This window comes from Ipomoea triloba, chromosome 15, assembly GCF_003576645.1.
Source record: "Ipomoea triloba cultivar NCNSP0323 chromosome 15, ASM357664v1".
Lineage (NCBI taxonomy): Eukaryota > Viridiplantae > Streptophyta > Magnoliopsida > Solanales > Convolvulaceae > Ipomoea > Ipomoea triloba.
The window spans coordinates 14000428-14072516 of NC_044930.1; the positions used below are offsets into that span (position 1 = coordinate 14000428).

General features: G+C 36.5%; 5 protein-coding genes and 1 non-coding gene across 6 annotated transcripts in view; 3 read left to right on the forward strand and 3 right to left on the reverse strand.

Moving 5' to 3' along the window:
- The window catches only part of LOC116005730, a 19502-nt gene extending 17871 nt beyond the window's left edge, over window positions 1–1631 (forward strand). Inside the window, exons 2-3 of the mRNA XM_031245968.1 lie at window positions 669–860; window positions 978–1631. Of these exons, the coding sequence (XP_031101828.1) occupies window positions 669–860; window positions 978–1631 (846 nt within the window). The remainder of the gene's footprint in view (window positions 1–668; window positions 861–977) is intronic.
- A 10707-nt stretch (window positions 1632–12338) lies between these two features.
- LOC116007449 (agamous-like MADS-box protein AGL80) lies at window positions 12339–13531 on the reverse strand. The gene is made up of 2 exons (XM_031248122.1): window positions 13010–13531; window positions 12339–12967 (listed from the first exon to the last, which is right to left on the reverse strand). Exons 1-2 carry the CDS (start codon window positions 13270–13272, stop codon window positions 12487–12489), a joined length of 744 nt encoding a protein of 247 aa, XP_031103982.1. The 5' UTR covers window positions 13273–13531; the 3' UTR covers window positions 12339–12486.
- Window positions 13532–17525: 3994 nt separating this feature from the next.
- LOC116007450 (agamous-like MADS-box protein AGL80) lies at window positions 17526–18238 on the reverse strand. The gene has a single exon (XM_031248123.1). The coding sequence runs from the start codon at window positions 18214–18216 to the stop codon at window positions 17536–17538; it is 681 nt and encodes a 226-aa protein (XP_031103983.1). The 5' UTR covers window positions 18217–18238; the 3' UTR covers window positions 17526–17535.
- Window positions 18239–45638: 27400 nt separating this feature from the next.
- Window positions 45639–46448, forward strand: LOC116007351 (10 kDa chaperonin, mitochondrial-like). The gene is made up of 3 exons (XM_031248011.1): window positions 45639–45822; window positions 45940–46079; window positions 46226–46448. Exons 1-3 carry the CDS (start codon window positions 45715–45717, stop codon window positions 46275–46277), a joined length of 300 nt encoding a protein of 99 aa, XP_031103871.1. The 5' UTR covers window positions 45639–45714; the 3' UTR covers window positions 46278–46448.
- Window positions 46449–70099: 23651 nt separating this feature from the next.
- The window catches only part of LOC116005731, a 7490-nt gene continuing 5500 nt past the window's right edge, over window positions 70100–72089 (forward strand). Inside the window, exon 1 of the mRNA XM_031245970.1 lies at window positions 70100–72089. This exon is cut by the window's right edge and continues 681 nt beyond it. Coding sequence (XP_031101830.1) covers window positions 70100–72089 — 1990 coding nt within the window.
- Window positions 70493–70599, reverse strand: LOC116007717. The gene has a single exon (XR_004095322.1). It is a non-coding gene; the product is annotated as a small nucleolar RNA R71 (small nucleolar RNA).

Genomic DNA, 72089 nt, shown 5'->3' on the forward strand with positions numbered 1-72089 from the left:
TAGTGTATCGAGACCAAGGTTGATATCTTGATCGCTTAATGTCTCGAACTCAAATATCGAGAGGTCTATCTCTCGAACTCTGTTTATGTCTCGAACTGGATAACTGTATCGAGAGGTCCTACCTCTCGAACTCTGCTTATGTCTCGAGACTTAGTTGATGTCTCGCAGACCCTTATTCCTCCAGTGTTGTCCCATGCCTTCTTCTGATCTGTCTATATGATTACAACACACGAGACTTCTAAGATGTTCAAACAAATTTACCTCAAGCTTAAATATTTTCCGAGTTGAGCTCAAAGTTTCCCGGTTGTATTTTCGCTCTTGGTTTACTTGTCGAACTTACAGCGTTTTGCCTATGCGTCGAGACTCGGGGATTTCTACTTAACAGTTGGTATCATCAAAACCTATTACATGATGTTCCTAACAATATGGTCACTCGGAAAGGAATCGAGCCTAACCCTGAAAAGGTGAAGGCTATACTTGATATCCAGCCTCCCGGGACCTTGAAAGAGTTACAAAGGTTGACCGGGTGACTCGCGGCCTTAAACAGGTTCTTGTCCAAATCAACAGACCGGGCTTTACCCTTTTTCGAAGCTATGAAGAAAAGGAAAGGGTTTCGCTGGACGGAAGAATGCCAAAAGTCGTTCGACGAGTTAAAAAATTGCTTACAGACTCCGCCACTGCTATCTACTCCAAAGGAAGGGGAAGTGTTATTCCTTTATCTGGCCGCTTCTCAAAAAGCTGTTAGTTCTGTGTTAATCCGAGAGGAAGAGCGAGTACAACATCCGGTCTATTATGTCAGTCGAGCTTTAAAAGCCTCAGAAATTCGTTATACCGCCTTGGAAAAGGTGGTGTACGCTCTGGTAATCACTACCCGGAAGCTGGTATCGTATCTCTAGGCCCATCCCATCCGAGTCTTAACTGATCAGCCTTTGGCAGGTGTTTTACGAAATCCCAACTCTTCGGGGCGTTTGGTAAAGTGGGCCGTAGAGCTCACACAATATGGGATTGAGTACCACCCTCGCCCCTCAGTGAAAGGTCAGGCCTTAGCCGATTTTATAGTAGAATGCACCGCTCAGAGTCCTGAACCCAACGCCAAGGCCCCTGAGGAAGGGGATTGGTGGGAAATGCACGCTGATGGAGCCGCCAGTCAGCACCATTGCGGAGGTGGGATCATGTTGACGACTCCTAAAGGTTTCCGCTTATACTATTCATTAACGTACGAGCTCAGAGTCTCGAATAATGAAGCCGAGTATGAGGCCATGATCGGAGGATTGCGGATGGCCAAAGCCCTTAAAGTCCAGAGGATCTGGATAAAGACCGACTCCCGCTTAGTGGCCGGACAGGTAACCGGAACATGTGAGGCGAAAAATGAAAGACTCGGACGGTATAAAAAAATCATTGAGGGACTTTTGGGTGAATTTGAAGCTTATGAGTTAGAGCACGTGCCCCGCGCTGAGAACACAAAGGCCGATATTCTGTCCAAAATGGCCTTAGGAGGAATACCGGATAATCTCATCAGAATCTGTCAGAATGAACGAATCTTGCTACCCAGCATAGAACCAAAAGTCGTTCCAAAAGACGTTTGTATCACTGAGGAACTGAACCCTGAGGAACATCCAGAAGTATTCTAGATGGAGGAAATTCGTAGGTATAAGGAAAAAGGGGACCTCCCTGATGACCCGGCTGAAGCAGCAAAAATCCAGAGACGATCTCCTGCCTATGTGTTGATAGATGGTCACATGTACAAGAAGTCCTTCGGGGGACCGTTGTTAAGGTGTTTGTTTCCTTCTGAGGAAAACCAAGTCATGGAGGAGGCACATCGAGGAATTTGTTCAGCTCATCAAGGGGCCCATACACTAGCCCGCAAGATAGTATTACAAGGATATTATTGGCCCACTATGGTCAAGGACTGCATCGACCGAGTCGCTAGATGTGCGATATGTCAGTCTTTCACCAAGAAAGACACTCGGTCGGCCTCCTTCTATACTCCGATTACGGTAGCTATCCCCTTCGCCAAATGGGGAATAGATATCGTAGGGCCCTTGCCCCAGGCACTCGGACGGTTGCGATTTTGTGTGGTGGCTGTGGATTACTTCACCAAATGGGTAGAAGCCGAGCCCTTGGCCACTATCACTGAGTTTTAATGCCGCAAGTTCCTTTGGAGGAAAGTCATTTGTCGATTTGGGCTCCCGGAGCACCTGGTTAGTGACAATGGAAGACAGTTCGATTGCCGACCCTTTAGAGACTTTTGCCAACAGTACGGAATACGACACACCAGGGTCTCCGTAGCTTACCCCCAGGCCAATGGTCAAGTCGAGAATGTTAATCGAACCATTGTGGATGGAATCCGAAGAAAGTTAAATGACTTGGGAGGAACCTGGGTTGATGAGTTAGATCGAGTCCTATGGGCATATCGAACGACTCCTCGGAGAGCGACCGGGGAGACCCCCTTCTCTCTGAATTATGGCTTCGAAGCCAAGGTACCTGCCGAGATTACCACCCCAACCCTTCGGGTATTACAGTACAACGATGATGAAAACGAAGAAAATCTGCAAATAGAGAAAAACTTCGTTGAGGAAAGGAGGGATGCGGCGCATGGACGAATGGCCGAATATCAGCAGTCGGTCAAACGCTACTATGATAAAAGAGTAAAGGAGAAGAAGTTCCAAGAGGGAGATCTGGTCTTAAGAGACCGGGACGCCAGTCAACCTAATCAAGGTGGGAAATTTGCAATCAAATGGGAAGGTCCTTACCGAATCAGAGAAGTCATTCGCCCGGGAACATATCGTTTGGAGACCCCGAAAGGGCAGGCTGTGGAAAGGAAATGGAATGCGCTGCACCTGAAGAAATTCTTTCAGTAGAAGGTTAGGCTTTTAAAAGATTGTAATGAAAGTCACGAATTTTAATAGAGTGATCTCCTTTTTGCGGCATCTTGTTTTTGAGGGAATTTATGAGTCTGGCAGTCTGACTACCTTTGACTGAGTTAGGTTGAGATAACCTAAGTCTCATTTCGATCTTCGGATCCTTATGAGTCTGGTAGTCTGTCTGCCTTTGAGTGAGTTAGGTTGAGATAACCTAAGTCTCATTTCGCTCTTCGGATCCTTATGAGTCTGGCAGTCTGTCCGCCTTTGAGTGAGTTAGGTTGAGATAATCTAAGTCTCATTTCGATCTTCGGATCCTTATGAGTCTGGTAGTCTGTCTGCCTTTGAGTGAGTTAGGTTGAGATAACCTAAGTCTCATTTCGATCTACGGATCCTTATGAGTTTGGCAGTCTGTCTGCCTTTGAGTGAGTTAGGTTGAGATAACCTACGTCTCATTTCGATCTTCGGATCCTTATGAGTCTGGTAGTCTGTGTGCCTTTGAGTGAGTTAGGTTGAGATAACCTAAGTCTCATTTCGATCTTCGGATCCTTATGAGTCTGGCAGTCTGTGTGCCTTTGAGTGAGTTAGGTTGAGATAATCTAAGTCTCATTTCGATCTTCGGATCCTTATGAGCCTGGCAGTCTGTCTGCCTTTGAGTGAGTTAGGATGAGATAACCTAAGTCTCATTTCGATCTTCGGATCCTTATGAGTCTGGCAGTCTGTCTGCCTTTGAGTGAGTTAGGTTGAGATAACCTAAGTCTCATTTCGATCTTCGGATCCTTATGAGCCTGGCAGTCTGTCTGCCTTTGAGTGAGTTAGGTTGAGATAACCTAAGTCTCATTTCGATCTTCGGATCCTTATGAGTCTGGCAGTCTGTCTACCTTTGAGCAAGTTAAGTTGAGATAACCTAAGTCTCATTTCGATCTTCGGATCCTTATGAGTCTGGCAGTCTGTCTGCCTTTGAGTGAGTTAGGTTGAGATAACCTAAGTCTCATTTCGATCTTCGGATCCTTATGAGTCTGGCAGTCTGTCTGCCTTTGAGTGAGTTAGGTTGAGATAACCTAAGTCTCATTTCGATATTCTGATCCTTATGAGTCCTCGACTGAGGGACTCGGAATATATGAGTTTAGCGGCTGTCTACCTTTAATAAGGTTGAGAAAACCTGTCGGAGGAGTCCTCGACTGAGGGACTCAGAATATATGAGTTTGGCAGTTGTTTGCCTTCAAGAAGGTTGAGAAAACCTTTCAGATGAGACCTCGACTGAGGGACTTGGCACGGAGCTAAGGTCAACAAATTATCAGGTGAGGGAAAGAGCAAAGAAAAATGGGGTAAAGCCAAGACAAGCAGACGAAAAGAAAAGGCAATTGTTTGTTCAAAACATAAAAGGCCTAAGGCAGTCAAAAAAGGCCCCTTCACAAAAGTTCAAATAAAACAAAGCACATCGGATATTTTTTAAACCCCCGAGTTGCCACCAGCTGTCTCCCCCTCCGTTGAGCCAATAGGGGGAGGGTCGTTGGTGCTTCCTTGAAGGCGAGAGCGTTGTACTAAGCCACCTTCCGCCGGCTCCTCCTCCTCTGATATGTTGAGCATTGAAGGCACAGGATTGCGATCCATTCCCACCAGAGCAGTCAAGTTGGCAGCAGAATTCAGATATGCGGAATCCATCGGAATTTGCCCGCCACTGGAGTTCTCCGGAGTGACCCTGTCGGTTTCTCTGGCCCCCTGTTGACGTGCGGGGGTAGCAGGAATGCGAGAAGGAAGCTCGGCCAACTGTGCTAGAAGGCCCCATTTTTCTGGGTCGAAAGTCGGATCCCTCTCCAAAAGAACCGGGTAGATGTCATGTTGCATGTCCAAGGACCCCATGTGATAATCCTCCTCTCCCAGATCCGTCAAATAGGCTCGGCCTTCATCGGAACTTAGCCACTCCATGGCCAGCAGCCTTAACCTCGAACGAACGTTGGCCAGCACATCCTCTTCAAAAGCTCGAGAAGACTTATAAGTAGCCACGGCTAAATCCGCAGCCTCAACACTCTTCTTCTTCTCCACCTCGAGCTCCGACTCCAGTTGACCTACCCGGAGTGCCGAGTCATCCAGCTCTTTCTCCCGTTTGTGAAGGTCGGCCCTTAGAGTTGGCACTAGCTCCGCATCTGCCAAGAGTGGACTCATTCTCTTCCGCATTTCAGACTGGACAGCAAGAGCCTGCCAAGTAATAAAAAAAATGAGGAATGCAATATGAAATCCATGCGAGAGCTTGACATGAGTATAGCTTACCCGATACAACTAACGGGAGACGCCTTCGAAGACCTTCTCGGAAGGATGACTCTCGTAGTGAGCTGCGTCCTTGGGAAGGATAACTTTGTCCAGCCAGTCATGCACTGGAAAAGCACCTTGAACGATGCCGTCATCGGCATCAATCTCAAGACCGACAGCCACCCTTTTGGCTGATGGGGCTGACAGAGAAGGGCCGGCCGGGCGTTTTGAGCCAGAAGTGGAGCCAGGAGGAGGTATGGCCCGACGAGCCTGATGGCCGCGTGATGCCTCCGCGGAACGAGTGGGGGAGTCATGAACAACAATAGGGTTGGAGGAGGCAGCGCGGCTCCGAGAGCGTTCCTTCAATGCAGCATGGCGGCTAGACATGTCGGAAGAGAGAGAGGGGGTGGTGGAGTCACCGGAAAGGGTTTCGTTACCCGCTTTTTCACCCTCTTCCTCTGCTTCTTCCTCCTCCTCAGGATCTGCAAAGTAGTATATTAAAAAGGTAAGCTATAAAGAGAGAATTTTAAAGATGTATGACTTATCACCTGGAAGGGCTGCCCCGGCAGGAAGAAGTCCGGCTGCCTTAAGGGCCTTTAGGCTCGACCATATGTTGACTTGAAGCTCGCCCAAGTCTTTCAAAACATTCATCCCATCGGTCGTTTTTTGGTCGGGAGGAGGTTTTTTGAGGCATTTGAAAAAAAGAAAAGTTCCAGGTCAAGGGGAAGTCAAAGGCCGGATGGGAGGAGGATGGTCGTACAAATAAGAAAAGGGGTTTCCACCCTTTGAGAGAGTCGACCAGTCCGTCAAAAAATTTACAGCCGCTTCGCTGTGAGATTTGGACATAGCCCGGCGAGTTGGACCCGACTCTGTTGACTAGGTAGAGTTGTAAGAATAGATTGATCGTTGGATCAATCTCAAGTTTTATGCAAATCGTTTGAAAGCAAGTGAGGAGGCGGTGGGAGTTCGGAACAAGCTGACCGGGAGATAAAGCAAAGAAGCGGAAAAAGAGAGAAGCAAACGGACTCATGGGGACTCGGAACCCATGACGGATAGACTGGAGGTGCACCCCGACGAACCCACCAAGAGGGGGTTCGGACACATGAAGTTCACAAGGGGCATAGATTTCTGCCGCTGGGCCCAATAAATCTTGGGCCTCTTCCAGTTCACGGGCCAAAATTTTAGAATGTAGGCCCGCGGGACGGCCAATGTCCTCTAATTGGCCTGAAGGCCTTTGGAGGTCAGTGGGTAAGGCCGCAATGGCCTGAATGGGCTCTGGGTTTAGAGTAGCGGAAGAAGAGGCGCCTTGTGCGCTCAATGAGGTCGAAGCGTTGGGGTTTACCGTAACCCCAGTGCGGCTGAGAGTAGAAGACATAATGGAAAGCAAATACGAAGAAACCTACCTGGCAGACTCGGAGGCAAAGAAAGAGAGTTCAGGAGAAGGAACGACGGGGCGGAGGTCTAATTTGCAGGTCGCCGGAAATTGGTCGGAAGGTTGAACGGAAAATCGAAGTCACGCCGGAGATCCGATAGCGCCTTTGGCTTGGGGAAGAAAGTAAAACAGTGAAAAGTAAAAGGAGGACGGTGAATCTCAGTATTTATAGGTAAAGGTGATAAAAGGAGATGATGACACGTGGAGGGTGAGATTTAATGACCTGACACCGAAGAGACGTGAAACGTACGTGAGAAGTTACTTCTTTCGGGAATCACAATCGGCGCGAAGTGTAAGCGGTGGTGACGTTCAAATTATCCGTAATCCCATAATGGGATTTCAAAGGTTAGACCGGAGTCCTGAAAATGAAGTCGGCACTCGGTCAACCGTGCCTCGGAGTCCTGAAAATGAAGTCGGCACTCGGTCAACCGTGCCTCCCTGAAAAGGGAATGAAGTCGGCACTCGGTCAACCGTGCCTCCCTGAAAAGGGAGTGTGAAAAGAAGTCATAAGGTTGGTGTGTTGGTTAGATCGGAGTCCTGAAAATGAAGTCGGCACTCGGTCAACCGTGCCTCCCTGAAAAGGGAGTGTGAAAAGAAGTCATAAGGTTGGTGTGTTGGTTAGATCGGAGTCCTGAAAATGGACTCGGCACTCGGTCAACCGTGCCTCCCTGAAAAGGGAGTGTGAAAAGAAGTCATAAGGTTGGTGTGTTGGTTAGGCCGGAGTCCTGAAAATGGAGTCGGCACTCGGTCAACCGTGCCTCCCTGAAAAGGGAGTGTGAAAAGAAGTCATAAGGTTGGTGTGTTGGTTAGGCCGGAGTCCTGAAAATGGAGTCGGCACTCAGTCAACCGTGTCTCCCTGAAAAGGGAGTGTGAAAAGAAGTCATAAGATTGGTGTGTTGGTTAGACCGGAGTCCTGAAAATGGAGTCGGCACTCGGTCAACCATGCCTCCCTGAAAAGGGAGTGTGAGAAGAAGTCATAAGGTTGGAGTGTAGGTTAGGCCGGAGTCCTGAAAATGGAGTCGGCACTTGGTCAACCGTGCCTCCCTGAAAAGGGAGTGTGAGAAGAAGTCATAAGGTTGGTGTGTTGGTTAGGCCGGAGTCCTGAAAATGGAGTTGGCACTCGGTCAACCGTGCCTCCCTGAAAAGGGAGTGTGAAAAGAAGTCATAAGGTTGGTGTGTTGGTTAGACCGGAATCCTGAAAATGGAGTTGGCACTCGGTCAACCGTGCCTCCCTGAAAAGGGAGTGTGATTGGCACTCGGTCAACCGTGCCTCCCTGAAAAGGGAGTGTGAAAAGAAGTCATAAGGTTGGTGTGTTGGTTAGGCCGGAGTCCTGAAAATGGAGTCGACACTCGGTCAACCGTGCCTCCCTGAAAAGGGAGTGTGAAAAGAAGTCATAAGGTTGGTGTGTTGGTTAGACCGGAGTCCTGAAAATGGAGTCGGCCCTCGGTCAACCGTGCCTCCCTGAAAAGGGAGTGTGAAAAGAAGTCATAAGGTTGGGGTGTTGGTTAGACCGGAGTCCTGAAAATGGAGTCGGCCCTCGGTCAACCGTGCCTCCCTGAAAAGGGAGTGTGAAAAGAAGTCATAAGGTTGGGGTGTTGGTTAGACCGGAGTCCTGAAAATGGAGTCGGCCCTCGGTCAACCGTGCCTCCCTGAAAAGGGAGTGTGAAAAGAAGTCATAAGGTTGGTGTGTTGGTTAGACCGGAGTCCTGAAAATGGAGTCGGCACTCGGTCAACCGTGCCTCCCTGAAAAGAGAGTGTGAGAAGAAGTCATAAGGTTGGTGTGTTGGTTAGACCGGAGTCCTGAAAAGGGAGTGTGAGAAGAAGTCATAAGGTTGGTGTGTTGGTTAGGCCGGAGTCTTGAAAATGGAGTCGGCACTCGGTCAACCGTGCCTCCCTGAAAAGGGAGTGTGAAAAGAAGTCATAAGGTTGGTGTGTTGGTTAGGCCGGAGTCCTGAAAATGGAGTCGGCACTCGGTCAACCATGCCTCCCTGAAAAGGGAGTGTGAAAAGAAGTCATAAAGTGGTTGTGGTAGTTAGTCGAAGAAAGGAGTCAGTGCTCGGCTAAGCGTGCCTCCTGGAGGAAAAGCGCGAAAGAAAGACATGAAAAGAATGGCGTTATACGCAAAAGAGCCATTTATTCATTAAAAGCTTAGCCGAGGATACAAAATAGCGCTATAGGGCCTAACATGTCTACGGTTATGGCTGCATAGAGATCTTTGGTTGGTAGGAGGTCAAGCTGAGGCAGTAGGAGAATCGGCCGAAATCACAGAGGGCGTCTGAGAAGGAGGAGACGGCGGATCAACCTCAAAAGCAGCTGAAGGAGTAACTGGGAAGACTGTGTCCGGAGTTGCTGGGGAAGCTGGTGGGGTATTCCCTAAGGAATCATCAGCCAAGAATTCCGTTAGGAATTCCAAGTAGTCAGAATCGTAGTTGGGGTTAGGAGGTGGTGGGGTCGCCACTTCCTTCTCTTCATCTGAAGGAATGAGAAGAGGATCTTCATGGGTATCCCCCACTTCATGACCGCCATGCGCAATTTTCCGTTGGCGGAGCATTTCTTGCCGGGCCTGCTCGGCCAGGCGTAGGGAACGTCGTGAAGGAGGACCGGCAGCGTCTCTTTTCTTCATTGTGATCAGCAAAGGGAGGTGAGCCCTTCCAAGAAGAGGAGAATATTTATAGTAGAAGGGAGTGAGTTAAAGGGATAGGGCAAAAAGGATAAAGATCAAAAAGGACGGTTGTCAGAATAAGGAAGGTTCTAACATATAGATTTGGTGAAGATCTCTTGATAATCGAGTAAAATCAGGGATTCTGATTGGAATTGATAGGGAGAAAGATATGACAGAGATACGGATCTACTTTGTTAGGGGAATGTACTTTCCTAGGCTTCGGTTCCTTAAACCAAGGAAAGTGAGGGACTAGATGATGGTATATGGAGGCGACTGAGTGGATGAACCGGTCGGTAGGAAGATGAAGCCAAATAAGCATCAATGTCCTAAACGTTCAAGGACCATCCCGACTCCCTTGGAGGTCGGTCGGTAGGAAGGCAGTCGGTAGGAAGGCGAAGCCAATAAGCATCAATGTCCTGAACATTCAAGGATCATCCCGACTCCCCTGGAGGTCGATCGGTAGGAAGGCGAAGTCAATACGCATCAATGTCCTGAACATTCAAGGACCATCCCGACTCCCTTGGAGGTCGGTCGGTAGGAAGGCGAAGCCAATACGCATCAATGTCCTGAACATTCAAAGACCATCCCTGACCCCGTAGAGACCAGTCGGTCGGAAGGAGCTATCCGACCGAGTATACTAAGTGACCAATTGATCTTCAATGGATTTCTATGGAGTCGATCTGCGAAGGCAGGAGTTAAAGGAATCAACGGCTATCTACGTTTGAGTGTCCGTCATTATGAGTATTTAATGTCTTTTATGAGCCATTTTTTGTATCATTAATTAGGAAATTAAGTGCGTAACCGATCAGGTGCGTAAGATATATAGCTGCACGAACCCTTTGAAGAGGGGGAAGAAAAAATGTATGAGAAGGAGATTAAGCAACTTGAGAATTTACATCAAATATACTTATCATCATATATATAAAGTAAAATGATTTTTAGAAGTAAGATGAAAAACATAAAATATTTTCCTCATCACTAAACACACATCCTAATATTTTCAAAGGTGTAGCGCTACGTATCAAATTAAATATATGTTTTTAAGGCGTTTAATCTTCAGCCATATAAAGATGATTGAGTATTGATCATAATTATTCTGTTAATAAAAAATGATTTAAGTCATAAGAATAAATAGTAACTTTGATGTGATATATATTTGAGATGTGACTTCTTTGCGAGTGTCACCAATGTTTGTTATAATTACAAAAATGTCACCATATTTTTCTTTTCTTCCTTATTTTTTTATTATTGATCAACCTAGATAAACGGATGAGATTATTCTACATATTTTATGAAAAACATGCTATTTTTTTTATGTATATATAAAATGAAATGATTTTGAGAAGTAATAAGATGAAAAACATAAAATATTTTCCTCAGTCCATACTAAACACAACCTAATATTTTTCAAAGGTGTAGCGGTACGTATCAAATTAAATATATGTTTTTAAGGTGTTTGAGTATTGATCATAATTATTCTGTTAATAAAAAATGATTTAGGTCATAATAATAAATAGTAACTCTGATATGATATATATTTGAAATGTCCCTTCTTTGCGAGTGTCCCTGCAACTCGGTCCTTCGATTTTAACGTAGGATCAATATAAATCACATCAGACACTAGTTATGACATTTAATTTAGTTCTTCTCAATAGTATCTAGGCACTAGGCACGATTCCGGAATTCCATTCCTTAATATAATACACTTTGAAACATACTTAACTAGAGCATCTCCCAATAAAGGTACATAGAAGTAAAATAGTAAAATGGTAAAAAAAAAAAAATGACAAATTTCGTCTCCAACGAAAACGGTAAAATGACAATTTTTTGCCGATCGTACATTTGGCGCAACACGGTTCATCCAAGCTTTTTTATTTTTTAATTTTTTTATTTTTAAATTCTTGTTTTGTCCTTGTTCTTTTTTGTGAATTCATTTTGTACCATTTATTTTGTTTTTATATATTTATATATTTTGTTAAATACTTATATAAAAGTTTTATATTATTAAACACAAATTATATTATTTGAAAGATGTCATCAAGACGATTAAAACAAGAATAATATTAAATATAAATTAATTAAAAATTAATTTACATAAAACATGATTTTAACAAAATTAAAATGATTACATACAAAATTAAATTGTACTAAAATGTTATTATTTACATCACAAAATTATATTTTATAATAAACTAATTAAATTCGAACTAACAAACTTTTAAATTTTTAGAAATTAAATTATTTTAGTATAGAATAACATTTGGTGTGATAGGTTGGAGATGAATAAATTTTGACGTGAAAATATTCTTTTTGATACCAAGAACCTTTTGGTCTAATGGTACTAAGGTACTCCTTCATATGAGAGATTGTAGTTTCAAGCCTCAACGCCAAACAATTTTTATAAAATATGAGATTCTTTCAGCAACAAATTAAAGAAAGAAGAAGGGAAAAAGAAAAAAATAAAAATAAGCGCCACAGATTTTTTTATTTTTTTTTTGCAAATAGATTTTTTGTTTTTTTTTGAAAATTCATTATTTGCTTTCTCTTATTGTTTTTCGATTTTTTCCTTTCATTCCACTAAAATATTCACAAAGAAATCCCTTTTAAAATAACTATTAACACTGCTCTAAGGCAATATGTAACGCAAAACATAACGGAGTACATATAAATACACTAACATAAACAAGACTTCATATTTAAAACAACAATACGGAGTACATAATAATTATAAAATTTATATATCTAAAAAGTCTCAATCAAAGTTATATCCTTATTTATGTCCATGTTTTTTGTGCTAACAATTTTGTACATTGTGCTTTTAGAGTTGTACTCTATAATTTTTTTGGACAAGATTACCCTTCCCGTTATAACTTCCGTTATCTTTTCCATTAACTTCACCATGTACATGCATCTACCATATCTTTTCTTATATTATTTAATGATAATAATATTTGTAGACATTATATATTAGATTAATATAATAAATAATTTTTTTTCATTTAGATTTTAATTAATAAGAATCTGTTAGTTATTTTTTAAAATATAAATACTGGGCATATGTTTTTGCGCATCGGCGCATAGAAAAAATTAGTATATATATATATATATATATATATATTTTGATGCATCTCATTTTAATAATAATAATAATCATCATCATAATCATTAACAATAATAATACTAGTAACAATAATACTGATGATAGTAATAATAATAGTAATAATTGAATGTTGTAAATCGGATGTAATTAAATAAAGATAGAATGCAAATATGATCTGAATTAAGGAAAGAAGGCGGCACCAGTTGCAGGCCACATAGGAATAGGGTGATGATTGTCGTTGAAAAGCGGCATGATCATCTCCTCCGCAGCTCCCCCTCCTCCGCCGCCGCCGCCATGCTCAAACCCCATTTGCTGGTTGTTACTCATCATCCAATCCGCAAACCACTGCGGCGGCGGCCTTTGCCCCAAATCTATCCCCACCTCCCCGGGCACGGCGGCGGCCGGAGCAGCCTTATTCAGATCCTCAATCTTCTTGTTGATCTCCTTCAATTTCTGGTCAATCAGCCAGGTGAGATCGTTGAGGTCCGTGAGGATGAAGCTGTGCAGCCCTTTCCCCGTCAAGCACTGGAACATCACCAAGCTGTGCAGCCCTTTCCCCGTCAAGCACTGGAACATCACCTCGGTTATCTCCTTCTCCCTGTTCTCCTTGTGCTGCTTCTTCAGCTGCTCGCTCGCCTTGGCGATCCTCTGCCGGATAAACCTCAGCTGCTCGCTCGCCTTGGCGATCCTCTGCCGGATAAACCCCTCCTGGTTCACCATCTTCTTGCTCTGCTCCATCTCCGGCATCCGCTTGAACTGCGCCACCACCCTCTGCGCCCCCGCCGTGCTCGGCCACACCTCCGGCTGGTTCTCGTACGGGCTGTAAATTATCGCGCAGGCGTCGATCCCGCACAGCGTGCTCAGCTCGCTCACCTTCTTCATCAGCCCCTTCTTCCGCTTCTTCAGCGTCGCCTTTCGAGCCGAGTCGTTGGTGATGAAGGCTAGCTTCACCTTCTTCCTCGTCATCGATCTTCAAAAGAAAATAAAGCCAATAAGAGAATGGTGTTGTGATAATATGGAAGCAATGGCATTGTTCCTTGGAATGGCATTTCTTATATATACTAACATGGAGGTGGCGCGTAATTAATTTGGAAGATTTTGCGATTTAACATAATTGGAGGTGGAAATTATGAGCATACCAAATTTGGAAAGAATTCATTACCAAATATTCATTTTATCTTCCCATTTTTCAATCCCTCACATCTTGTGCCAATTCGAAACTTTATTCTCCTCGTGTATCATATTTCGGATAAGTTTTTTTTTTTTTTTTTCCTTTACTTTACAATTTATTTTACCGTTGGAATGTTATAGATTAAAGTTAATGTGCATTGAATCGGGCCGGTTTTTTTTTTTATTTGCGGGGCCATGTGCTAGAATAACTAAGTTAGTCCCTATCAAAGTATATAAATAAATTGCGAATTGAGAAAAATTGCAAAGAGAAAAATGCAAAAAATCTAATTTTGGGCCAATATAATCACAATTGCATATACTAACTATTAGGCCAGGGCTGGACTAGCACTACAAGAAAAATCGCGACGAAAATTATTTCGTCGCGATATTGCGGCGGAATAGCGACGGAATTTAAGTCCGTCGCAAATTAACAACAACAACAACAACAACAATACAGTGTACTATAAATGCACCGTTAAATTAAATAATAATATACACATGGTATAATTATACATATACAATACTTTATATATAAAATAGTAGCTATATATATATATATATATATATATATATATATATATATATATATTATGCGTGTATATATACTATATATACAAAATACTACTACTATTAATATAATATATCATTAATTAGTTAAAAAAAAATAAATACTATACACATACTACTATATCTACTATATATACTAATAAGAGCCAAAGAGAGTTAGGCCTAAAATGGGTAGAAAAAATGGCGGTCAAATTATTTAATCAAATGGATGGTTCAGATGAATTATTTAATCAAATAGATGGTTAAGATAATTCAGATTAATATTATTAATAGAGATTACCTAATTTAACCTTACTTTTATGATTATCCGTTAAGTTTTCCGTTAAATATTCTATTCTCCGTTAACATTCCGTTAACTTTTAACTTACCCATTAATTTATATAAGAAAGGTCTTAGGTTCGAACCTCATCCCAATCAAATTTGACATAATTAAGTTTTTCACTCTATTTTACTCTTATTAAATTAAATAAATTAGTAGCTACAACAAAAAATGATACATATGTATTTCTTTAATTTAGCATTATGTGTGTACAATACCTTTATTTGAAAAATTATTCATTATCAAAAAATTATATTAAATAAGAGAAATAATTTCATTAGTTATATTGTCTTTATTTTCTCTCATGCAAAGATTCTTTACATTCAAATTTATCAATTGATATTCATTACATTGTCCATTATCTTATTTTTACAATATCTTGTAATTAAATATCAAAATTATAGTACAAAATAGTGTTATATATTTAGTTACCAAGTATTTTATTAATACTATGAATTTTTTTTAAAATAATTTGAAGCTAATTATATTAACTATTTGGGGATTGGTTGACAAAGAGAGTACTCAAATAATAACCCAACAAATTGAAGCGGAATCACTCTATTTTACTCTTATTGAATTAAATAAATTAGTAGTTACACCAAAAAATGATACATATGTATTTCTTTAATACCATGAAAAAAATAAAAAATAATAGTTTGAAACCAATCATATTAACTACTTGGGGGATTTGTTGACAATGAAAGTACTCAAATAACCCATTACCCAGCAAATTGAAGCGAGAAACTACATTTTAATATCTTTGGAATACATAATATTTTAAATTTTTAAATTTTTATTAATTTATTTAATCTTTTTTTTCTTAAACTAGGGATTTCTTTATCCACAATAACTTATTCAACAATAATGGTTAAACCAAATGAATCCCAAGCAGAACACCTAAAAGAAAGTCCATACCTCCTATATCATAATCTCATTGCATGACGTTGTCATCTATGCTACCAACAATAACCGAATTGCAAATAACACACTATCAACAAAAAGAAAGAGAACAAATAGTAAAGATAAAAACAATGACAATGTTACTCAAAAGAGAATTAAGAACACTTAGAAAAATTCAAATTAAAAGTAGTATTTATTTAGACTATCATTTTTAGACCAAATATTTAGACTATCGATTTTACAAGGTTGCAAACATTTATTTTAGTAATAATTATAATGAATTTTCTATATTATCTTGGATTCATATACTTTGAGTTAGATATTTAAATAAAAAAAGTTCGACATTCAATTACTCGTGTATAAACTTCTCCTATATAATCTTGCATTGATATACTTTCAATTATTTATTTAAATATAAGCATTGGGCATTAACCCATTCGCGCAATGCGCGTATAAAACTAGTCATAAAATAATAGAGTTAATTTCATTTTTAGTCCTAGATTTATAGGTGACATTCCACTTTTAGTCCTTTTTCTCCAAAACATCCACTTTTGGTCCTAGTATTATTGTGGCATGACCATTTTTGGTCCTCCGTCAAGAAAACCATTGAAATGCCGTTAAATACAATGACATTTTGATCTTTTTCATACAAAGTAGGTTGACCCGCTATATTTTTTATGTTTATTTTTTGAAAAAAATCAAAATCGAAGACTGAAATGCTCTTGTATTTGGCGAAATTTAAACTGTTTTGTAGATGGAGGACCAAAAATGGTCATGCCACAATAATACTAGGATCAAAAGTGGATGTTTTGAAAAAAAAAGGACTAAAAGTGGAATGCCACCTATAAATCTAGAACAAAAAATGGAATTAACTCAAATAATAATTTTGTTTATAATAATAAATTCCTACTAAAAATAACTATCCAAATATTTGAGGTATCACAGAAGCTTCAACACTCCTAACACGACAAATCAATTTTAAAGATAGTGTACATTAGATATACATTCAATTTGTCTCGTAAATTATCACTATGTTTTATTGTTGATAAATAATTAGAGAATAAGAAAAACATGTCTTGCCGTAACTAATCTCAGTTGTCATAAGAGAAAATGCGTGCTATAATATTTTCGTAATTATTACAAACTTTTGACGTGTATTAGATAAGTTTGATAGTCTAATTGTTGATGACTAATTATGCACTCTTTTTAGATCTTGAATGCACTCTTAGTTATCAATAAATTTACAATCAAATTTGTCTAGTATATTGACCGATGTTTATTATAATTACAAAAATATCATTATATTTTTTTTATTTTCTTTCTTATTTTTCTATCATTGATCAACACAGATAAACGGATGATATTATTCTACATATTTTATGAAAAGACATTTTCTTTGGTATGTAAATATAAAAAAGTGAAATGATTTTTAAAAGTAATATGAAAAACATAAAATAATTTTCTTAGCCCGTACTAAACACATCCTAATATTTTTTAAAAGGTGTAACGGTACGTATCTAATTAAATATATGTTTTTTAAGGCGTTTAATCTTAGACCATATAAACATGATTGAGTATTGATCATAGTGTTAATAAAAGATATATGATTTAGGATATACTAATAAATAGTAGCATTGATATGATATATATTGAGTTAATATCCATCCAATTTTGTCATTGACTACGGTGGTTTTTTCTCGAATTAGTTTTAAATGATTTTTTATGGTTAATTAGGTCATCGACTTTGATAGTTTTACTCAATTGAGTCTTCGCTTATTAGAATTAAGAACTAAATTGAGCAAAATCTGTATATATAGTTAATGACTAAATTGAGTAAAACCACTATAGTCCAAGACTAACTTGGGTAATTGCATACTAAATTGGGTATTAATAGAGGTGAAATTACCAAGTTATTTTAACAAAGGACGTAATTGAAAAATCATCAAAGTTGATGATTTAATTAAGCACAAACAATCATCAAAGTCGATGATTTAAATTAGCTGTTGAGTATTGAGAATGCTAAGGCAATATGAAACATAGAACATAACCGAATACAGTAACATAAACAAGACTTCATATTTAAAACAACAATACGGAGTACATAATAATTATAAAATTTATATATGTATGTATATTGATGCATCTCATTTTAATTTCAATAATAATAATACTAGTAACAACAATAATAGTAATAGTAATAATAATAATAGTAATAATTGAATGTTTTAAATCTGACGTAATTAAATAAAGATAGGATGCAGATATGATCTGAATTAAGGAAAGAAGGCGCCACCAGTTGCCGGCCACATAGGAATGGGGTGATGATTGTCGTTGAAAGGTGGCATGATCATCTCCTCTGTAGCTCCGCCGCCATGCTCAAACCCCATTTGCTGGTTGTTACTCATCATCCAGTCCGCGAACCACTGCGGCGGCCTTTGCCCCAAATCTATCCCCGCCTCCTGCGGCGCGGCCACCGGAGCAGCCTTCTGGAGATCCTCAATCCTCTTGTTGATCTCCTTGAGGTTCTGATCAATGAGCCAGGCGAGATCGTTGAGGTCCGTGAGGATCAAGCTGTGCAGCCCTTTCCCCGTCAAGCACTGGAACATCACCTCGGTTATCTCCTTCTCCCTGTTCTCCTTGTGCTGCTTCTTCAGCTGCTCGCTCGCCTTGGCGATCCTCTGCCGGATAAACCCCTCCTGGTTCACCATCTTCTTGCTCTGCTCCATCTCCGGCATCCGCTTGAACTGTGCCACCACCCTCTGCGCCCCCGCCGTGCTCGGCCACACCTCCGGCTGGTTCTCGTACGGGCTGTAAATTATCGCGCAGGCGTCGATCCCGCACAGCGTGCTCAGCTCGCTCACCTTCTTGATCAGCCCCTTCTTCCGCTTCTTCAGCGTCGCCTTTCGAGCTGAGTCGTTGGTGATGAAGGCCAGCTTCACCTTCTTCCTCGTCATCTTCAAAACAAAATAAAGCCAATAAGAGAATGGTGTTGTGATAATATGGAAGCAATTGCATTGTTCCTTGGAATGGCATTTCTTATATATACTAACATGGAGGTGGCGCGTAATTAATTTGGAAGATTTTGGGATTTAACATAATTGGAGGCACAACTTATGAGCGTACCAAATTTGGAAAGAATTTATTACCAAATATTCATTTTATCTTCCCATTTTTCAATTAATATCTTGTGCCAGTTCAAAACTTTATTCTCCTCTAATATCATGTTTAGGATAGGTTTTAATTTTTTTTTTATTCTTTTACTTTCCAATTTATTTTACCGTTGGAATGTTAATATATACATTGTTGCACAAATACAAGTGCGCACAAGGGATCGATCTGTCCGTTGTGAGCATAATTCTCACATTGTTCGTTGCAACTGAGTTTTGAACCTTAGTCTCTTTTCCCGAATATTTCATATTGAATTAGTGAGTTAAGCTCATGCGGACAATATACTATATATCTGTTACAGAGATTTAGTAAGTCTATTACAATAATTTACAAAAAAAAAAGTAAATTTATATAGATCTTCTAAATATGCAATATAAATTTAATTTTTGAATAAGATTAGAACCTACAACCAAGGTTCTAACTTAAGGTTTGAGAAATATTATGTATACAAATTCATCTTGTTAAATTAGCATAAACAATTAGCTAATGGTAACGCATCATTTTATATATTATTATAATAATTTATTTCAATACGCTAGTTTAACATTTTATTTAGAAAATTGTTGTTTTTATTTATTAACAATTATCATTTTCCATTTCTGGACAATTAATTGCTTGAAACATGTGTGTTTTGTTCAAGTAATGTGTTCAAAAATTTCGCATCATCTAATAAATGTTATTTATCCTTATTTCGTTTTCGAGAATGTAATTGAAGGTGTTAGTTTTAGTGGTGAGGTATAGGTGAAGGTGATAAAGCGAAGAGTCAAGACTCCTCGAGTGTCGTGTCTCTCAAGGATGACAAATTTGAGTGAATTAGTGTTGGCATTTAGGAGGGTAATAGACAAGAGTTACAAGGATTACTAAGGGACATTTGAATCATTGATTGGGGGTTGCAAAAGTGAATTTAAACTAAACAATTTAAAAAGACAAGGGGGCGTGTGACTTAGCTAGACCAAACGATTGATTATTTAAAGGGAATGCGGAAATGAGTTTCGGGATTGAACTCAGGAGTCACGGTATTTATATCGAGTGGCGTCACACTCAGACTCTCAATCCTCATTCGGTTGAGGCATTTAATCGAACACCTTGTCTACCACTCCTCCCGGACCACATCCTTTTGGATAGAGGACGGGGATGTGGATGAGTTGGACTCGTGTGAGGCCGCTATCGCGCACACACTCACTTTCACCAAGTCTACTATCTATTCCGATACACAAGACTAAAATCCTACTTCAACATTTTCACAAGCATATGGCAAAATTCAAGCATCAATCTTATGATCTAACATGGGGCACAAACACCCCTCAACTAATCTACTCAAACATTATGAACATCAATGATCAAACAATGAAAAATAACCAAAACAATAAATTAAATTCACAATCTTTCAAGAATATGAGTAATATACCTAGGGAACCAATTGATGTACTACATCTTCCTTTTCATCCTTCTTCTTCAATTTCTAGAAAAATTAATCTAGTCTAGTCTAAGGGAAAAATAGGGGTTTCCCCCAAAGGGGAGGAGATGAAAGGAAAATCAGATCTGAAAATTGGGTTCCCCCCTTCCAAAATGCAAAAGGAGGGTTAAATAGCCAATCGAAAGTCGAAATCCCGCAGTTGCCCTAACTGGCCCGTCCACGCCACCTTCACACGTGAATGGGGACGTGTACGCGTACTGGAAATGGTCCACGCCTCCTTCAAGCGTGAGGTCCTCGTGGTTAGATCCTGCCCGGGGTTTTCTTCGTTTGTTGCTTCCTTTTTGGCCTCGGACCTTGTTATATCCTGCGGAAATGACATAAAACACAATCTTTAAGTTGAATTTGTTGATTTGATCTTTATTAGAGTCTTTATGCATGAAAATGATTATAAATGGGTGACAAAACTACATAATATTGTCCTATAGTTGACCCTAAACTTGATTGTTCTTGGCGCTTATCAAAGTTTCCACACTTAAACCTTGCTTGTCCTCAAGCAAGCATACTATCTAAATTCTAGTCACTTAAGTGCCAAGAATAGTTAAATGTTCATATTGGTTAATCAATTAGGTAGCGTGCGGGTATTTAGAGCATAGTGGGTGAAATTCCCTCCACTATCTACCAAGAATGCTAAGCTTATGCTAACCAAATGTGAGAAATATGCTGAGGAAGTGAAGGTCTCAAAGGACGGGTTTATTAACAAGAAGAACCATTTTCACACCTTTCAAGCATGCAAATCAATATGGATTCACCTTTCATTTTGTAGGGGCCTAAAAGCCGATCCCACTAGTGGGAACGATGTGCACACCCTAGTTAACTGTCCAACCATACGCCAAAGCCCTTTTACGAAAAATAAATGAGGGTAGGGACATGGACCGCTCATTGCCATGGCTTGGGCGATCACTCTTTCTTCTCACCCCCTCAGCTATTCTTTCAGACAACCGGACTTTTCATGGATCTCCATGTTTTTTTAGAACAGTGCAATGGGTGCCCGAATCCAAGCGGGGCTCACCTCCTCTCTATTTTCTCATCTCCCAAGGTCTCTTTGGGACAACCGACTTCACATGGATCTCCATGCTTTTTCGAAGACGGTGCAATGGTTGCCCCACATCCTAGCGAGATGGCTAACCTCGTATCTTATCTCTAGGAGTGGCCATTTTTAAGCCTTTATTCTCAATTCACCAATTCAACCCCTCATGCCTTTTTCTAGGGAGTAAGGGATTTTTCACTCTAAGCTCACTGATAGGCTCACCTTTTGCCCCATGCCTTACCAAATTAGGTTCAATTTCCATGCTTCGCTAATCTTTATCTTTCTGAAACTTAGAGAGTACACACTCCCACTTCGAGAGATCCTTGACTAAGGTCCCAACAAAATAAGAGGTGAAAAGCATGCAATCATACAAAGATATGAACCATATTGGTTCCAAAAATTTTCAATTTGGTGCAAATTGTAACTTCCAAGGCATATTTCAAAACTTTATTCGGTATAAGATTAGGATTCCTCCTAGATAGTATCGACAATAACACACTCTCTAATTCTTATACCCTTATCAACTCAATTACTCAACCGATTCAAGTGCAAAGTATCCTTTCCACACTTAAGAAAATAACATCGTCCTCGATGTTCTCATGAGGAATGGTGGAAAAAGGAGCAGGGTCATACGAACAATCAACAAAAACACCTTTCCACACTTAAAAGTGTTTCATGGGCTGGGGCAAATTTACTAAAAATAAACATCCATTCATAAACAAGACTCTACAATTCAACAGTTTATATGTATATCAAATCAGACAAATTTGGGATAAGAATAGTTATATTAATAATCAAACAGAGCTATGTAATGGAAAAGGATTAGGAAAGATATACCATACTGACTCCCTCCTCTCAAAATGAGTTAAGCATCATTTGTCAGCTTTCCTTTTCCAGAAATATCCCACAATAAAGGTCAGAAATAATGAATGAAGAGTAAGGGATATACCTTTTTCGACCTCATGGTTCCTTGGTTTTATCTCTTATTCGGGCTTGGGGTGCCTCCCAAGAGCGCCATGTTTAACGTCCCTGGCTGGACGAAACGTGGTAAAAAACAACATACTATAATCAGCATAAGCATGAAATAGAAATAAATAAAATGAAATAACGTCCACGAGCATATTCTTCAAGTCATTAGAAATTACTCAAGCATTTAATTTCTCTCAAGGCAAGTTCCCAACTTCTTTCCTTTCACTTCCCGGTATTGGGTCCTCTTTTCGCAAGTTCCTTTCTAAGGAAGTCAATCTGCATACTCATTTCTTCTAGAAGTTCGTAGTGTCGAGCATCTCTTTGTTCCAGAAGCCGTTCTTGCTCCAGATGCAGTTCATATTGGAAACCTTGCATAGACTTCCAGTCTGTAACCTTTGTGAATCGTGAGGGAGCTGTAGGGAGTGATGATGATTGAGCTGGAGTAGGATCTTTTGCAGATGGGGCTACTGACTCGGAGAAAATAGAATCATTTGGAGATAGGATCGGAGGGGAATAAGGTTGATTTGCTGAAGACACTTGAGTTTGCCCACGAGGTGTGGTGGGTTGCGGAGTTGCTGAGGATGAAGAAGGGGCTGGAGGTTGTGCTGCCACATTGCGTGACTTAGACACTTTCTTCTTGGTAGCCTTAGCCTCGTTCCTATTTCTGCGTGTGTGGCCGAGGTTTATGGTAGATAGATCCTCGAGCGATAGAGGGGTCATAGCTGCTTCCTTCACGATTTTCTCATTCCATTCCATCTTCGCCTTGTATCCCAGGGCTATGCACAGTTGTGAGACTAACGGTCCCAAAAATACTGAAGTGACTTTTGCTTGCTGTTGTGCCTTTAGTCATCCTTTACAAACCATTCCCATGTTTACAGGTGTTCCTGTGTCCATGCTCCAAAGTGCAAATAAGTCAGTTCTGTAAACCTTTGCATAATTGCATCTGCGTCCTTCCTAGGACTGGGCCAGAATTCGTCTAACTACCCGAATATCATCTATTCGGATCTGGGATTGAAGTACTCTTGCACCACTCCATTCAATTCTAGGTTTTGCAATTGTTCGCCAATATCTTTTCGGAGTTTCGAAATCTCCAAAATCCCAAGGAAGACGTCTATACCACGGTCTCTCTTGATCTTCCTTGTTGTAAAATCCAAGTAGTACCCCTAGAGTGTCAACCGAGATGTGATAGGAATCATTGAAAATGGAGAAACGGATAATTGGGCTCTTTAGATCGCCGCTCCTTCCTGTGACCTCTAGACTAGCTACAAATTCATAGACTGCCGGTGCATAGGTCGGGTGACGCCATCCAAAAATTTTGCTCCAATATGGTTGATGGATGAGACAAGCCACTGAATGCTGGCAATGGAAGGGGTTCAAAGCAGCTAAATCGATGTAGTTCCATCCGGTAACTGGAAGATTGATTAAGGCCATCCTTAATGGGCCTTGCAAAACACCAAAACTCTAAAAAAAATATGGCATAGAAGTGCTCCAACGGGCACTGCATCCCACCAAATTAAATATTTGGTGTTAGATGAACAGTGCAGCACCAAATTTGGTGCTGCACTATTCATCTAACACCAAATTGGTGTAGCTTGTTTATTCCCAAACTACCCTTATTTTTTATTTATAATTCCTTTTATATCCTTATTAATTTAGTTTTTATATATTTGTATATTTTGTTAAATTGTTAAATATAAATTTTATATTATTAAAAATGAATTATATCATTTGAAAGATCTCATCAAGTCGATTAAAACAAGACTAATATTGAACATAAAATAATTAAAAATAAAATTATATAAAATATAAATTTAACAAAATTAAAAGAAAATTAAATCTAAAATTACTTTATATTATTTGCATTATAATTATATTTTATATTAAAATATTTAAAGGCATAGCCGAGAAGTAGAAAAAAGAGGGGAATGAGGGTTTGAAAAAAGCGGAAGAATATTACATTAAAATTTCACTATAAAAATTTTAATAAAATACAAGTACATCTACAATTGTCAAATAATTGTCAAATAGTCAAATAACAGCTCGTATTTATTAATTCATAATTTTTAATAGTCAAATAACAGCTTGTATTTATTAAAAATATTACATTTCTATGTCATTAGTAATTTTAATCTAAAATTGTATTACAAATGGGAAAGTAGGAAAGAATAATATATTGTATTAAAAATTGTATTACCATATTTTAATATACAATTGTAGCATGAAAAGAAATTGTATTATCATATTTTACAATATTACACAAACGTTAATAGTATACAAATGTTTTGGCGGGGAATTAAAATGAAGGATTTTGTTTTTATTAATAGTATAGATGTCTTACAATGCATTAAAGATAGTATATTAAATTTATAATTCTATTTTAAGCAATTATATAGGCTAAAGTGTCATTTAGCACCATGAACTATCGATTGTTCATCCCGCACCCTGAACTTTCATATCGTATATATCGAGCCACAAACCAACAAAAAAGTTTCATCTAGAACTTTTAGCAGGTTTCCCTATTTTCTTGCTGACATGGCGTCTGATGTGACATTTCTCTTAACCTTATATTATCCATGTAAGCGTTTACATATTTAAATTAAAAAAAAAACAAAATTATTATATTAAAATAAACAGAATTTTCTTCTCTTTATTTTCATAATGTATACTTTTCAATTTTGCAATTCCAATGTTTCAAATTTTTTTTTCAGAATTTATATTTTTTGACTAATTTTTTGTTTAGTATTTTTTTTCAATTTTCCAAATTTATAGAAATGCTATTTTTTTTTTGTTTGGTCTTCGGTTTTTGTTTTTTTTTGTTTTTTTTAAATTTTTTTAATATGTAAATGCTTACATGGACAACATAAGATTAAAATAAATGCCACATCAGTTGGAAACCTGTGCCATGTCAGCAAGAAGATAGGGAACCCTGCTATAAGTTCTAGGCGAAACTTTTTTGTTGGTTTGTGGCTCGATATATACGATATGAAAGTTGAGGGTGCGGTATGAATAATTGGATATAGTTCATGGTGCTAGATGACACTTTTACCTTAAATATATCATGGGTACTTTATGTATACTTTATTCTAAATGGGGAATATCTAAGTTTTGCTGGGAAAAGAAATGAACCATAAATAAAGTCGCAGACAACCGTTACCCTACCAAGAAGAATATGGGAGAAAAATTTGTTCTTAACTTTATTTCAATGATCTGTTCATGGACTTTATTCTTTATTCTCAAAAGGTTGAATCCTCAACTCCAACAATTTTTACGGTCCGACCAGACAGAACATTTGAAAGAATGTAAATCATAGTAACTTAGTTGAACACATAGGAGCCCCTCATTAATTTTTCTTTTTAAAATTTATTCATGTGATTGCCCATACAGGTATGAACTTTATTCTTTACGTTGATGATCTAGTTGTTAATTCTCATAACTAGCTGGCCAACTTGGAAACTTTTCCAAACGGATCAAGGAACCTAAACTGACAATTTTTTTTTTTATACATATTTTAAACAAACAAAGGGAATATAAATAACGTTTGATAAAAATATAAACTAAAATAAAGTAAAAAAATATATAAAAATTGTTGATGTATGCTCTATTTAGAACATCTAACTAAAAGCTAAAAAGCTACTAGCTATTAAACTAATTTATTGAAAGTAAAGTATTTAGCTACTAGCTATTAAACTAATTTATTGAAAGTAAAGTATTTGGTAAAATCAGGGCCGGCCCTGAGGTTGAAAGTAAAGTATTTGGTAAAATCAGGGCCGGCCCTGAGGGGGGTTTAGGGTGGGCACATCAATCATTATTGCATGGACCATGGTCCACACAGCTACTAGCTATTAAACTAATTTATTGAAAGTAAAGTATTTGGTAAAATCAGGGCCGGCCCTGAGGGGGGTTTAGGGTGGGCACATCAATCATTATTGCATGGACCATGGTCCACACAGCTGTGTGGACCAAAAATAAAAAGTACATTATTTTTGTACTGAAGGTACATTATTTTTGTACTGTAGGTACATTATTTTAGGGTACATTATTTTTATACTGAAGGTACATTATTTGATATATATTATCAAATAATGTACCTACAGTACAAAAATAATGTACTTTTTATTTTGTGTGGACCATGGTCCATGCAATAATTTGCCGTGGGCACATGCCAAGGGCCCATCTCTATAGAGGGCCCATAGGTCATAAGATATACGAAGTATTACATATAATATATATTACTTATTATATATATTTAAAAAATAGGGTTAATTGTTTCTAAAAGTTGAGAACTGAACTCACAAAGACTGAAAAAGACGTACGCTGTCGCACACCCATCGCTCACGCCGCACAGGAGTATAAGGGTCGCTGGTCGCGCCTACGCCACACCAACCACTCAAATACTTAAAGATTTTCGATTGACTGATTCAGATTAATTGATTCATATAAGTGTCATATGCTTTTGTTCCTTTTTTTTGTTAAGATCGATTTTATAATAATTTTTTTTATACAATGTTACCTAAAAAAACATTCATCCGAAAGTGAAAAAAGAAAAATAAGTAAACAAATAGATCATCCAGAAGCAAAATTTTCATATAGGGGCCTCTTTTTTTTTTTTCGCCCAAGGGCCTGTAAAACCTTTGGACCGGTCCTGGGTAAAATTAACTATTGAATAAGCTAATAAGTGTAAAAAGTTATAAAAGATTAAAATGAGATATTAAGATTTTGATTAATGAAGAATAGATAATATCATTTTTGTAAATTAATAAGATTAAAAAATGTTAAAATCCAATAGTTTATTTTAAAATGCTACTCCAAGTAGCGTTTCAAAATAAGCTATTGTTTTAAACTCCTTATATTTTACCAAATACAGCTTATAGCTTATTTGACTCTGTTTGACAGAGCTTATTTAGGAACTTATAGCTTATTTTAAGCTACTAATAAACTATAAGCTCTGGTTAGTAATGTTCCTAAAATAAGCTAGTAACTTAAAATAAGAGCTTATTTTTTAACGCTACCTAAGGTAGCGTTTTAAAATAAGCTAGTAGCTTCCTAACTTTCTTTCCATCTTTAACCTTATTATTTTAAAGAAATGACATCATTTTCCTTTCCCAATTAAAACATTTTTGGCTAAACCTTTTTGACTTTTTCTTTTCAATATGTTTGGTTGTAATTTCAATTTGACATTTGTGTTTGAACATTGATTTTTGTATGAACTAATCTTATGAATTATAAACATTTTGTTTTACTTTATATGTTTTCAAATATATGTTCTTACTTTATATTTTATTAAAATATATTTATTTTACTATTTTATACGGAGTATTTAATATATATAAAAAAAACTTATTTAAATTTAAAACTATTTAAATTGTATGAAGATGTCCTTTTTAGTCTTTTTACATTTATCAGCTTATCAAAAAGCAAATTTTACCAAACACTTTTAATCATAACAGCTCTTCAGATTTCAGCTTCGAGCTTATAACTTTTCAATTTTCAACTATTTTTCAGCTTTCAGCTACTTTTTCAGCTAGGTTTGCCAAACATAGCCTTTATAGTTTAAAACAAGCTATAAACTCTAAAATAAGTTATATCAAATAGAACCGTAACTTTAGTAGAATAGGATTAGAAAATAAGATTGGAATACATCTTCATTGCTTAGTTTTGTTATAAAACTTGAGGGTTATTTTTACTTTTAGTGTTATAACTATAACATCATTATTATATTTGGTTCACAAATACTAATTTTTGTCACACTTAATGAACATACAATTTTAATATTTTGCTACATTTGGTCCCTCTAAAGAAATCTTGAGTAAAATATAGCGAAAATGTAATCATATTTTAAATTTGGGACCATATGTTTTCTCCGTTAAATATCAATAATGTGTTCTAACATGTATGATTTTGAACTGAAAATGTGATGCATTCCAATTATTTTTTGCCATAAATTTGGCTTGAATAACTAAATATGGAAAAAATTAAAAGTCGTGTGTCAAAAATAATACTCAGGATCACATATGAATAAATGACTCAATAATCATATCAAAAATGAAATTAATTCAAAAATTAAGAACACGAAATATAGTAACCAAAATTTCATTACATTAATTACATGGACGGCTTCAAAAACATGTTTAGTGAAATCATTTGGTGCGTCAATTTAGTCAAGTTAAAAATTGGGGGGAAAAAAAGGGGGCAGTGATATATTTGTAATTATTATAAATTTGAGCGTACATATTTTAATAATAACTAATAGTGTACTCAAAAAATATAAGAGTGTACGCAAGCTGGCTGCACTAATATGTATTGTGTCCTGTTACATTAACAAACTTAACAGATAATTCATTAGGGTGGGCATTTCAATTTTTTAATTTATTTTATTTTTTTGGGTTCGGTTTTATTTCAGCTTTGTTGGTTTTGAAAAAAATGAAACTATCCGGTTTGGTTTCGGCTTGGATTTTGTTCAATTCAGATTTTTGTTCGGTTTGAGAACTCAAACATTCCCTAATTAGTTCTCTTACGCACATAATTATTTATTTATTTTCACAAGTAAATTAAATTTGAAAATCTAAACAACAAGTGCACAATGCATATTTCAAATTTTTCAATCTAAAATAAGTCCAAATCAACCCGATTTCTTCACATGCATTTACCATCCAACAAACTCGCAAAAAAAAAAAAATTGAGAACAAAAACAATTGTGAAAATTTGGGTTAGAGAATTGAGGATTTAGTATATACATTTGGGTAAATTTATAAATATAAAAGCATTTGGATGAGTAAAAATAAAATATATAGAATTACTTAATATGTATATGTGTGTGTGTGTATATATATATATGTATATATATACATATATACATATATATATATATATATACATATATACATATATATATACATATATACATATATGTATATGTATATATATGTATATATATACATACATACATATATGTGTATGTATATACATATATGTATATATATATATGTATATATATATATAAGTCATTCGATTTTTCGGTTCGATTCAGTTTTAACTGAACCAAATCGAAACCAATCGGTTTGTAATAATAAACAAAAACCTAACCATTAGGTTCGGTTTTGGCTCGGTTCGAATAACCTGAACCGAAATACCCACCCCTATTATTCATAATAAAAAAATTGCACTTGTTGTCTCTAAATTATAGGATAACTTTACTAGGATCCGATGCTACTTGTAAGTCATGCTCACTTCTCGTCACTAAGCTATAACTAACGTTTTTCATCCTTTTTATAACAAAACATTAGCGATGAAATTTGTAACGTCAATTATAACTTAGGGGTGAGAAGTGAGCCCGACCTATTAGAAAAATAATGAAACTTACAACGTCCTTTATAACTAACGGACTAGAAGTGAGCACAACCAATGAGTATGGACATATCCTACATTCCTACAATTACCCTATAACTTAGAAGCGAAAAGTAAAAATTTTCCTTAGAAGAAATATGAAGGCTTTCATCAATTCTAGTAGTTGGTAGTCTAAATTACACATATTTTTAAAACTTTTAGAAAAACTTAATAACCATAATTACAATAATTCTAACTTAGCGAAGAGCAATTATAACGAATTAAAATAGCTGAGGAACGTAATTTTTTTCTATTAAATTAAAGTATCATTTACCTAGAGAATGGAAGGGAAGAGAAAGACAAAATGGATTCTACGTTATATGATAATCGAGATCTATTATATTTATTCTCAAATTTTATTCTTTTATTTTTTACTCCATAATAGCAAATAAAAAAAGTTGTAATTTATGCATCTTCATAATATACATATTATTAATACCACTCTTAAATTATTAGTGGTGCAAATGTTGTCCCTCAATTTTCAAAACAGTACATATATTGTCCCTATATATATTATTTTGAAAATTAAGGGTTAACATTTAAGAGAGACAATAATAATTAACATTATGGGGATACATAAATTACAATTTTTTCTAATAAATAAAAATAGATATTCTCATTAAAAATATAATATTTTCATTATGTGTGTTTACATTAAGAATTTGTGAGAAGGAATAAAAAGCGAGAATTCATGTAATATTTCTTATCATAACCAGATTAAGAAATCTAAAACCGCGTACTTTTACACGTTGCTCATAGCCGCCTATAAATGTACCCCAATTTCTCCTTCAAAGCCGCCCTGTGACAACTGCACATCCATCTTGCTTTCAGTTCTCATCTCTATCACTTGTATAAATTCTCCAATCCCAGTTTTCTCTTCACCTTTAATTTGCGGACTCTGATCTACCTTTACGTTGCTTCCTTTTCTTTTCGTTTCATTCAGTTGATCATAAAAATGGCAAGCACAGCCACTTGTGTAGACATTCTCCTGGCTATCTTGTTGCCTCCACTAGGTGTCTTCCTCAAGTTTGGCTGCAAGGTACTATTCTTATCTTAGTTGCTATTTCGATTTTTTTTTTCTTCTCAAAAAAGTTGAATCGTAATCCCGATTCAACAAAAAATTTGTAAAAATTTGAATCACAGTAATTCTCTAGCTCAGTAGGCAGAAGCCAAATGTCCTTTAAATAATTAAGTTAAAGGATTTATTTACTTTAAGCATAATCTCTACACTGTTGTTGTTGAATTTCAAATCTTGTCTCTTATCTAAATACTATCTAATGAACCAGTCCTTGTATTGTGGACCATGGGTCATGGTTGATACTGCAGTTGTGTTGAAAGGATACTGCAGTTGTGTTGAAAGGGAACTGCAGTTGCGCGGAACAGAGGACGTGTCATCCATCTGGAACTGCAATTGTGTTGAAAAGATACTGCAGTTGTGTTGAACGGATGAATGACCTCTGTTCCGTGCAACTGCAGTTTCCTTTTAACACAACTGCAATATCTTTTCAACATAACTGCAGTATCCGTTCAACACAACTGCAGTATCATCTATATCATGGTCCACAATGCATTGTGGACCATGGTCCACTATATAATTTGCGCTAATGAACCCGTGAACTCCTTTTTCTGTCATCATTTTTTTATATTCAAAATGATTGCCCAAGTTCCCCCATTTAACCAGCAGCATATATAATATCATTATTAATGTTGTGTGGACCATACTAATCAAATAATATACATTCAGTACATAAATAATGTACTTTTAGTATATTAAAAACGTACATTATATTCAATAAAAATACATTATTTAAGTACTGAAAGTACATTATTTTATATAATGTATATCTAATACACGAATAATGTATTTTTAATATATTAAAAATGTACATTTTGTTATGGTCTACACAATAATTTGCTGATATATATATCAGGCATGCAAGCAATCCAAGATGAGGATATCGATTAAGAAAATAAAGACATTACTATGTTGAAAAGAATAAGAAATATATCTTAATTATTTTTTAGTTTTTGTGTTTTTGATTGATACGATGATTATGTTGTTCTAAGGTTCTGCTGAAATTTTATCATAGTTTTACAGTCAAACTTAGAGATTGAACTTGTGAATTTTTATTTTTATTTTTATTTTGTGATAAATCCAGATTGAGTTTTGGATTTGCTGTTTGCTGACTCTGTTTGGGTACATCCCTGGAATTATCTATGCTATTTGGATCATCACCAAGTGATAGACTTTCTAAGCTGTCAGGTAATTGGTTGCGTGCTGAAATTCTCCTTCACTATATCTTTAATTATCAACCACATTTATTTATTTGTTGTAGACATAATAATTCTTGATTAAGATGCCTTCTTAGATACAAAACTGTTAGTGAAGGACCTTATAGTCCAGTGGCATCAAACCCTTCCCTTTATACGGGAAGTGGTGGGTTCGAGCTTCAGTGTAACTGCATTGTAATAGAGCTTTTAGTAATTTAAGCAAATTATTTTTAAGATGGACTATGCATTGTAATAAGAGAATTCCATTTTTGGTGATTTATAAGTGAGAAGTCCTTTTTTTTTTTAAGAACATTTTCTTTTAATTTGGTTCTAGTATTATTGTGACACGATCATTTTTTACCACATTAATAAAATCGTTTAAATTCTATAAAATACAAAGGAATTTAGATCTTCAATAATTCACTTTGTATAAAAAAAAAACTGAAATGTTCTTGTATTTAACGTTATTTTAACAATTTATTGATGGAAGACAAAAAATAATCATGTCACAATAATACTATGACCAGGCGACGCTATGAGAAGGTATGACAAAAAGTGAACTATCACATATAAATTTAGTTCAAAATGAAATTAAACTCTTATAATAATTATAGATTAAAAAAAGGGAAAATAGCACTTTTTCCCCCTATGTTATGTGTTTATAGCACTTTTTCCACCTGTGTTATTAAAGTGGCAGTTTTTCCCCTTGAAATGTTAAATTTGCATTGTTACCTTTAAAAATAATTATTTCATTTATTTTTCTTTTCCAACAAATTTTTACTTATATGAATGGATAATCACGATTCGGTTCGAACCTAACCAAACATTGTAGCAATCATACTGAAATAGTATGGACGGTTCTGGTTACAATTCAGAACCGAAAAAAAAATTAAATAATTGTTGAACCGTGAACCGGAACTTAACCACAGTCATATATAGTAAAAATGATCAAACACTTATTTTGATAAATCGGTACGGTTCGGTTCTAATTTCGATTTTGAACCGCCAATCAAAACTTATTTATTTATTTATTTTTATAATTTTATTTCTAATTTAAAAATAGTTTAGATTCAACAATTATTTTATTTTATTTTTTTGGTTCTGAATCGTAACCGTAACCGTCTATACTATTTAAGTTCAATTGTTACAGTGTTCGATTAGGTTCGTATCGAACTGTGATCTTCCATACATATTAGTAATAATTGGTTGGAGAATACAAAAAATGAAATAGTTATTTTTAAGGGTAAAAATGTCAATTTAATATTAAAAGGGAGAAAACTACCACTTTTAAAATAAGAGGGAGAAAAACTGCCACTTTAATAACACAGAGGAAAAAAGTACTATAAGCACATAACATAGGGGAAAAAGTGCCATTTTCCCTTAAAAAAAGTTTCTAATCGAACTCGATCAAGATATTTTAACTTTTATGCGAATTTCATGGTTTACAATAATATTTACAATCATATTGTATTTTATAGTATAAAGAAGTTGCATTATTGGTACTAACAAAATAATAATTAATTAATACAGAAAAAGATTAGGCAATTATTGACAGAAAACATTTTTTAAAATATTTATAATAATCAAGAGGGTATCTGATTCTTAATTTCTTTTCTTTATAATAATTTCTTAATTTCTTTTCTTGTTTTGACAGGTGGCCGGAGATGTGAAGTTGGCCATGCATTTTCTTAATCATTAAATTAGTGTGAATGGAGTGTTATATATACTAATTATGTCATTGTCACCATTATTTGTTTTGTGAACACTGTTAATGACTTGATGTGGTCATGCCTACGCCATATTTTATTTTATTTTTTTTGGGTTCCACCATTTTTAATTTAGTTTATTTTCCTGTTCTAGAAGGGCTGTTGCCATATGTCAAAAAAAGTTGATAAGTATGTATAGTAGTTGATTATGATAATTGTGAGGGTCATTTTCCTACGTGTCTACTTCATTTGTAACGTGCTGTGAACCGGCTTGATATTTTTATGATAAATACTAGTATATGTTTTATGTTTATGATTTCTTTTTAATCGTGTAAGACGATACAATTAAATTTTCTTGAATCAGTCAATAAAATAATTATACTCCTTTTACATTACGTTTGGCTGATAAAAATAATTTTAAAAATTTTCTAAATTGACAGTTCTACTAATATCTAAAGAAAATTTATAATTCCTCTTGAGCGAAATATTATATTTCACGCGAGAAATTAAACTTAATGGTACAACTAATATATAATATTTGATGGAGTACGTTAATACCATAAATAGTCCTCCGACTATTGGCTAATACTTTTTTTAGTCCTCGACTTTCAATTCGGCCACATATGGTCCTTTGACTTTCATTTTTTTTATCATAAATAGTTGTCCGTTAAAATTTCTGTTAAATAGGTGTTAAATCTAGGGGCAATATCGGTAAATTGATTAATATTATTATAATTACTTCTTTTTGAGAATTATATGACAACATAATTAATTTCAAAGATTAATAAACATTAAGTTAATAATATAAAAACAAAATGGCCCTGACAAATCACATAAATGAACAAATTAAATAAAAATCCATGATTAATGTTCGTAATTTGTACTTGATTAATTATATTAATTCAACGGTGGCGGTCTTCAGTTATGTCCCAAACAAAATGTTTGATTGATTAATGAAGAGTGAAAACTATTAATCGGCCATATATGAACAATCATGAAAATAATGGAAGCAAGGTTTTTGAAAAAAATTTCTTCTATTTTAATCTGTTGGTTAAATTAAAAATAGATAGCTCTAATATTAAATCTTCATTTTGTACGCATAATTACGAGAATAAGGTGCATTGTCTTTTTATTTAGGAGTATTTATATTCGTTAATTGTTTCAATTATGCTTGTTGGTGAAAAATTAACATTTTTATTTTATGACCATTATATATATCATTGACGATAATACCCATATATTTAACACCTATTTAACAGAAATTTTAATGTAGGACTATTTGTGGTAAAAAATGAAAGTCAGATGACCATTTGTGGCCGAATTGAAAGTCGATGACCAAAAGGAGTACTAGCTGAATAGTCAGAGGATCATTTATAGTATTAACTCTATTTCATATTCTATGATTGACTATTTCTGACAGAGTGTTTGGTTGGAAGGAAAAAAACGAATAATTAGGGAGAAGTGGAGAGAGAATAAGGTGGAATAAAGTAGGTCCGGGAAAGTGGAAAGAGAATAAGGTGGAATGAAGTAGGAAAATTATATTGTTTGATAGGAAGGAATAAAATTATTAAAAAAAAAAAAGAGAGAAGGAATATATGATATAAAGACTAAGACTTTCATATACTTTTAAAGACTTTTATAAATTTTAAAAGTTTGGAGGTATTCAATTCAAACTTTTAAAGAGTCTTTAATAGTCAGGTGGTATTCAATCAAGATTGTTAAAGAGTCTTTAAAAGTCAGGTGGTATTCGATTAAAACTTTTAAAGAGTTTTTAAAAGTCATATATATCGTATTCAAAAAATTATGAATTTCTGTAGACTCTCAAATTTTAGAACTTTTGTAGACTTTTCTTTCTCAAATATAAATAGTTGACATCCAACCCTCAACCTCAAGATTTCAAAATTTTCTTTCTACAAACTCGGAAGATTTTCTCTCTCTATTTAAACTCTATTTTTCCCTATTTAAATTTTATAAATCGTATACCTAAATTCAATAAATTATTTTTTCTTCATTATCCTATATTTTCTTCATACCTAAACTCTACCAATTTTTTATCTCTCTTAAACTTTACAATCTTCCTCTAAAAATTCGAAAAAATATTATTTTTACTCCATTATTGCTTGTATATTTTGATTTTTTAGTTTTTTCTACGAAGTTTTTATCCCTAATAACTTCCTCTACGAACTTTTCTCCCTAACTTCTAAACTTTCTCTAAGAACTTTTTTTTTTCCTAAATACATGGAACAAAGCAAAGTTTTCATCTATCACCGTCAAATTTTACTATATTTTTCATAATATTCATATACATACTTATATATTTTGATTTTTATTCTTTTTATGTTTATATTCGTAATATATATATATATATATATATATATATATATATATATATATATATATTAACAACAAGCTATTACGAATAGCAAATTACTGTTTGCAACAGTAATTTGGGCTTGCAAATAGTAGCACCTTGTTGCTATTCGCAGTCCCAAATTGCTATTGCAAATAATAGTTCTTTGCTTGATGCCTAGCAGTATATAAAGTATAATTTTTTTTTATATATATTATTAATATTATATTTTTAACTTTTTTTAACTTTATGCAACTAGTAATTATATTTTTAAATATTTTATTTAAAAAATCTATTACTATAAATTTTAGTGTTCAATATTGTTATGAATTTTTTAATACTATATAAGTAATTTGTTATGAATTTTTTTTGAAATATATTTTTTTTTGTTGATTCTTATTAATACTATATAAGTAATAAGCATATAAGTCTCATCATACTATAGATAAAAATAATAATGTTGAGAATGTTGGTATGGGTGTTGAACTATATAATAAGAAGACTTTTATGATATATTATAACATGTTTTGTAAGAAAATTATAAATGACAAGAATCAAAATTGATGGATACCCCGATTAGGGTACCTGCCCCGAGAACACCGGTATCTGGAGCTCACTAGCTGACCGAGTAATGAACGGATGTGTAGCTCGGGTTGTGTAAATCTGTGTGGCTCAGTCCGAGCAGGTAGCCGGGAGGTGGTGCCCGACCGGGTGCATACCAAAAGGCGGTTACCTTACGTAGAATTTGGGATTTGAGTCGAGATTTGGGGTTGTTGCCTTCATCAGAATTTGTTAACTCCCATAGCAGTTGTGCAGCCCTAAAACTGCTTTCCTAAGTCATATTTGTTAAGTATTTTACTTATTTCCTTGAACATGCTTATTATTCTTGTATAAATAACCCCCTAGGGTCATATTGTAAAGGGGGTGGGGGAGAGGGGGAGCTCATTATTCATTTTCTCTTGAGTCGGAATACAAATACAGTTATTCTCTTTTAAGTTTAATCATTTTAGTTAAGCTTTACAGTAGTGTTGGCCAGTCGAAACGGTTGTCTCATAGCCGTAAAACTAACATTGACGCCGTCTGTGGGGAACTGATACAAAAAGTCTCGTTCCTATACTAGTACTATGATACAACACGACGTAGTCGGCGCTCAGGCCCGACTAACCTGAACGCTAATGCTGTGGCAAACAGAAATGTAAATGGAAACATAATCGTCATCGCCCCTCAGGAAGCTGACCGCGCCCTAGAAGGAGACTCACGCAGTGCCGGCCCTGGCCATGTTTGGCCAGGGCAGGTGCACTTGGGGGCCCCAAATATTGCTAAGTATATATGCACAGTCTGTATCTTCAAAAAAAATATACATATGCACAGTTTGTACATATATTATCAATAATCCGTAACAGTGTGGTGACTGTACTGTGCCCCCAAATTTTGGGGGCAGTTTTATTAAAAAAAAAATTTATTGTCGTGCGATGAGAGCAATGAAAGAAATATCATAATAAAAAATGGTTAAGTATGGAAAAATAAGAAGACTGTCTGGGAGTAGCAAGTACCTGGTAGGTGCGATGAGAGGCCCCGAGTAGAAGGTCCTCGACGTTTAACCCCTCAATGAAGTCCAGGTCGTGAGGGAAGACAACCTTGTCTAGCTAGTCGCCCACATGGTATTTTCCCTTATGAATGGCTTCATTCTCATTGGCCTCTAGGCCGACCAGTATCCTTTTGGCAGCCGGATGCTCAATCATAGTCTCACTGGGGCATTTCCTCCCTGATTGACGAGCGGGTAGCGCAGTCGAGGAGGCTGACTCTCTCCACCTAGTAGATACGGCGGCCCGGGCGCTAGCAGCTGGAGACCTACCGATGACCAGTTGGCCCAGGCTGCATGCACTTGGGGAAGATTTGGAGCCAGAAGTAGCCACGCCTTTACCCTTCTCGGTGGCAGTCAGGTGGGCTAGACCCTGCGCGCGAAGGAGTACCTTGCGATCCGTCATGGTGGCAGAAGGAGGCGATTGATCGTCCTCGGAAGAAATAGTGATGGCTTCTTCGGCAGTGGCCACGGTGATACGAGCGAGAGGATGGTGGGCAATTAGATACGGCGGCCCGGGCGCTAGCAGTTGGCCGACTGCTCAGTGTCGTTGTTGCATGAAAAGAATAAGAGTAAGAGCAGAAACAAACAACGCAGACGTTGTCAAGAAGAGAATGAAAGAGAAAGACAAACCTATTTTGGCCACGCCTGTAGGTAGCATACCAGCCATTTGCATGGCACTCAAGCGAGACTAGCAACAAGCTGAGAGAAATTCTTCCTCAACTAAGGCCTTGACTAGCTGCAGGTGAAAACGAATAAAAGAGATAAAACCAAGTATTAGATTGAGCTTTACCCAAATAGCCTTACAAATTTATTGCCTCATCAACGCAAGGTTAGTGCCAGCTCAAAGGATGCATAAAACACTCGACTAGAAATTAAATAACTTAATTCGTTATTCACAAAATAAAACTTGTGCAAGTGTGTTGGTACCCCGTATATAAGTTGTACAAAAACTCAATAAAATGAATATGAAAATTTCACAACATGTAACCTAAGTCAAATTCAAAATCATTCTATCATAGTGCAGGTGCAAAAACATGAAGGTACAAGCTGGTCCGTGATCTGCTCCAACTTCGTTTGCAATTCAAGGCAACTAGTGAGACCGTTTCTTCAGTTCAGAGATCTCCAATGGCTGACCGCAAATTTAGAAAGACTGGGTCTATTGAATCACGGGATTCTCGGTGCTCTTGCTCGTTGAGAAAAGAAACGAATTAGCTCTGCGACTTCTTCATCGTTGGCGTCTCTGTTGTTGTTGACCGACGATAGGAAGGGAAGGATGAGGGTTTTTATTCAATGGGCCAAAAGTAGACTCAAGTAATCAATACAATGCGCTATCAACTTAATTGGTAATTGAGAGAAAAACAACATCAGAGAAGAAATAAAACAACCCATTACTTAATAATATAGCAGGCAAAAAAAAAAACATAATTAATAATAAAAAAAATACATTAACTAATAAGAATTACTTATTAATTAGAAAAAGTAAACTGAATTATCCATGAAAATATTATTTATCAGCAGGAGATCAGGAAGACATAGTGACCTCCTATCCAAACGGTAGCAGGAGGCCACCCAAGTAAGAGGAAAATTGAAAGGTGGGTGTGGGGCAACCGGCCTGACAAAGAAGAACTCCTTCTTCTAGCCCTTATGGGACGATTCTAACTTGTCTAAAAATTTGTGACCATCCCGAGCACGAATTTGTACATGCCCGGGAGCCACAATACTGACCGTAGTCAGTCAGAAAAGCTAGTAGAAGAGATCTAGAGAAGCCTCCCTCTTGAGGCGATAGAGGACGGCAAGGAAACTGACCAGAAGGCGATGCGAGTTAGGCACTAGCTGTCCAAGCACCAACCCGTAGTAATTGAGAAGAGTGTTGAGAAATGGGAGAATGGGTACTCGGAAGCCGCAGCGAACTGACTGGTAGTGTATACCAACAAAACCACCCTCCGGTGGATTGGTGTTCGACTACTCAACAACTTCCCGCGTCTCCGCCGCCGAGCCCAGCAGACGACGAGCATGAGCACAATCGATGGCAGAAATAGAGGAACGAAGAAGAATGGGGCGCTCCAAGTCCTCAAAGTAACCCGAGTCTCTCTCCATGAAGAAGATGAGGAGGACGCTACAGAAGAAGATGACATTGCGATAGAGAAGGAAGAAAAGGAAGAAACTAATATTTTGGGGAGAAGAAGACGACGAAAGAGGGATGATCGGAGGAAGAAAAGGCGATCGGAGTAGCCAAGAGTGAGAGGAAAGCATCGAAGGAAGAAGAAGGATTGAAAATAACAAAGGAGGGAAATAGAAGGATATTTATGAGGATAGCCGGACGAGGGGATTGTGACACATGTCCCAAATCGGACAGACATGGAGCTTTCCGTAACGGTTGCCAGGCAAGACGGTTGTTATCTCGAAAAGGTAACCTGCGAGAATCAAGGAGGCGCAATGATTACGCCGTATTGATGGCGATGGTTGTAGAACCAGTAAGGAAAAGTGCGACTAGTCAGGAAAGGCAAATCTAGACTGGTTGCGATCCGATAGAGATGAGGTTGTGTTTTGTAATTCCAGTTTTATTTTTTATTTTAATTTATTTGAATTGTTAATTTTTTATGTTGGTATTTAACATTTAGATATTAGGCTTTAGATTTGGGTTATGTGGTGTTTCATGCATAGTTATTACGACGCCCCCGACCGCCTTATCGCCTAGGAAATGTTGAAATTCGGCGGTCGTAAACCTAACCGAGCACCGAACTGAATTAAATCTGAACCATTTCAAACTGAACCAAACTCTAATGTTAAACTGAATGGTTTAATTTTTTTAAAACTGAAAAATCGAAACCGAAAAAAAACTAAACCGAAGACCGAAATGCCCACCCCTAGTGTGCACCCCTTAATTTTAGAAAGATAATTGCAAGGGAAGCACAGAATTGAACTAATCTTGGTAGGGCATGGGGCAAAAGGTGAGCCTATGGTGAGAATTGAGAGTAAATTCCTTATCCCTAGAAAAAGGCATGAGGGGTTGAAATGAAGAAAGAAAGAAAAAAGGCTAAAAATGGCCACTCCTAGAGGTAAGATCCAAGGTGAGCAGTCTTGCTAGGATTTGGGGCAACCATTGCACCGCCTTTGAAAAAGCATAGAGCTCTATGTAAAGTCAGTTTTCCCAATGACGTTATCCTAGAAGATGAGTAAAAAAGAGAGGAGGTGAGCCACCCCGTTAGGATTCGGGTACCCATTGCACCGATCTTCAAAAAACCATTTAACACAAATTCAATAGTTTTGCACAGATCCAGGGGGAGTAAGAATATGCTCATCGCTTATGAAGCAATAGCTTGTAACACATTCTTTATTAGCACCTCCCTTCCTGCCCTTGAAAGGAATTTATTATTCCAGCTATTTATTCTGCCCACCACCTTGTTCTTGATAAAACCCAGGACTTCATTCTTCTTCCTGCCTATTAGAGAGGGGAGTCCAAGGTACTTTCCACCTGTAGGTCCTTCTTCAATGCCAATGATCTCCGAGACCACCTCTCGTGTAATACTGTCAACGTTTCTGCTGAAGAAGATGGAAGATTTGCTAAAATTTATAACCTGTCCTGAGGCAGCTGAAAATTCAGCCAGAGTTTCTTTCAGGAACCTTACTTCCAGCGAATTTGCTCTGCAAAAAAAAAAAAAAGAAAACAATCATCTGCAAAAAACATGAGTTATTTCCGGGGCTCCTCTAGCAACAACAATCCCATGTAGCTCCCCGGCCCTGGCCTCCTTATTGATCATCGCACTCAATCCCTCCATAATCAAGATGAACAGGTAAGGAGACAGTGGGTCTCCCTGCTTCAAGCCCCGCTGAGGGGTGATAGGGCCTAAAGTATGACCTTCCTGGACAATGAAGAAATATATACAGACCGGATACAAGTTGATATCATAGCCACAAAAACCATATCGAACCCCAATTTCAAGAGCACATCCTCCACCAACTTCCAGTTAACCCTATCATAGGCCTTACTCATGTCTAATTTCATACCAATACTCCCCACCTTCCCCTGACACTTCCTTTTCAAAAAATGTTGAGATTCATAGGCTATCAAGAGGTTATCAGTGATCATCCTACCCGGAACAAAAGCACATTGATTTTCATAGATCAAGTCATTCAAGAGGGGTTTGATTCTATTGGCGAGGGCTTTGGCTAAGATTTTGTACAGCACATTACATAGGGCTATGGACCTAAGATCACCCATGGTGATAGGTTTAGAAATTTTTGGAATTATCACAATTTGGGTTGAATTTCTACCCACTAGTAAGGACCTGGAGACTCTAAAATTTTCACAGAAGGTCCCAATAGTGTTGAAAAAATCCGTCAAGACCCGGGGATTTGTCCGGCTTCATGTCAAAGAGAGCAGTTCGGAGTTCCTCATTAGAGAACTTCCTAAGAAGTCACGTATTCTGGGCCTGGTTAACTTTGTTTTGGATACAATCAGTAACAATATGGGAATTCCCAGTTTGGCCTGTGAACAAGTTTTGAAAGTACCTGACCATGAGATTGTTCAGCTCAGTTCCCTTCTCCGCCCACTCACCATCCTCATTCTTGAGCCTTGACAATTGATTTATAGTGCGCCTCTTACGAACATAATTGTGGAAGAATGTAGAGTTCTGACCGCCTTCTTTTAGCCAAAATTCTTTTGCCCTCTGCTTCCAGTAATCATTTTGATGCTCAATGGCTCGTTGGTGCTGAAATTGAGCTTTAGTAAATAAAGCACAACCTTGGGGATAAGTCCTCCTTTTTCATAATCACCATTTGTTTTTCCAAGTACTCAATGCGCTGTCTGAAATTTTTCCTGAACGTTTTTCCCCACCTCCAGATTGCAGCCGTGCACCTATCAATTCGATCAAAAAGCTCCAAATCCCTCGTTGTTATCCAACTGTTGATAACAATTTCCCGACACCTAACTTCCCTCAACCAAAGATTCTCAAATTTGAAATGGTGTTGGTACTGGCGTGGATGTTCCCTAATTACTTGCAGTAGAATCGGCATGTGATCGCTCCTTGAGGAAATAATCGACTGTGCCCTAGCTCCACGGAATTTCTCACGCCAATCGTCTGTGGCCAGTACCCTATCAAGCTTGGCTTGAATTCATTCTGGTTTCCCTCGAGACTTCTCCCAGGTGAACTGGTGTCCATCGAAGGGAAAGTATGATAAACCGCTTTGTTCAACCGCATCTCGGAAGCCCTCCATCAACCTAATTTGTAGGGTCTTCAACTTCAATCATGATTTACCTGAGCTTGACCATTTTCGTGAAAGGTGATAGTTTTACTTGCAGATTAAAACAAATTATTTGTTTTAATTTAACTTTTAATATAATAGTTTTTCTATGTATATCTACTTAGCAGATGGTGTTTGGCAACATCTGAAAAATGCGGCCAGCGGAAAATGATTTTCGTTGACCATGGAAAATGACCTTTTTTTTCGGAAAACAACTTCCGAACAAAAAGTCCGAAAGTTATTTCCGAAAGAGGGGTGAAGAGTGGCGTCACGTATGGCTTGAGTGAAAGGGTTGGGGGTGGCTGCAATGAATAACAAGTCGTGTTTCTGTCATTCCAATTCCCTTTTTTCTTTCTTTTTTTCTTTTTTATTTGTCTTTATTTTTTTAATAATAAATAATATTATTATATATATTTTTATATTTTAAATAAAATAATAAAATATATAATTATAATTCTACTCATTTTCTAGAAAATAAACCAACACACAAAGATAATTTTCCAGAATGCAACCAATCACAGTAAATGAAACTGTTTTCTAGAAAATGACTGCAGAAAACATTTGCAGAAATCATTTTTCTGCTTTCCAAACACACCCTAAAAAGGAGTATCACTTCCTTTTCAAGCTTGAGTTATAGTAGCACGGGTGAAAATTTAACATGTGGAACAATGGTTATTAGTATCATTTCTGATGTCTATTATAGGAACGAGGTAATTTAATTTCTTATTAATATTCAACTTTAAAATGGCATCGAAATCCTATATCATCATTTGCCAAACTGGAAATATTAGTACACTAGCAGGATGAGAAACACAATTAATTAATACTTTCAAAAAATAGGGAAAAAGTACAAATATGTCATTGAACTATTTGAAGGATAACAATTATGCCACTGAACTCAAATAAGCTCCAAATTCATCTTTGAACCTGGAAAAAAAAAGAAGAGCAATTAGCATTTTTAGTAGGTTAACAACAAGTTTGTGCTGATTAGGATGCCATGTGTATTTTTTACTTTCTAAGCAAAAAAATCAGACTAAGGTTGTCCTTAACCCAGAAATTATACTCATTTACAAGATGAATTAGCATGCCACATGGATTTCTTCTTCTTTTTTGTTTTTGTTTTTTTTATTTTTATTATCCTATGTGTTTAGCAAGCTTGCTATTCTAGCCGAGATTCGCACAATTGTATATTCACGACACAGATCACGAGATTAACAATCGTATAAATTCTGTCAGGTAGTTTATAACGAGATTAACAATCGTATAAATTCTGTCAGGTAGTTTATAAATACTTACATTTTTGTACATCTATATATATTTCCTACCATTTCATTTATGGAAAAGTACTCTAATTTTGTTTTTTCAATGGGATTCAATTTAGGAAAGATCAAGACAATGATAGTAGGCACGTTGATGTTATTGTTGACATTAAGGATGTTCTAGATTAGCAGAATGTCTTGGTCAAATTTTTCCGCAATGCTAAATTCGAGATCAAATATAACCCTTGGGTTGAAATTAAAATGAGACTAATTGGTAAAAGGTCTAGCGGTGCTAGAACATATAACTTACCCACAACCTCAGAGATTGTTGCGCTTATTGTTGGTGACCTTGACCCAATGCTAGGCGAGCGTGACATATTGATTGAGTTTAAATCTAATGCCTTAAAAAGAATAACTAAGTTGAACCCAACATACTTACCTTTGTAGTATCTACTACTTTTCTCGTACGGCGAGGACGGGTTCAGGGAAGATATCATTTTCGATGGACACCATGCAAGCCAATGTACAGGGCGACAACGGGTTTCATCAAGAGAGTATTTCTCTTTTCGTATATATAAACGATTTGGAGAAGTTTTTACCATACTTTACGCAAAGAGGCTTTTCCAATAGTTCTTAATAGATGCTTACACCATGGTTGAATTAGGAAGGCTCTTATTCATAAGGAACAATAAAAAAACTTTGAGGTGCGAAGCATACAAAGGATTGTCAGATGCATTGACACGTGGTGAAATTGAACCCAGAACGTAGGGAAAGCGCATAGTCCTACCCTCAAGCTTTATGGGTGGAGCTAGGTATATGATTAAGAACTACCAAGATGGAATGACCATTTGTCGTTAGATAGGGTATCCAAATCTATTTATTACATTTACATGTAACCCAAAGTGGTCAGAGATACAACGTTACCTCGAGCTATTGAAGAAATCAAATTTTGTTCATGGTTAACTATATGTTGCAACATCTTGAGTTAGCAATCACAAAGGTCTCAAGATCTTAATTTGTAATGAGTCAAAAATTCATTGTAATTCAACTACTAATGTTGTTCACCAAGAAGTCTTTAATAATCTATGATTTTTTTTTTGTGCAAACAAAGGTTATTTCATTTATTATTGTTTCGTAACAATATAATAATTGTTGTTTCCACTAACTTAGGAAAATTGATGTTCAACAAGTTACTTATATATTACATACCTTATTAATAACTGATTTAAAATAAATTTTTAATATTTTTATTATAAATACATGAAGTAGATGTTGATTCCGTGCATCGCACGAGTCAATTACTAATATATTTAGAAACTACACCAAAAGAACTATTGAACACAAAAAATTAAATTTAAAAATAGTAAAAAATACTAAAAAAATAAACAAAGAAGAAAGTGTTAGTTTGACCAATGAATAATAAGTAGGAGGAATAAAATGACTTAGTTTGGCCAATGAATAAATAATACTACCTCTGTCCCATTTTGATTGTTTGGTTCGTTTAACGAGACTTGACTGAAATTATTTTTAATTCAATTTTTCATAATATTAAGTTTAGCATTAATATATAAAATTTATATATCTAGAAACTACATTAAAAGTACTATTAAATACAAAAAATTAAATTTAAAAATAATAAAAAATTACTAAAGAAAAATAAGTAAGGAAGAAATAGTTGGTTTGACTAAATAGTAAATAGTACAGGTAAAATGGGACAGAGGGAGTAATAAGTAGGAGTAACTTTTAAAGACTTCTCAAAATTTTGAATTGAACATCTCAAATTTTTTAAAATTTATAAAAGTCAACACAATAATATTTCATTCAGCTATACTTTTACGTCCAGCCCAATTACAATTCTAATTGGACCATACTGACCAAACCCAATTAGTTTCCATCTCTTAAACAGGAGAAACATAAACCCTAAACCCTAGAATCTTCTGCTACCTCTAGCATATCTGATATATCTGTTCGTTCCTCGGATTGCAACCACAGATCGAAAATCTCTCTTTGCAAATGTCGTGGAAACGCCTTGTCCCGACTCTCAACAGAGTCTTGGTTGAGAAAATCAACGCTCCGGCCAAGACCACCAGCGGGATCCTTCTGCCGGAGAAATCCTCCCAGGTCGGCGTTCAATTCTATTTTTTATTGGATTTTAGAGTGTATTTTTGTTATCTCTTTTCGCGTAGTCTGATTTTGACTGTTTGCTTATATATGCGAATGGGTTTGGATTGAATGCAGCTTAACTCCGGGAAAGTTGTCGCGGTCGGGCCTGGTCTCCGTGATAAGTCTGGGAATGTTGTGCCGGTAGCCCTCAAGGAAGGTGATAATGTTCTCTTGCCTGATTATGGTGGTACACAAGTCAAATTGGATGATAAAGAGTGAGTGATATTTATTTTTCTCAAAAAATGATAATCATACGCACACACACATACGTGTCTCCCCAATTTTTTTATTTTTTTAATTTTTTTAATTTTTTGCTTTTTGTGTCCTTTTGAATCTTTTTTTTTTCCCGGGATTTTTGCAGGTACCATTTGTTTAGGGATGAAGATATTTTGGGTGTTCTGCATGACAAATGAGCAACTTTAGTGTTTCAAACTGTTTTCAATTTTAACCATTTTGGTAATGGAATTGTTGTTTAAATTATCATCATTACTGAATAATATTTTACTTAACCTTTGTGTACTTGATCCACATTGTAAGACATTTGATATTTGAGTTAATGGCTCTAATTTCTTGGCAAAAATCCATTATTGTTGAGTAGTTGACAATGATTTGTTCTGTTCTATCTATACAATTGATATGCACTCTGTGGTTCTAATTGACAATGGTAATGCTGATTGGGGAGCCTAGAGGTTTGACTGTTTTGCATTGTTGAAGTAGTTATTGGTCTGTGTTTAAATTAATAAATTGTTGTTTATTTGTTTGGAAATTTGATTTTTTTTTGGCTAATTTTATGTTCTTTGGCTATTTGTCCCTACATAGGGATGGGAAGTATGAGAATTATTTAATTTATGACTGATTGAAAAATTACAATAGGCATTAGAAATGGTTAAAAGCAAAAAATTTCAAAATTATACTCTGTATCAAGTAAGCCTGCAGGAAATCATCTTATTGTTAGAAGATGATATGGGAATGAGGAATGGCTATTTTTGTATATGAACCCCATAATTTTTTGGTTACGAATTAAATTGAGAGGGGACTGATACTATTCTTAATTGTTTGGTATCTACTCTAAATTGTAAAGTGCATTCCTCACACCCAAATTCACAGAGGAAGTCATGGAAAGTTTTCTAGCCATGCATGATTCTTAGTAGTCTTTAATATATGTGATTAGTATTCATGTTATTTTATTGAATTATGTTTTACTTGCTTGCAGTGTGATTCATGCATTTGTGCTTCATTTGGTGTGCACTGTTAGCTTTGTGAGTCATAGCTGTGAAGTTGTTTAACTCCAAGACTGTGTTTGGAGGATTGGATTCTGATTCATGTCTTTGATTGTAATCATTATCATGTAAAGGTTGTGTTCTACAGGCTGCATCTGCTACTCTACAATGGTGTAGAGTAATATGTTTGGTGCAGGAGTATTAGAAACTGTTAACATTCTGGGATAAAACAGGAATTACTTAATTGGCAGTTAAAGAATGCTCTTGTATCAGAGTTTGTGAGGAATCACTAATATCCTGAATTGGTGGTTTCTTTATCTTGCTTGTATCAATGGATCTACTTTACTGTTGCTTGTATGCCTCTTACTGTTGTTTTAGGTGTTAATATGCCTGTTTGAGTTAGCAAAACTCTGACTTTCTTCGAATGCAAATTGCCTGTTGTTATTGGGTTAATACTTGTGTGAGACTGTTGTGAGATGGGTCGGGCCATATTGGGTCAATATGGAAATGTAATACTTAGGAATATTAATTAGGAATAAATTGTAAAGTGTAGGAAAGTGTAATGCTTTTGATGAAAATGTAATACTAAAAATCAAATGTAAAATTTTCAAAAAAAAAAAAAATGTAAAAGTAGTACATTTTTTATCAAAATTATTACACTTCCTTTTATAATTTGTATTATCATTCATAATTTGTTTTGAATTATTAATTTTGTACAACATCGTGGAGATTGTGTGTGGGTGCATGATTAAGAAAACCATATCTCTATGGCCTTGTTTGGTAACATAATTAACTTATCTATTAATTTGGGCTTGTTTGATCGTTATTAGCTATTTGAATTAGTTAAACAATCAATATGAATGTTTGGCTAAACAATTTTTTGTAACAACTTATTGCTCTAAAATACTAAAATTCAAAAACTTGATCAAAGTAACTTTTTGATTAGCTTTTTGAGAAAATAAAATATACCCTTAAATGTTTTTTTTTGAAGGAATATACCCTTAAATGTTATTCCGTATTTTGTATGTAATAAGCTATCAACTAACAGCTAATTATCGAACATCTTTTTACTACTAGCTATCAGCTAGTCAAACTGACTAATTCAATCTGCTAACAACTATCAGTTAACATCTATTTGTCAAACACTCTCTTATATGTTCTCCTATGAAATAGTTATTAATTGTCGATCACCAATATTTATCTCTATTCATGATTCCTTTATTTTTGGTGATCTGGACTTGTAGATCCTATTACTAGATTTAGTGGTGAACTTACATGTTGAATTGTTTATATTGAATTAGTAATTGAAATAAACTAACTAATTTGTAGAGAAAAACCTTTTATTGAATATATTATATTGTGAAAACTTGCTTCAATTCGTAATGATTAGAAGCTGAACTCCTGCATCCAAACATTGTAGTGTGGAACCTTTAGGTGCAGTTTGCGTCTAGTATAACATCCCAGTAATTAAAAATTGAACCAATAGTTCGCCTTTACACATAATATACAGTGCAATATGTTTGAATCACTTTTATATGTTCTTTGGTGCCCTCGACTTTGATGAAGTTGTGTTTGGGTTTATGCATGATTTGTGCCCTTAACATATTTATGTCTTCCTATTGTACATCAATTATTGATGTGTGCATAATCATTCAGTTTTATTAAGTGAACTGAGTTTGAGCATGGATTTTCGCTTTAACTCTAGCAAATCAATATATTGATTAGGCTTATAAAATAATTTTTTTTTTTTAAAAACCATTTTTTGAATTTGCTCTTAAGGGCAACAATTATTTGACGAGCCTAAATGTTAAGGTTTACACTATATTAATCAAAACTATAGTCTTGAATTCTAAATAGAGTTTTGCCCAATAAGCAAATTAAAAGCATTGATTTTATTTCCTTAAAAAAAAAAGCATTGATTTTTCTTCATCACCCCTTAAATAAAGACCTCATGAATATAACATTTGATAAGAAATGATCTACTTATTCTATGACAATCCCTAAAGCCGTCCCGAGCAAGAATTTGTATATACCCGGGAGCAACCGACCCAACCGTAGTCAGTTGGAAAACTTGGTGAGTAATAGTGAGTAAATTGACAATCAAGGCGGTACGAGTTGGGCACCAGAGAGGCTTCCCTCTTAAGGCGGTGAAGAACGGTGGGTAAATTGACAATCAGGCGATACGAGTTGGGCACCAGCTGACCAGGCACCAATTGGTAGTAGTTGAGAAAGGTAGAAAGAAAGGAGAAAGGTGGAACTCGGAAGCCGCATCGGACTGATTAGTAATGAATACTAACGAAACCACCGGTTGGTGGGTCCGTGATCAGTCGCTGACCAGCTTCCTGAGTCTCGACCGCCGGGCCGAGTAATCGACGAGTGTGGCGGTCGTTGGGCGAGAAGAATAAGAGATCGCCAGAAAAATGGTGATGCCTTTGGCGGCGGGTTGGCGAGGATGGAGAAAAGGTGTTGGAGGAAGACATTGTAAAGGAGATTAAAAGGGATAGAAAGAAGAGAGAGAAAGAAAGGAACTGACCTTAGAAGATGAAAAGCGGAAAGAGATGTGTATGTCATAGTGTCATGAAGGCCACCACACACATTACAATATAGAGCTAGGGCTATACACAACTTAGATTTTGCTTCAAGCTTTTCCACAATGGATTGGAGCCTTTTGATCTCGTGGTTCATTGCATCAACCTTAGCATCATTAACCACATTTTCTTTCACTTAATACATTCCGGATCTAGCATCACGCTTATTGTACCAAAAGGATATATTGGAGGAAATCATTTCAATGAGCTCCTCGACATCTGCCAGAAATGAGGATACATAGGCACCACGGGTTGATGAGTCAAGAAGCAGTTTTCCTTCATCCGTGAGGCCTCCATAGAATGAGCTAATGATTTCCCATGGGTGGAGGAGATCGGGTGGGCATTGACGCTTCAAGGAATTGTATCTCCTCTATGCCTCACCAAGACTTTCTAGAGGGCTTTGTTAAACTCTTGCACTCGTTTTCGACAAGGAGTGTCAGACGAAATTTTGAGGGGTACCAAGGGAGGCCCCAAGGAAATCAATGTGGCAAGGCTACCTATGGTCCGGGTGGTGAGAGAGGCCGAATTGCATATGTCCCACCAAATCTAGGAGGAGGACAAATTGCTCACTACCGGCCACCATTTGCCCCCCAGGGTGATCACCCCGCTCCAAGAAATGATGTTAGAGAGTTAGATGAGAGACTCTTAAAAGCCATCCTAGAGCTAAAGAATAATCATGTGTTGCTTAACCAAGAAATCACTCAAGATATAAACCAAGAAATGGTCATGATGCGCCAAGATTCAAAATCAACAATGAAAAATATTGAGACTCAAGTGGCCCAAATGTTCTGGATGATGTCGGAACGATAATGGGGTGCATTGCCAAGTACTACGAAGAATAATCCAAAAGAAAGGGTCAATGCCATCTCGGTCTTGAGTGATTGCCATGTGAAAAATGATGCCATGGAGTGGATTTGTGAAAAGACCACCTCTTGTGGTCTACAAGCAAAGGAAGTTGTTGAGACCACCGCTTGTGGTTTAAAAAGTCATGCCGTGAAGACCACCTCTTGTGGTCAAGCAAGCAAGAAGGAGAGTGAACTCACCTCTTGTGATCTCAATGCCCAAAATAAGGAAATGGTACTCCTAAAGTACTGCCCACAAACACCTCCCACAACAAAGATGATGCACATGAACACAAGGGAAAGGAGAGGTAAATCTAATGCTTTCCTTCAAAAATTCCATTGTGATAATCAATTGAGAAAAATCTTGGAAAATGATGATGAAGGAAATAATGAGTTTGCTTTTGTTGGCAAAGAGATATCGACCTTGATTAGTACGGGGTACCCTACCAAAAAGGGAGACCCCAACGCGTTTGTGGTTCCTTGTGCTATTAAAGACTAGGAATTTGATAACGCGTTAGCCGATCTCAGAGCCTATATCAATTTGATGCCTACATGTGTTTTTGACCCGTTGAAATTGCCTTAGTTAACCCAAACCCGACTCACCATCCGCCTAGCCGATGGAACCATAAGGTGCCCAAAGGGTATAGCGGAAGAAGTGTTGGTAAAGGTGGGGGATGTTATTGTACCGGTGGACTTTGTTATGTGTGAAATGGGAAATGAGGAGTCTAATGACCCGTTGATTCTTGGAAGACCATTCTTGGCAACTTGCTGTGCCATCATTGATGTTGGCACAAGTGAGTTAACTCTAAGATTTGATGGGGAGAAGGCCAAGGTCGAAATGGCCACGTGTGTGAAAAACGGTGTTTATGCTTCAAAGAAACTGGTTAAGGTGAAAACCAATACCAAACCAAAATGGGAGTTGGAAAAATTGGCTTGGAAGAATACATGGGCACCAAAATGCCTTCAACCAATGGTGAATGATTGTGATTGAAGGAAGAGAAGTTGCATCTAGCCAGGGACGTTAAATGTGGCGCTTCTTGGGAGGCAACCCAAGGTTTTTCTTGTGAATATTGTCGTTGTTTCATTTGTACTCTTCTTAGTTTTTGGTATGCGACCATTAGAACTAACTTTGCAGGTGATCTTGTTGGGAAAACCATGAAAACAAAATGAGAAAAAAGGGGTCAAAAGTGGAGAATATAGCACAAAGAAAGCAGGGCAAATGTAGAGGAACATTCCCAGTCCACGAGTAGCCCACCATCGTGGACACCTCGTGGACTCAAAACAGAATGTCCCACGAAGCTCCCCACGAACGTGGATGAATAGTTGTTCGGGAATAGAAACTCCCATGACCACGACCACGAACGTGGACAGGTCGTGGTCTCGGAACAGAAACATCCATGAGCCAGTCCACGAGCGTGGACCTGGAGTGGACAGAGAACAGTACAAGGGTCGCGATTTCATCATTTTAAAACCTCATTCTGCCACTTCATCTATCCCAAACCACGAAAATTGCTCTCTCCATGAAGGTAACAAGCCTCTTTGCTATTTTTCTTCAAAACTCTGAGAGTTTTCAAGTCTTAACCTTGCCAAGAATCATCTGCAAAAGGTAACGTCTTGAATCTCTATTCCATCATTGCCATATTCATGAAGCTTTCTCTCTATTGAACTTTGAAATTGATTCTACATTGTTAAATGAAAGTCGATGGTTGAAACTTGTTAAATGTGGCTAGCCTTGCATGGTAGAACATTGTTTTGTTGAATACTTGTGATTAATTGCCATATTTCTTGAGTATTGCTAGGCTTTGAAGAACCCTAGATTTTCAAATTGGGGATTTTGCACATAGGTTTGATGATAAACATTGATTGGTTGAAATTGATGATTGAAATTGCTTTGAAACATGTCTCTATGGTTATTCTTGATGAAAAATTGCACATATTGCCACACTATCTTGTTAATTAACACCCACATGTTTCAACCCCATTATTGAATTGGGGAAGATGATGAAATTGACCTTGTTGTTGACCATGAATATTGTAGTATGAATTCTTGATTTTTGTATGATGGCCGAGTCGTTGCCTTGCAAGAGCTCAAGAAAGTGAAGGATTAGTGATGGATACCCCCGACTAGGGTACTCAACCCGAAGGGACCCAGTATCCGGAGCCCGCTAGTTGACTAGTCCTTTCCAGCTCGTGGCCCGGGTCGTATGATCCGAGCGGCCCAGTTGATGTAGCCAGTCGGGAGGCGGTGCCTGACTGGGTGCTTCTCGAAGAGCGATGATTGTGCAGAATCTGGCATTTATGGCAGATTCTTTCCTAATTCAAGATTTGGCAAGTGTTATCGTGGTTTAGCAGCTTGAATAACTTTTCTAAGGCTATATTTGTTTAGATAGGCCTATTATTCTTGTATAAATACCCCCTAGGGTCACCTTGTTAAGGGTTGGAACTTGAATGCAAGTATAATTATTTTCTCGGATTGTCCTTGTGTTATTTCTCAATATTTTCTCTAAGTTTTACGGTAGCGTTGGCCTGCCGAACGGTTGTAGCGTGACTGTAAAACCAACAGAAGTTATAAAATGTTTGTAATGCGATAATCAATTTCAAGTTTTAATAATTTTTGTAGACTTTTTAATATGAAAATATTTGTAAAAGTTTATAAATGTTTGTCATACAAATTTTAGTAGATTCATACAAGTTTTATGAAAGTTTAAAAGATTTTATGAAAGTATTCTAGGGAAGTCATTTAAAATCTATTACTTTCAAAGACTATAAAAAGTCTTGAATGAATACAACCTAAGTTTACTTCTTCTTAATAACTCTAAACTATATATAAATAATTGGACTCGGAAGCAGTGGTCAAGGTAATGAGTGACAACCATGAACATAGTGACTTTGCCATTACGTTCATCACTGATTGCAAATTCCTTGTCTCGGGGTTTGATGAAATGATCTTCACGCACATTATGAGGGAAAGAAATAGGTGTGCTAATTTCCTTGCCAATCTCAGTCAATTTGTGAAAGGGGGAATGACAATTCTTCATACTCCTCTGGAAGATATGTTGGGACTCGTGGTTGCTGATGCTAGTGGAGCAAGATTTTAAAAAGTCAGGTAATTACCGCATAGGGCGTAGTGGCGGTTCTCACCAAAAGTAATAATAATAATAATAATAATAATAATAATAATAAATAATTAGAGATCTTCAGTTGAAGAGAGATCTTAGAGCATCCTTATCAGTGGAGTTTTTTCACGGTTCGTGAGAAGTTTTTGTAGGTGTGATTAGGAAAGAGAAAATGAGAGGTGTTTAAAAAAATTAGAAAATAAGAAAATTGAAACAAAAAGAATCTGACATTTGCAAAAAAAAAAAAAAANTGACATTTGCAAAAAAAAAAAAAAAAAGTAAAGGTAAAGTCAGAGTGGCCGCCAGCTGGCGGCCACTCTGACTCGCCCTACACGCACCCGCTGGGGCGCGAAGTGCGCTGAACGCGCACTTCAGCGCTGTTTTTTTTTTTTTTTTTTCGGTTCACAAGATTAAAGCCAAGTTCATACACTGACATTATCCAAGAAATATGCACTGATAATGGTGCTCTTAAGAAGAAGAGAAACAGTTGTTCCCAAATTAAAGGGAATAAGAGGCTAACTTTGCAAACAATAGTAAACTGTTTAAGACTGTTAAAACTATGATATAATAAAAAGTAGGGGGTAAAAAGTAGTCATAATTAAACAACTGTAACGTAAGCATTTGATGTTCTTTATTATAAACGATGATGCACTTATAGGTCTGTTTAGTGCACTTTTCTATTTTTTTTTTCTAAAAAAAATTTATTTTCTTTTTCGACAGTATTTTTTAATTTTATTTTTCCATTAAAAATAGAAAATGTTATTATCAATATGCATTTTCCATATTATTTTTTAAATGAGAAAATAAAAAATTAGTTAAACCTTTTTTTTTTTAGTATTACTGACTTGATTCTGTTACAATGTAGTATTGTTCATAACTACTTTCTCAACCTACTGAAGTACAGAGTCAATTCTGCCTCCACTGAGGCTCGAACCCTACGTGCTTATCAATTGTTTTTTTTTTTTTTTTTTGAAAACATCAATTGTTTTTCTTATGTAAACTTATCAATAATGCTAGTGATAGGTGATAATAAATCAATAATATCAAGTAGTGTGGTTATGTGCAGGGCCGACGCACAGGGCCCCCAATTTTTGGGGGCCCCTATTTAAAAAAAAACCATTAGTTGTATATATAGCATATCACTGCTACTGCGCAATACATCTGCAACAATCCAAATTTTACAGATATTAGTTAATATTTTTCCTTTATGCGCAATTCAATGTATTTATATATACATTATATAAATATATAAATAGTATTAGGGATCGCTTTTCCCCAGTTTCCTTCGGTAGGTCTACGCCATTAGTCCATTACTCCCATTAGCCTCTCGTCACGTGCTCTGCTCCCACCATCGTGTGAGACGATAAATGCAGTTCGATAGGAGTGAAGAATTCTTCTTGATCGTACAAAATCACAAATTTTCAAGTTTTTCAATTCTCTTAAAGAGTAATTAAAATTACTAAATATTTCATAATTTTTGTTTATTATTTTATTTACATGACTTAATAATTCTTATTTCAGAATAATATATTCAAGAATTTGTTTCTTGATTAATTATTTGTTCATAGAGTTTCTAAATAAATTTTTATTTTTTATTTAGGGTCTTCTAGAAAATATTCATCTGGGTTTGAAAAGCGTAAAAAGAAAAAGAAGAATTGAGCAACTAACTCAATCTCAAAAGGGGACTTTTGAAAAATTCATTACAAAAGAAACTCAAATAGATGTGCAAAAAGATGATGTTAAGGAAAAATTGCTAGATGCTAAGGAAAAATTGTTAGAAGTTTGGTAGATGATTTTGCATCTAAATGTGCACGGCGCATGACACTTTTTAAATGAAATTTTAGATGTATTTTTTTATAGGATATTTATATTTTGAATTTTTGGAACAAGTTTTTGAACAACTATTATTTATATATACAAATTATTTGAAAAAAGGGGTCCAATTTAAAATATTACACATGACCCCATTTTTTATTGGAACGGCCCTGATTATGTGTGTGCATTGGGTTGAGTAGGTTATATCTAAAATTTATTTTGAATCTTCAAAAATTTAAGTGCTATTTTTCGAGTTTTAATTCGAGTAATAAGAATATTATTCATGGGTGACAACGAAAAAAATAATATTGTGCCCATGACCTTTAAAACTCTATACGATGGGTTAGAATATATAGTTGATAATTTGGTTTGAATCAAGTTTGGGTTTTACTGAAATTCTCGTATCGGATTTTGTTTGTGTGTGTGTTTTTTTTCTTTTTCTTTTTTCTTTTTTCTTTTTTTTTTCTTTTTTTTTTTTCCCTTTGTGTGTAATAGGGTTTGGATTGATTTTAAGTAATATATGGATAGTGCCAATCGGATTTGGAATAGGTACATGTAATATTAATTTGTATTCGGGTAGTTCTAAATGCAGTCAGATTCATATTTAAAAATAACTAAGTAGACGAGTACCTACCTATTGTCAATTCTAATAACATGAGTAGAATTTAAAAAAAAAAAACGTATTATATATAGTCCTAGTAGTGGATATATAAATACTATGAGTAATGTGTTGGAATATAATTCGGGTAAGAGGAGAAAACAGGAGAGGAAATGAGATCTTCAGGCGTGATATCACTTTCCTATAAGCTTTTAATCTTTCCTCTTCAAAAGCAACGAGGTTTCAAGATTAAATCTTATGGGATACAAGAAGATGAAAACAAAGTTCTTAGGTTGCTTTGATAAGAACTTACTGGAGAGTTATTGTACTGTGATATATCAAGATATCATGCAAAATAATTGCGTATTTTATCAGATGACACTCCTAGAATTTATAGAAATAAATTCTAACTGTTAGGAGTAGTTACTGGAAGTTTATACCAGTTTAAAACTTTCAAAATATATATAAAATATATTCTTTTGGACTTCACCATTCTGGTTGAAGCAGTTACGTACACACATGTGGAATATAATTTTAAATTATATTCACATGTTAATATCTCCAAAGATATTAAAATAACTGATTTTGAATTAGTGTACGTAGGATTATCTTAGTATGCATGTAACATATAATTCAAATAATTATATAACTACTTTAATATTTCAAATGCATGACTACATGCTAAGATGAAATAATAAAGTGAACTCACATGCACAGTAAAACTTTACTGTCTCATTCGAGAGGTAAACATCCCTTACATACTGATTCTAAAACAATGCATGCAAATATAATTCAAACTATTATATTCATATTTTAATATCTCACATGCATGTGAACATGCAAAACAAGAAATATTAAAATACACAAGTACAAGCATTGAAATAGAATGAACACAAAGTGAAATGTTCTTGCATGTTCAAGAGATACATCACCATATTCGAGAGGTAAAAGGCAGTACGCATATTGCCTTTGAGACATTGTTTCCATGCGGACCTGCGAGACATCGATAAAACGATTCATGCAAAACTCAGTTCGAGACATCGTTTCTCCCTGAACCGATCTCTCGTGCGAACTGACCTCTCAAGGCATCTCTCGTGATCTCTCGAACAACCCAAAACCATCTATACCAGACTAAATAATATTTATTACTCCACAACTCCAGAATATTATTTAAGCTTGCATGGTATACATCTGAACCATTAATCTCCATTACTATATAAATATCCAACAATCCTCCTCTATTTATATAGTAACAATTAACATTGTACCAAGATAAATTCAAAACTCATGCATAAATGAAAGTGTCTTAAAGATTGAACTTTCACTTAGTATAATACGCGATACATCAATTCGGATTGCAGTGGTGGACGAGCCTTGAACCACGCAGTCTCTTTGAAGAAATGTAGGTAAAATACACACAAGTTTTACAGTCACAATACTAAAAAACTTGACACTATTAAAAAGGCCATGTGTCCGTATCCTTTCATGAACATATCCAAGCCAAACCCAAAGCTCTTTGAAGCGGCCACACCTCATGTTCACATAGGCTAATCTTTTATATCATGCCCTGCATCAAGCATTTTCTCAAAAGATTAGTTAAGAGTAAAACTCATCCCTACAACAATGCAGACCAAGTACTGACCTTAGGGATACCTTTTATTTAGTACTTGCAGTCGATTAATGAAGTACTCATCAACATTGAACTCAAGACCTAACGTTATAACTTAGGCGTGAGTTGTGCTTTCCTCCACCTCTCGACTAGATGCGAGTTTTAAACCTATCCCTTCCGATGTTTTTAACACCATGTCCCTTGCCAAGGCTTTAGTAAACGGATCCGCTAAATTGAACCGGGACCGTACAAAGTCAAGTGCTACAACAGCATTAATTAGGAGCTCCCGCACATAGCTATGTCGCATGCCTATGTGCCTTGACTTGCCATTATAAACATTGTTATATGCTTTGGCCAGTGTAGTAGCGCTGTCACAATGCACTAAAATTGGTGACATCGGTTTCGGCCAAATTGGAATTTCCATAATTAAATTCATTAGCCACTCAGCTTCTTTGCATGCAGAAGCTAATGCAATAAATTCAGATGCCATAGTTGAATCAGAAATACAACTTTGCTTTTTAGAAGCCCAGGAAATTGCACCTCCTCCAAGCAAAAAAACCCATCCACTAGTTGAGGAATAATCTTCCTGATTTGATATCCAACTAGCATCAGAATATCCTTCTAGGATGGAAATATCTTTTGAATATACCAAACCATAATTAATGGTTTTATTCAAATATTTCAATATTCTTTTTAATGCTATCCAATGCATTGCACTAGGATTACTAGTGTATCTACTCATCTTACTTACTGCAAATGCAATATCGGGACGAGTACTTGTCATTGCATACATTAGACATCCTATCACTTTAGAATATTCCAACTGTGAAACCGGATCACCTTCATTTGGAATTAATTTCAATGAAGGATCCATAGGAGTAGAAACTGGAGAACCAGTCAAGTGATTAAATCTTTTTAACACTTTCTCAATATAATGAGATTGTGTTAATCTAACACCATCCTGTACTTTAGTTATTTTTATTCCAAGAATAACTTCTGCTTCTCCCAAATCTTTCATGGAGAAATTGGAACTAAGAAACCCTTTAGTTTCCTTAACTTTTTCCATACTAGTTCCAAAAATTAACATGTCATCTACATACAGGCAAACAATGACCCCTTGTCTTTGGTCATTAAATTTACTGTAGATGCATTTATCAGACTGATTTATTTTGTACCCATTAGCCAGCACCACTTGATCAAACCGATCATGCCATTGCTTAGGGGCCTGTTTTAAGCCATAAAGTGACTTAATTAATTTGCAAACTTTATGTTCTTGTCCTGCAACCACGAAACCTTCCGGTTGCTTCATGTAAACTTCCTCCTCTAATTCACCATTTAAGAATGCAGTCTTCACATCCATTTGATGAATTACTAGATTGTGTATAGCCGAAATGGCAATTAACAATCTAATAGTAGCAATCCTTGCTACTGGCGCATAAGTGTCAAAGAAGTCAACTCCTTCTTTTTGTTTAAAGCCTTGTGCGACAAGCCTGGCCTTAAATTTGTCGATTGAACCATCAACTTTCATTTTCTTTTTGAAAATCCACTTGCAGCCTATGGGTTTACAACCATTTGTTTTGAAAATCCACTTGCAGCCTATGGGTTTACAACCATTTGGTGGATCAGTCAAGATCCATGTATTATTTCCCATTATGGAATCCGGATCAGTCAAGATCCATGTATTATTTCCCATTATGGAATCCATCTCATCATTAATTGCTTCTTTCCAGAAAGCAACATCATGAGAAGTTACAGCTTCCTCAAAAGTCTTAGGATCATCTTCTATATTAAAATATAGATTTTTAGTCTCTGTAGACTCCCTTGATCCTTCAATTAAATACATTTGGAAATCTGTAGACTCCCTTGATCCTTCAATTAAATACATTTGGAAATCTGGAGACTCCCTTGATCCTTCAATTAAATACATTTGGAAATCTGGACCAAACCTTGATCCTTCAATTAAATACATTTGGAAATCTGGACCAAATGTTTTTATCTTTCGTGCTCTTTTACTTTTTCTAAGTTCTGGTTCCTTTGACACTTCACGATCATGAATTTGATCGTCAACTTTGAACCCACTAGAACTAGGAATTAAATCCTGAGTTNTGGATCAGTCAAGATCCATGTATTATTTCCCATTATGGAATCCATCTCATCATTAATTGCTTCTTTCCAGAAAGCAACATCATGAGAAGTTACAGCTTCCTCAAAAGTCTTAGGATCATCTTCTATATTAAAATATAGATTTTTAGTCTCTGTAGACTCCCTTGATCCTTCAATTAAATACATTTGGAAATCTGGACCAAATGTTTTTATCTTTCGTGCTCTTTTACTTTTTCTAAGTTCTGGTTCCTTTGACACTTCACGATCATGAATTTGATCGTCAACTTTGAACCCACTAGAACTAGGAATTAAATCCTGAGTTCTATTTATTGATGAGAATCTATTTTCATCAAAAATAGCATCCCGGGACTCTATTACGGTATGAACCGAAACAAAGTCATTTGGTTCTATAACATAGAACCGGTATGCTTTACTGTGTACTGCATATGCTACAAAAATAGAATCAATGCCTTTTTCTCCCAGAGCCTTTCGTTTAGGATCGGGCAACCGTACCACGGCCCTACAACCCCATATTTTCAAATAATTTAAATGGGGTTTTCTGTTGTGCCAAAGTTCATAGGGTGTTACCCTATTTCTTTTATTTGGAACTCTGTTGAGTACATAACATGCAGTCAACATGGCTTCTCCCCAGAAACCTTCACTCAGACCGGAAACTGACAACATGCAGTTTACCATTTCCTTGAGAGCTCTGTTTTTCCTTTCCGCTACACCATTTTGTTGTGGTGTGTAGGGTGCTGTGGTCTCATGAATGATACCCACAGATTGGAAAAATGCCGGGTCATAATACTCACCACCCCTGTCAGTACGTAAAATTTTTACTAACTGACTAGTTTGCAATTCCACCTCCAATTTAAATATTTTAAATTTTTCTAAGGCTTCATCCTTAGAGTGCAGGAGGTACACATAGCAGTATCTTGAATAGTCATCAATAAAGGTGACAACATATTTTTTATTTCCCAGTGAAGGGGTGCTATGAAAATCACACAAGTCACTGTGCACCAATTCAAGTAAAATTGAATTCCTATTTATACTAGGAAAGGAATTCCTAGTTATTTTATTTAACATGCATGCAGTGCATGGTTCTTTGTTTAATTCCAATGATGGAATTAATCCATCTTTTGCCATGTCAAATAAACGTACATAATTTACGTGACATAACCGTGAATGCCATAAAGATGATGAACACACTGTGTAAACACAACCATCAACTTTACTAATATTCAACTTAAAACATATTACAACAAAGAAATCCTTGGCCTACAAACGTACCGGCCTTGGACAAAATAAAACGATCTGCTTCAAATACAAGTTTAAAACCACACTTGTTTAATACAATGCCAGAAACTAAATTTTTTCTAACATCTGGGGCATGATACACATCTGTGAGCGTCAATTTCTTTCCAGAAGTAAGCAAGAACTCAACTTGTCCAATCCCTTTCACCTTCACCATGGAATCATTTCCCATGTACAGGCTTGGACCATTTTCCAGACTCTTATAAACCTTATAAAGATTTATATCTTTGCAGACATGTCTGGTTGCCCTAGTGTCAACCCACCACGAGTCATCAGTCTGCATGACACAAATTTCAGATATCATAGCAATGAAATTTTCAATACTATCAGAAACAAGATTAATAAATTTACCTTGTTTCCACTGGCCACTTACTTGGCCATGATCACCAGAAGATTTACCTTCCATTTGTGCCTTTCTTTTCTTCCAAACTTCACAGTCTTTTTAAAGTGTGGACCGTTGCACACCCAGCATTTCACATATGCCTTCCCTTTTCCTTTTCCATTCTTCTTGAACTTAGAAGATTTGGTAACCTTTCCCGGTTTCCCTTTCCCTTTGCGGTTCCCATTTGGTTTGCCTTCATCAACAAGGTTGATGGTAGAACCCGCGGCTCCAGTGACCCTTGCACTGCCTTTATTCTTACTTTCCTTCTGTTTGATCCCTTCCTCAACATACAGGTGGGCACCAAGTTGCTCCATGGTAAGTTCTTCCTTCCTTTGCATCAAGGCACGATGCACCTTTTTCCATGAAGGTGGCAACTTGTCTATGATACTGGCAATGGCAATGGAGTCATCCATATTCATGCCATGTTGCCTTATCTGTCCAAGGATTCTGACAATCTCATGGAATTGTTCCATGACAGAACGATTGTCCACCATTTTGAATTCATTGAATTCACTTACCAGGAATTTCTTGCTAGAGGCATCCTCGGATATATATTTTGCCTCAAGCACATCCCACAGGTCCTTAGAGGATTCCTCATATTGATAAATATCAAAGAGGGTGTCAGACATACCGTTCAGGATATGGCCACGGCAGGCGAGATCATCATTTTCCCACTTGAGCCGGCGACGGGTTGCTTCAAGCGTCTCATCCTCTTGCTCCACTGGCTTCGGGGTGCTCAGAACATATGCCACATTCAGGGCCGCAAGGAGGAACTTCATCTTCTTTTGCCATCTGCGAAAGCCCACGCCTTCAAAGTGCTCCAACTTTGGGATGTTGACAGCAAAGTCAAGGAACCCAGAATTGATCATTCCTCAGAAACGGATTTAAAAGCTTATAGATTGTTGGAAAATAATTCGTGTAAGAGGAGAAAACAGGAGAGGAAATGAGATCTTCAGGCGTGATATCACTTTCCTATAAGCTTTTAATCTTTCCTCTTCAAAAGCAACGAGGTTTCAAGATTAAATCTTATGGGATACAAGAAGATGAAAACAAAGTTCTTAGGTTGCTTTGATAAGAACTTACTGGAGAGTTATTGTACTGTGATATATCAAGATATCATGCAAAATAATTGCGTATTTTATCAGATGACACTCCTAGAATTTATAGAAATAAATTCTAACCGTTAGGAGTAGTTACTGGAAGTTTATACCAGTTTAAAACTTTCAAAATATATATAAAATATATTCTTTTGGACTTCACCATTCTGGTTGAAGCAGTTACGTACACACATGTGGAATATAATTTTAAATTATATTCACATGTTAATATCTCCAAAGATATTAAAATAACTAATTTTGAATTAGTGTACGTAGGATTATCTTAGTATGCATGTAACATATAATTCAAATAATTATATAACTACTTTAATATTTCAAATGCATGACTACATGCTAAGATGAAATAATAAAGTGAACTCACATGCACAGTAAAACTTTACTGTCCCATTCGAGAGGTAAACATCCCTTACATACTGATTCTAAAGCAATGCATGCAAATATAATTCAAACTATTATATTCATATTTTAATATCTCACATGCATGTGAACATGCAAAACAAGAAATATTAAAATACACAAGTACAAGCATTGAAATAGAATGAACACAAAGTGAAATGTTCTTGCATGTTCGAGAGATACATCACCATATTCGAGAGGTAAAAGGCAGTACGCATATTGCCTTTGAGACATTGTTTTCATGCGGACCTGCGAGACATCGATAAAACGATTCACGCAAAACTCAGTTCGAGACATCGTTTCTCCCTGAACCGATCTCTCGTGCGAACTGACCTCTCGAGGCATCTCTTGTGATCTCTCGAACAACCCAAAACCATTTATACCAGACTAAATAATATTTATTATTCCACAACTCCAGAATATTATTTAAGCTTGCATGGTATACATCTGAACCATTAATCTCCATTACTATATAAATATCCAACATAATGGTGGTGATGGGAGTAAATAATAAATATGGGTAGTGATAGGGTAGGTAGGTTACGTTGTGTTAGGGTACGGTATATCATATATGTATAGTTATTAGTTGGATAGATAATATGAGTAGATAAATAAGTGAAGTGGAATTTTGCTGGTAATAATAATAGCCATTATAAATAAAGTTATGTTTTTCATATTAGAAATAATCTAAAAAACAAGAAAAAACTGTTTTTCAAATCCTTTGTTAAATTGAAAAAATGGTAAACTTATAAAAGATTTTCATATTAAAAAAAATTAAAACCAATGCTAAAAAAAAACACATTTTATGTTTTGTGTTTTCCATTTTTTCAGAAATTTTTTTTTTCCTTGAAATTAAGGGTGTGTTTGGTTCGCACATGGGAATTGGAATCGGAAAGTAAATCAAATACTTGGTAATTAATGGTATGAATTTTGGTGCAAGTATTTTGCATGTTTGGTCATAGGGTAAAATTGGAATGATTATTACCAATATTGATGTTTGGTTATGTATGACCAACCAATATTGATGTTTGGTTATGTATGACCATATATAATGGGAATAAAGGTTTTAAAAATACAAAAAAAAAACAAAAAATCAAAACAATTAATCCTAATACAACGACATCCAAAGCATTAATATGAACAAAAAAAAAATCAAAACAAACATCTAAAAGCACTAATCCACACTTAAAAATCATATTACCAATAAGATGGAATGTTTTTTTTTTTTTTTTTTTGAAATAATTAGGGAATGAGGTTTTTAATTGAAGAGATAATCAAATCACATAATTGTCCTTTAAAAAAAAATCCCATAATTGTGTTTTAAAAAGTTGTCAACCAAACACTAACTATAATTTTGATTTACATTCCTAGTGTGTAAACCCATAAACCAACCACACCCTAATTAAACACACTCTATAAATTAAAGTAATAGTAATGGAAACTCGTATATATAGTCATGTGTACTGGGATCACAAGCATGCGAGCTAAAGTCTTCATAGATGACATCCCAACTTCCCCCACTTAAAACAAGCTATAATAATGTCAATAAGTTCAATGATGACTATTAATATAATTGTTTAACAACTTACATCAACTAGACCATTTCTAGTACTACGAGAATGATTATTGTGGGAGAAGATGGATCACATTGTTCATCATCAAAACCTTAGCTTTAGTTTAATTTTATCCCCATGGTTATTAATCGTTGCTTTTAATTTAATTTGCTACGCTAATCAGAGCTTTGTTGGTAAATTTGACGCACTAATTGAGGTTAAGGCAACTAAGGATGTGACTATGGGGGTATCATCCTTTGCTCTAGGATGATATTCATCATTATTATGTTATATGTACATTACATGCATCCACCAGCAATTATCGCACAATGTTTGATTCCATTAGATAAGCCACCAACTAACTTGATTTATCTTTCCAGGGAATTGAACTTGAGTAGTTATGGTAAATTAATTTTTCACTTTCTTGTACCCTGATAAGTTGGGTTAGTTTTTTTTTTTTTTTTTTTTTACCATGACTCTTGACATTTAATAGTTACTGTTGGGGCTATTATTTATGTGTTAGTGAAGCTAATCAAATGAAACAAATGTGGTAGCTGAGTCCAGTCCTGGATGGGATGTGGACGTAGGTTAGGTCAAGTCCAGTCCCGGGGAGAGATGATCGACGTGGAGGGTAAGGACCGAGTCAGCCATGCTATGCAATTGGACTTGGTAATCAAAGGTTGCCACAGATGCTGGGAGGGGATTGTTGGGCGTCGGTCGGGTTGGTCAAGTTCAACCCCTTCTCGATTCGAGACGTGACTCTGTACCCTTATTATGTGGTTAAATTATCAATGTCTACCTATTTATCACAAATTGATTTTAGGTAGTCAAAAAATTCTGTGGTTAAGCGTGCTTGACTTACAGCAGTTGTGCTCCTGATAGTAGTCAATAAAATAAACGATTATCATCCGACCCAGTCAAGTGGTTACAATCTCCTTCCTAGACTTTGGCTCTAATTACCTTGACAAATTACATGGCCCCCTCCCAGCAACCCAAATTCCTAAGTGTTAATCCTGCTAGTATGTGAGTTGTGTCGAGCTTTCCAAATGTATGAACACAAAAAGCTACATGATCTACACATCATTAAATCCCATTTGAAGAAATAAAGTCTTTTTAATTTTTATTACTTAATTTATAAGATCTGAATTTAAAGTGTACCAAGTTTAAAGAAGTGATTATACCGTGGACCTTGGGTCATAGCTGTGTAGAACGGATATTGCAGTTGTGTTGAACTGATATTGTAGTTGTGTAGAACGGATACTGCAATTGTATTGAAAGGGAACTGCAGTTGCGCGGAACAGATGCCGTTTCATCCGTCTGGATTAGGTTGAGAATTCAAATCTGATTCAATTACAGAGAGAGAGAGAGCTTATATCATACCTCTCCTATTCTGTAGGCAACTAAACAAAGACTAAGCCACAGCCATAGAAATATAAACTATAGACTATACAAGAGATGAAATAATAATAATAATAATATTGCTAACACACCCCCTCAAGCACAAGGTTGGAGTGCGACAACATTGAGCTTGCCTCGTAGTTCTTGAAAGCGCGGAGCAGGTAGCGGTTTGGTGAAAATATCAGCTAGCTGATCCCGAGTAGAAACAAAATTAACCACGAACTCTCCAGAGGCGACCTTGTCTCGAACAAAATGGTAGTCAACTTCTACGTGCTTCGTACGACCATGAAAAACCGGATTCGCTGCTAAATATGTTGCCCCAAGATTATCACACCAGAGCTGTGCCGGGTTACTTGAAAATAGGCCAAGTTCCCGAAGTAGCGAGACAACCCAAGTGACCTCTGCGGACACATCTGCCAATCCCTTGTATTCAATTTCCGTAGAAGAGCGAGCCACAGTGCGCTGTTTGCGCGAGACCCAAGAGATCAGATTAGTACCAAAAAAGACGGCGTAACCACTGGTTGACTTTCTATCTACAGGACATCCGGCCCAATCTGAATCGGAATAAGCATGTAAATTAGTGGAAGAGGAGGAAGACAGCCGGAGCCCGTATTGTTGAGTGCCTTTGACATAGCGGAGAACACGCTTTAGTAGACCCCAGTGATCTATGGTTGGGGAATGCATGAACTGACACAACCTGTTGACAGAGTAGGAGAGATCTGGGCGCGTGATGGTAAGATACTGCAGAGCCCCTACTAGACGCCGATATTGTGTTGGATTGTCATAGAGTTCGGGAGACGGAGTGGCTGGCTGTGTGACAGCAGCAGGTGTAGCTAGTGGTTTGCAATCAGACATGCCGGCACGTGACAATATATCCTGCATGTATCGGTGTTGAGAAAGTAAAAAACCCGCCTTATCAGCTATAGTCTCGATACCCAAAAAGAAACTCGGTGTGCCCAAGTCACGGATTTTGAAAGTGTAGGAGAGCCGTTGGAGAAGACTGTCGATTAATGAGGCGTCATTCCCCATCATGATGATGTCATCGACATAAACTAGCAGGAAAACCCGAGATGAGCCAGCGGTGTAGTAAAAAAGTGAGACGTCAGTTTTAGAGGCTGAGAACCCTGTCGACAACAAGAACTCGTGTAGTCTGTTAAACCACGCCCGTGGTGCCTGTTTTAACCCATAGAGAGAACACTGTAGATGACACACATGTCCTGGATGCGTAGGATCTTCGTAGCCAGGTGGTTGTTTCATGTATACCGTTTCTGACAAGTGCCCGTTTAAAAACGCGTTATGAACATCAAGTTGGCGTAGAGTCCAGCGGTTAGAGACTGCCAAGGAGAAAAGTAGCCTGACTGTAGTAGGCTTGACAACCGGGCTAAACGTATAAAAAAGTCTTCACCTGCTACCTGATTAAAGCCTTTTGCAACCAAACGTGCCTTGTAGCGCTCGACGGAGCCGTCAGCTTTTCGTTTGGTCCTGAAGACCCATTTACAGCCGATAATATTCATAGTTGGGTTTGGTGGTACGAGTTTCCACGTGTTGTTATGTAACAGGGCATTGAACTCTTGATCCATGGCATCACGCCATTACGGGTGTCCGATGGCCTGAGAGTAACATGTCGGTTCGGTAGTGGCATTGAGAGCATAGAATTGCTCGCTAGTGCCACGAGTCTTGGTCCGAGTTCGCATGGCATGGCCCTCACTACGAGTTGGGCCTGTTGATGCATGTGTATCGGTAGAAGCAGCCGGGGCTTGAATAGCCATTGGCGGGGATTCCCTAGCCAGTGGCATAGCCATGTCTGTGGCCGTAGAACAAGTGGCAGGTACAATGGGACCAGCACCCCACGGTGGGCTATAAACATCATTCCGAGAGTCATCCTGTATATTAGGCTGCACAAAAAAGGAAATACAGACTCATCAAATCGGACATGACGACAGATAAAGATCACCCCCGTGTTAAGGTTCATGCACCGATATCCCCTATAGGAAACAGGGTAACCTAGGAAAACACAAGGAGCAGATCGGTATTCTATTTTGTGGCGGTTATAAGGCCGAAGATATAGAAAGCAACGACAACCAAAGACCCGAAAGAACGTATAGGGTGGGTGTGTATTATAGACACGGTAGTGAGGAGTTTGAAACTGTATGGCTGAGGAGGGTAGACAATTTATTAAGTATGTAGCCGTTTCAAAGGCATAGTCCCAGTAATGTTGTGGGGTGGAGCTTTCTGCGAGGAGAGCTAAGCCAGTTTCGACAATGTGTCTATTACGGCGCTCTACACGCCCATTTTGTTCATGGGTGTTGATGAACATTATTTTTATTCTCAATTTCAATAAATTATATTTTTTATTCTTATGCAATTTTTACTAATTATGTACCTACTTTTATTTATTTTAATAATTATTGTTGTTTGAGGTTTTATTATTATTATTATTATGTTATTTATTTATTTATTTTTTTTTATTATTAGTTTAGTTAATAAATCTTGACAGCCAATCAATTTAATCCGAGACTTGAAGACTCCTCTCTGCCAGTCGACCTAGTCACGCACGATAAACGTCCGATGCGCGAAGGAGAATCACTAGGCAGTTGAGTCGTCAACGCGTCCGATTCTTGGGGAGATCCAATCGTTCAGCTGTGGATCGGAGAAACAGTTGAGGGCTTGAGCTGTATAAAAGGAGTGAATTTTCACATCATTGGGCATAATCAATTACCTCAGCATAGAGAACTGGTTTCCACCGGTGGTTTTACGGTAGCAATTTTCTTCCGGTCATAGCATATTCTTTTCGATCTTCCGTCTGTGAATCTGGTCAGCAACCGTCCTCCAACGAATTAATATCTGCCGACAAGCAGTCCAAATTTCACTACGGCGCAAGCAAGATTGAAACTTCAATTTTAATTTGCCGGCGGTGCTGCGAACCTAGGTTCATTCTTTCTTTCTTTTTGTTTTCTTAAATCTGCTTAGCCATAGCTTTTTGTTGGAATTTGTAATCCCTTGAAATTTTATTCATTTGAGAACTCTACTACTACTTGAATTACTATTAGTATTTTATTTGCAGTGGATTGAGCTTAATTAAGAGTTAATCACAAATTCTTTACTGTAATGGCTTGTTAATTTGTTAGTCTAGGGATATGATGATATTGCCATGACATCTATGCATTAATTTATGTTAAATCTTGCCAATTAATTAAGTTTTATCTTATATTTTGGGTTGCGACTAATTGAGTTGAATTTGGCCGTTTTAGCTTTTATTAGTCTGTTTGAGAGAATTATTAAGTACACATCAATGCTTAGTAATTTAATGCTCTGTAAGATAAAAAGATAAATAGTTTAGTTGTCTTATTAAATTATTTATTTGGTTCATAACCCGGGTATTCCGTAAGTTCTTCCTGACTTAATGGGTTTTAACGGTTTAAATAAATGTCTTAAGCATATGAACCGTTAGAATACGTGACTGAATCTGGACGTCATACGGATTAGTCAGATAATAGTTAGAACGAACCCTTAATTTGATTGGCAATATTTGACTAAACATATGCAGAACTAGTAATGGTTATTGATTCATGTTCCTAGGTTTCTCCAATTTGATTGTTTATTCGATATTCTGATTCTTGGTAATTTATCTATTCTCTTTCACTAAGTGTTGATTCAATTGTCTTGTGTTTAATTTATTATTGGTTTTTTTTGGTCCTAGCACTTGTTAATTTAATTAGTTTGATTATAAGTTTTTAAATTGCATAGTTACAATTCCCTGTGGGTTCGACCCTTGCCTTTGCACACTATCACTACAACTGACTCGTGCACTTGCGAGGACACTTATTAAAATTGTCCATCAATTTTTGGCGCCGTTGCCGGGGAACTATTTATTGTGCAGTTTGTTTTTCCCTTTGTTTAATCTTGCTTTCAAAAAAAAAAAACAAAAAAAAATATAGTTACTGAATACTTGTTTCTTGGTTTCCAATTTGCTTTTGATCATTCTACCTGTTTTTTTTTTTTATTTTATTTTATTTTATTTGTTTGTTTGTTAGTTTATTTGTTCTTTTAATTTATGCAAGGTCGTCGTTCTTTAAAACCTACACTATTGCCTTTGGACGACAACATTGATAAGAAAAAGAAAAAGAAAAAGCCTTTACCTTTTGAAAATCCTAATCCTAAACCACAAAAAACAACCACAACCATGGATGCACTTCCTCAACCAAACCCTCAACCCAACCCCAGGCTTATGAAAGACTTCGGTAGGCCCCAAGTAGGAGGTTCACCTTCTTGTATAGTGCTTACTGATGCAGCTAGGAATTATGAGTTAAAAACAGTCCACTACAACCAGTTGCCATCTTTTCACGGTTCAGCAAGCGAAGATGCCCTTACCTTTATCCGGGATTTCTACGGGATAGTCCAACATTTCCCGTTGAATGACCTGACCGAGGATGCACTAAGAATGAGGTGTTTTCCATACACCTTGAAAGATGCAGCAAAAACATGGTTCATGTCTCTCACACCGGGATCCCTTCGGACATGGCCGGAGGTGTACAACAAGTTTATAGGTAAATTTTATTCCCATGCAAAAACTGCTGAGCTAAGAAGAAAAATTGCGACATTTTCGCAAGCTGATGGTGAACCGTTTCATGAGGCATGGGAAAGGTTCAAAATGCTACTCATTCAATGCCCTCATCATGGCTACCCATTGGAGCTTCAAAATCAAACATTCTATGATGGTTTGACTCAAACCAGCCAATCAATGGTTGACAATGCGGCTGGAGGTGCCATGGGAGAAAAAACGGCGGAGGAAACTTTAACATTGTATGAAATGCTAGGGGCAAACTCCCAACAAAAGAGTATAAGGGGACGTACACAAGGTATGTATGAAGTTAACTCAAATACGGGGTTGGAAATTCAGGTGTCTGAGCTAGCAAAACAAGTGAAGAGCATGTGTTCTATGATGGGTATGCAGCAAAATAATGCATTTATGATTGATGAAAATGATTGTGAGCAGGCCAACGCAATGAATAGTTTTAATCAAAGGCCTAGAAACGACCCGTACTCTAATTCTTACAATCCGGGTTGGAAAAATCACCCTAATTTTTCTTGGAGTAATAATCAAAATAATTTTCAACCAGTTGCTCCTCAACCAAAAAAACCGTCTTGGGAGGATTCTTTGGATACTTTTATACAGACCTGCAATAGACAGCAAGAAGCAAACGATCAACGGTTCCTACAGACTGAGGCATCACTTGCTAAAACTGAGGCTTCACTTGCCAGAAATGAAGCGTCTATGAGAAAATTGGAAGTCCAAGTGGGACAAATCGCCGAAGCTCTACAAGGCCATGTGCCAGGTAAGTTGCCTAGTCAACCTGAAGAAGCTAAGATTATGACTGTTCTAAGAAGTGGTAAAGTTATTGAAAATAATGTGAAGGGAAATACCACTTGTAAACAATCTGAAATAGTTGAAAATTTGAATGTTGATAATGAAGTCAATAAGGATGAACCCAAATTGCATAAATCTAATGATCCTTATGTGCCCCCTAAATCGTATGTTCCTCCCGTTCCATTTCCTGGTAGATTGAAAAATTCAAAATTTGATAGATCATTTGCTGAGATTTATGACTTGTTGTCAAAAGTGAATGTGAATTTGCCTTTGTTAGACATGATTAAAAATATGCCTGCCTATGCTAAGTTTTTAAAAGAGTTGAACACTAGAAAGCGTAGGTATGAACATAATGAAAAAGTCTTTATGTCTAAAACTGTAAGTGCTGTTTTGCAAACTGACTTGCCCCCAAAATTAGAAGACCCCGGTAGTTTCATAATAACTATTACAGTGGGGAATTCTAAGAAAGAAAAGGCAATGCTTGATTTAGGGGCAAGCATTAACTTGATGCCATATTCTGTCTACTTGCAGTTGGGTCTGGATAGATTAAAACCTACTACAATGTCCCTAGAGCTTGCTGATCGCTCTGTTAGATATCCTAGGGGCATTGTAGAAGATGTCTTGGTCCAAGTTGATAAACTAATAATTCCTGCCGACTTTGTTGTTTTAGACATAAATAAAAAGTGCAATCATGAGCAGGACATGCCTATTTTGCTTGGCCGACCTTTTATGGCCACAGCAAAAACAATGATTGATGTTCAAAATGGAAAATTAACCATGACTGTCCTAGATGAAACTGTTGAAT

Excerpts from the sequence above, each read along its gene's own strand:
- LOC116007449 (XM_031248122.1), bottom strand. The coding sequence starts at position 13,272 with ATGACGAGGAAGAAGGTGAAGCTAGCCTTCATCACCAACGACTCGGCT. Across the intron at positions 12,968-13,009 it reads AAGATGGTGAACCAGGAGGG|GTTTATCCGGCAGAGGATCG; the intron begins GTTTATCCGGCA and ends CGAGCAGCTGAG.
- LOC116007450 (XM_031248123.1), bottom strand. The coding sequence starts at position 18,216 with ATGACGAGGAAGAAGGTGAAGCTGGCCTTCATCACCAACGACTCAGCT.
- LOC116007351 (XM_031248011.1), top strand. The coding sequence starts at position 45,715 with ATGTCGTGGAAACGCCTTGTCCCGACTCTCAACAGAGTCTTGGTTGAG. Across the intron at positions 45,823-45,939 it reads TGCCGGAGAAATCCTCCCAG|CTTAACTCCGGGAAAGTTGT; the intron begins GTCGGCGTTCAA and ends GATTGAATGCAG. Across the intron at positions 46,080-46,225 it reads GTCAAATTGGATGATAAAGA|GTACCATTTGTTTAGGGATG; the intron begins GTGAGTGATATT and ends GGATTTTTGCAG.